This window comes from Pongo abelii, chromosome 16 (assembly GCF_028885655.2).
Source record: "Pongo abelii isolate AG06213 chromosome 16, NHGRI_mPonAbe1-v2.0_pri, whole genome shotgun sequence".
Classification (NCBI taxonomy): Eukaryota; Metazoa; Chordata; class Mammalia; order Primates; family Hominidae; genus Pongo; species Pongo abelii.
The window spans coordinates 91,604,393-91,676,481 of NC_072001.2; the positions used below are offsets into that span (position 1 = coordinate 91,604,393).

The window sequence follows — 72,089 nt, forward strand, 5'->3', positions numbered from 1 at the left end:
TTCCCACTGGGACCTGAGTGACTTCACACTGCATGCTCTTTCCACTCTGCCAGGTCCTCAGGTTCAATCAAACCACCTGATTCAAAGAAAAAGCTGCAGGTAAAGTGTTTCTATGAAGAAAGGTTAGTTCAGCCCCACGAACATGTAACACAACTTCTCCTGGGTAATGGGTAGTACACTACGAGAACACAATTATACCCAGTATCTGACTTAATAATGGCTCAACTCAGGATTTATTGACTTACAAGACTGCAAAAGCAATACACATTGAGTAAAGTCGCCATAAAAAATGATGAGTTCACGTCCTTTGTAGGGACATGGATGAAATTGGAAATCATCATTCTCAGTAAACTATCGCAAGAACAAAAAACCAAACACCGCATATTCTCACTCATAGGTGGGAATTGAACAATGAGAACACATGGACACAGGAAGGGGAACAACACTCTTTGGGGACTGTTGTGGGGTGGGGGGAGGGGGGAGGGATAGCATTGGGAGATATACCTAATGCTAGATGACGAGTTGGTGGGTGCAGCGCACCAGCATGGCACATGTATACATACGTAACTTACCTGCACGTTGCACACATGTACCATAGAGCCTAAAGTATAATAATAATAAGAAGAAGAAGAAGAAAAAAAATTAAAATAAAATAAAATAAAATAAAATTGAAAAAAAATTAAAATAATGTAGAACTAAAAAAAAAAAAAAAAAAAAAAAAAGATGGGGTTATACCCAGGTAAACCCTTCATCAGATATCTTCAACTTACAATGGGTTTATCTGGACGTAACTCCCTCGTAAGTTGAGGAGCAACTGTATTGTTTGTTTGGTTGTTTTTTTTTTTGAGATGGAGTCTGTCTCTGTCTCCCAGGCTGGCTGGAGTGCAATGGCGCAATCTTGGCTCACTCACTCAAGCCCCACCTCCCGGGTTCACACCATTCTCCTGCCTCAGCCTCCAAAGTAGCTGGGACTACAGGTGCCCGCCACCACGCCCCGCTAATTTTTTGTATTTATAGTAGAGACGGGGTTTCACTGTGTTAGCCAGGATGGTCTTGATCTCCTGACCTTGTGATCCGCCCGCCTCAGCCTCCCAAAGTGCTGGGATTACAGGCGTGAGCCACCATGTCTGGCTGAGCATTTGTATTGTTAATACATAATTAGAATGATCATGCTTTGCAACTCTATATTTTTCATGATCTACTAAGTATTTCATCCATCCAGGGGCCCAGTGGCAGCATTCACACCCTCCTGTTCTCCTTTGGATGACCACCACGGACTCACCTGGCCTCTCTCTCTAGTCTCTATTCCCTCCAAGCCTTCTTCTAGACTGCTGAAAGTTACCTTGTGAAATTCGTATTATGCCTTCTACTACATAAAACCCCAGCAACCTGCACAAGACCTCTCTTCCCAATATCCCCTCAGCCTACCTGTTCAGTCACATTTTCCGTCTCCCTCGCCCCTGTGTATGCTGCAGCTGTATTCACTTATTTACCATTTTCATACTTCCATGCCTTTGTATATGCTGGGCCTGTCCTTGAAACGTCTTCAACCCTTGGTCATACAACACATTCCCATTGATCCAACTCCAGTGCTCTTCCCCAGTATATTTTTCTTTTTCTGCCCTTCCTTCATCTCTCTCCACTGTCCCTAGAGAGACACAATTAGAGCTATTATTGTACTGTATTATAATAATCTGTCTATTTCTCTCCTCATCCTTGGCATCCTGACATAGTTTCCACTTGACTCATAGTAGGTGCTCAAATCCTGCACTGAATGCTGAAGGAGACTGAATTTAGCTACTCCATTTTGATCACACTGAAATTAGATGAACTGTTTTTGGTGGGACTCAGGATTTCATATCACATTTCTTATTTTCCCAAAGAAAGTCAGTCTGGATGGTAGAGGAAACACAGGGTCCAGCTGTTTGGATCCATGGCCCCTTTCACAGTCTGCTCTGGAACCCAACATTTCAAAGCTACCTTCAAAGTTAGATGTTACTAAACAAGCCTACTACACTACTGGCAGATACATTATGCAGATGAAACATAAACAGGCGGCAAGAGTTGAGAATGTGACAGAGGATATGGCTGGAACCACCAGGTGTTTGTGGGATGGCTGCGATGGCTCGGCCATCCAGGAACAGCCAGTCTGGTCTCTGTAGGGACACCTGCGGCTTGCCAGCTCCCACTACCCAAATTTCAGTACGTGCTACACAGTATTTGTTTCTGCTGTGGCCAAGGAGAGCTGCTCACTCTTCCACCTGCATGACACAGATGGTACAGATGGGAGCATGCTTCCACATGAGGATGTGCAATTACACCCAGTTCCTCCAGCTGTGACAATTACCAAGCGAAACCCAAGGGAAGGAAACAATCCTGGCAGATAACTGTCTTCCCTGCTGGCACTTACCACTTAGTTCTCCCAGGAACAGCTGCTGCATCCATGGCCTCTCATCTCTTTCACAGTCCTTCCTGGAACCCAATACTTGAAAAGCATTGGGTATGATAGGAACATAAAGCAGTCATCGAACCACATATATTTAAGTATGAAAATACCATGGCTTTATTTTCTCTTAAAAAGATAGCCGTGCTCATGAGCTAAATGGAAAGGATGTATGTTGTTCTCATCAGTAAACAAGATGTAACTGCTTTCAGACACAAACCATAATGCCAAAGAAGTGACATGAAGGGGATATAAGTCTAATGCTTTCATCTTCACAGCAATCAAATGCAAAGTAAAGCAAAAATGAAATGGACTTAATTAATGCTGGGCATTCCCACAAGGAAAAGGCAAGAGGATATTGTAACAATCAGTAGCAGTATTGTATACAATTTAAAAATTTCATTAGGTTGAGCCACCCTCACTCCTCTCTCTGGCTCTCTCGCATCTGAGGTATAGCAGGCTGCAACTAACAGAGCCAGTAGTCAGGAGCTTTTGCTTTGGAGTCCACTGAGATAAGTGAGTGGCAGTCTTGGAAGACCAGATAACCTGGCTCTGGTGAGGCACCTATGTGCAGCAGTGTCGCATATGGAAGTTGACAACATACTCAGCATTAGTCCTCTGCACAGAAATAGCGAAAGGCTCAAAAGGGTGAAAGGTGAAGGCAACAAGGCGTCGCACTGTGTGGTTGATGGGGCGGCCCAATAACCCCGCCTGGATCTCAAACTTGAGCAGGCCCGAGTCCCGGGCATAGAACCTAAAAAGAACAAGGACAGAGACAGAGAAAGAGGGGACAGTATTGATATTCACCATCAAACTGAAATCTAGACAGCAGGGGAATGTGGCAACTCATTATTTTACCTTATTAATGAAATCTCCTCTTATATCAGCCCCAGGTTATCAGAACTATAAAATCACTCTGGTATGACCAGCTCATTTAGTGAAGAGTGATTATAAATCTTACTATGTTGCACTGAGTCACTGGTCATTTCTCTTTCCTGAGATGACTCAGTTTTACAGCCTTAATTATAGCCTCTCCGCTTCCAGACGCTCCTGCCTCAGGATTGTCTAGGCCAGGGCTAAAAATGAAATGCAAGCCACGTATGTAATTTTAAATTTTCAGGTAGCCATATTAAAAAAAATAAAAATAAAAGAGAAATTTTAATAATACATTTTATTTACTCCAATATATCCAAAATATTATTTCGACCTATAATCAATATCAAACTATTAGTGAGATATTTCTTTTTTTTTTTTTTTTTTTTGGAAATCTGGTGTGTATTTGACACTTGAGCACATCTCAACTTGAACTAGCCACATTTTAAGTACTCAATAGCCACATGTGGCTAGTGGCTACCATATTGGACAGTATGGATCTAGGCTCACCTTTGAGTTTTTCATATTTAAGAATAAAATTCTTTTAAAAGGTTCTTTTTCATGCACAGAAACAAAATACTAAGTAGTGTTTAATTTTTCATCTAATATGTGAGACTAAAGATGCTTCCATCCATCCTAGTATTTAAATGCCTTTGCCATATGCAAAATAAATGCCCTGTGGTTTGGGGAACTACAGATGATTAGTGAGTGGAGACTGAATGGCTGAGGCAGGTGGGGGTGGGGTGGCAGGGAGGATTCCAGAAAATAAAAAGCCCTGAATTAAAGAGTCCTATAATCTCCTTTTGGAAATCCAATATATAAGCAGACCTAAAGATACTTATACCTTTTGACTCAATCTCATATCCAAGAATTTATATCCTCAGAATTTGATTTAAGTGAAATAAGTAGTACACGAATAAAGATGACTACTATGGCATTTGTTTTAATGTAAAAATGTAGAAAGAGAATAAATGCTCAGTGATGGGGGAATAGTTAAATAAATCATGGTACATCTGTTTGATAGAATAATACACCTTCATTAGGACTGTAATTGTGAGGACTATGTATAATAACAACATGAAATAACATTTATAAAAACAGACTACAAAAAATGATGCTAACCATGATTACAACTGTGCAAATGTAAATATGCATATTGACAAAGACTAGACTGGATTATACAATAAAGATACTGGAGGAATGGCATTCTCTCTTCAAAGGCCCTTAATATCCTTATATTTCTCATTTCCAATTAAAAATATAAAGAAGAATTATAAGAGAAACCCCTTTATTCAGGAGCAATAGCATTTCCAAATTTTAGATTCATCTTCTCCAATTAGAAAGGTAGGAAAGTCAGAAAGGAGAGAGAAATGTATCTCATGGTACTTGACTCATATCAGATGAAGGCCCATTTTTTTATGTGTAAAAAACACATAGCTTTACTCCCACAATCCCCAAACACAAAGGAATTGTAATTTAAAGTGGGTTGTTTGAGCTTCTAAATCTCATTCCCGCTTTACAGGACATATGGGTAAATAAGAAATACAGTAAATACTATCCCAGGGATGCAACAAGCAAAATCTAGAATTTGGAGAACGCTAGAGGAAAAACAACCTGGTTTCCTCAATAATTTCATTGCAAAGAAAATAAAAGGGGGAAGAAGAACCTACAGAATAAAAATGACTGGGCCAGGCACAGTGGCTCATGCTTGTAATCCCAGCACTTTGGGAGGCTGAGGTGGGTGGATCACCTGAGGTCAAGATTTCGAGGCCAGCCTGGCCAACATGGTGAAACCCCGTCTCTACAAAAATACAAAAATTAGCCAGGTGTGGTGGCGGGCACCTGTAATCCCAGCAACTTGGGAAGCTGAGGCAGGAGAATTGCTTGATCCCGGGAGGCAGAGGTTGCAGTGAGTTGAGATCGTGCCATTGCACTCAAGCCTGGGCAACAGACGGAGACTCCGTCTTAAAAAAAAAAAAAAAAAATGACTGAAGGGACCAAATGCAATGCATGAACCTTGTTTGAATCTGATGCAAACAAATTAACTATAAAAATAATATTTATAAGACAACAGGGATATGTAAAAACTGACTAGATATTTGAAGATATTAAAGATTTTTTGTTAATTTTTTAAAGATGGGGTAATGATGTTACTTGTTTTGCTAGGATAACTTGGATTTCCTTTAAAATAACCCAGGACAGTGATGGGAAGGGGAGGGAGTAGGGGTGGTGATGGAAATAGCTGAGACAGGAGTGGCCACGAGCTGGTAACTGTTGAAGTGGGTGATGGGTACATGAAGGTTTATTATGCTCTTCTACTTTTTGTATATGTTTAAAACTTTCCGTAATAAAAAAAAAATTAACTAGTTTTTGGAACTTGACTCTAATTTCCCAAAGGAAATATTATAAATGGTGATTAATTATACAGAATATGTCACACAGGCCCATTTAATACACAATGAGACTGGATGATGAAATATATCTATCATAAAGATCTAACTACCACTGTTTCTATGTGAAAAAGACCTTCCAAGCTCCAGCCTATAGCCCCAGGAACACACCCACCTTGAGGTAACTCCACTAGTGACAGTAATTCCAGCTCCTCCCCCTAATACTATTACAGCACACAGAACAGGCTCCATATATGGAGTGACAGATGGGTCTGTGAACTAGACTTCTGTGAGGAAAGAATTTCTTGTAAGACGTCAGTTTCAAACCTCTAACAATAACACAGTAGTCTACATTCCAAAATTCCTCCAAGTGAGGAAGCATGAGTTTCTTCTAAATCTGTCAGCAGTTCCCCAAATTGTCTCTGCTATTTTTTCTATGAGGTAACAGGGCAGGATAAAATAATCTGTGTTAGACACATAATTATAAAGTCTCAATGTCAAAAACTATTATGGAATGGTATTAGATTATTAAATGGGAAAGTACAGCTTCCTCCCCTGGATACCTTTAAAAGAGGACAACGCTTATCTGAATTAGACGTTCTGATGAGAAGCAAAGAGTAGGAATAACTTATGAGACTAGTACCTAAATGATCATAGCACTCACTGCATTACAGAAATAGCCTGCCTTTTCAACCTTACCCATGAGTACGAGTGGAGACAGTCACAATCAAATGATGTCCAGAAAAAGAGAAAAAGAAAGCAGGCCACCTTCAGCCCTTGAGCAGTTTGTAGCTACAGCAGTGACACTGTACCTGATTGGGTGATCTCCACAAGTCTTGGGCCGCTCCATGACAGATACCCACTTGTCATCATAACTGAAGAGAGACAAATCCAGATAGGGGCTACCGCTGTAAGACTGAGCACTGATGGGGAGCTGACCCAGCAGCCGGCGTACTGCCTCTGTGTGCCCTCCATACTTGGCATTTATAATAGTGTCTTTGAATCTAAACGAAAGGACCAGTGAGGAAGGCTTTGTTAGTGAGTACACAAAGCTGTCTTGAATTTTAAATTGACAAATATATGTCTAAGAACAACTCATTCTTTAAATACAATTAAAACCTAGGTAATGAATTAAGATAGAACTGTCTCTCACACATTACAGGTCTGGCCAGCTACAAATACTTTTAAAAAGCAAAACATATAACTAAAAATGGAAAACAACAAATTACTTTAGAAATGTGTTTGGGTTTTGGGTTTTTTGTTTGTTTTTTTTTTTGAGACAGGGTCTCACTTTGTTGCCCAGGCTGGAGTACAGTGGTGTGATCTCAGCTCACTGCAGCCTTGACCTCCCAGGCTCAAGCATTCCTCCCACCTCAGCCCCCAGAGTAGGTGGGACTACAGGCACGTGCCACCACACCCAGCTAATTTTTGTATTTTTTATAGAGATGGGATTTTGCCATGTTGCTCAGGCTGGCCTTGAACTCCTGGGTTCAACTGATCTGCCCGCCTTGGCCTCCCAAAATGCTAGGATTACAGACATGAGCCACCACACCCAGACCTACTTTAGAAAAGTTAACAAAGACTCTACAAACAAGTTTAAAATGAGTATAACTAGTTTATGACAACTATTTCTACTCTTTTCTAATAACAGCTCAACTGGGGAAAAAGGTCAAGAACTTACTTTCCCCAAATAATTGCCTTAGACTGAACTAGGAAGGAGTTACAGAGAACAGAAAACCCTGAACAGAAGCAGCCTCTGACTCTTCTCAGGATCACCAACTTCCAGCAAGCCTTTTTCACAAATAAATCACCCATTCTTTGTTTGTTTAAATAAAATTTGGAAACTAGCTACCTATACTCCTGCAGAAACACCAGTATCTAGAAGAACAGTAACAGACATACAGTCATATATCTGACTTATCTTTGAAAATAATGACAGAACAGTTATTTCTCTTCACTGTAACAAATGCTAAATTTTATTTTATTTTTTTATTTTTTGAGACAGGGTCTCACTGTGTTGCCCAGGCTAGAGGGCAGTGGCACAACCTCAGCTTACTGCAACCTCCGCCTCTCCTGGGCTCAAGCAATCCTCCTACCTCAGCTTCCCAAGTAGCCAGGACGACAGGTGCGTGCCACCACACCCAGCTAATTTTTTTTTTTTTTTTTTTTTTTTTTGTAGAGACAGGGTCTCGCCATGTTGCCCAGACTGGTCTTCAACTCCTGGCCTCAAGCAATCCATCCACCTCAGCCTTCCAAAGTGCTGGAATTACAGGCGTGAGCCACCATGCCTGACCACAAAACTAAATTTAATACTCTTTGACAAGTACTTCTATTCTTCTGGAAATTTACCCTAAGGAATCACTCGTACATGCAGAAAAATCTCTGTGTACATTCATACAGCATTGTTTATAGAGGAAGAAAAAATTAAAAAGCTAATGGAAAACTACCCTTTTCAAAGATTATATGGTAACAGGGGAAATGTTTATCACATTTGTAAATAAAAGAAGTAGGATACAATACTGTCTATATAATATGGCTAAAACACAAAGAAAACAAAAACTCACACTTAAAGCAAAGACTGGCAGAAACACATTAAAATGTTAATAGTTGTATAATGACATTTTGAATTTTTTCCTTATTTTTCACTTTCCTACAGCTACTTAGAAAGAATGTCAACTGTCTATCAGTATACATTTTTTTAAACCTCTATATTCAAGCATATCATATGGTTCAACAATCAAGGGGATATAAATTTTTTTTTAGTCTGGGAGAAAAGTATAATATCTCATCCCTGAAACAAATGGAATAAAAAACTTCAGTGTTCCTAACTTTCATGAGACCAGAAAGATTAATTAGTTGAGGGTAATTTTTATTTTCACTATTAACCTATGGTATTAGATGGACATGAATACTTTTCTGCTCCCCCTAAAGAAAGCCTAGCAAGCAACACTGCTTTTCCATTACTCCTCCTGACAGTAATTTTCACAGCCTCGGTATAAATCATAAAAATAAATCTTCAGCCAAATAGAGCTTATTTTTTCCCTTTCATTTGAGCTGAAATAAAAGATCCTGGGCACTTCAGTTTTCAGCAAAGATCTGGCACCATCTCATCTACACCTTAGCCCTGCCTGACTCACTGACTCACTGGCTTTCAAAGGTAAAATGATGGGGGCTGGCTCACAGGTTTGTGATGACCACAAATCAAAGCATCTGTGATAATCTACAGGTTGAAACAGTTCCTCTTCCTCCACAGCACCTACCACCTCCACTCTCCATGCTCCCCACTGATTAAAAGCAGTCACTCCCTTTGATGTCTTCACACTTTAGTTCCTGCCTCAGTGTCACTCTGTCCAGCTATACCTCTCTTAGTTCTCGGTAATTTCAAAATCCTCAGAAATGTTCTTTACAGTACCATAGCCTCCTACTAGTTCCTTGACCTCCTCTCAACCTCAACTGCTTATTCCACATTCACACCCTCAACCTCACCATTACCAACGACTGCAAACCCTCTCTAGTCACAGGGTAGACCGTCACACTCTCCAACCATCTTCTCTCCCATCTTTCCGGCTCACTCCCTCTATTCATCCCAATTTCAGCGATCCTTCAACCCCCACAAGACCTATAATCCACCGATTCTACCAACTTCTTGCCATCCTACACTCATCATATCCTCTCTTCCTTCCTTCCACATAAGATGAAATCACTAAATCACTCCGTTGCACACATCCTCAACAATCTTAAATTCTCTTGCTTTGTGGTACTTGCTTAGAAAAACTACAGCCTCCAGTTAAGCTCAACTCTGCCTATTCCCTGCCTGTACTACTTGGTTTTCTCCATGGCTGTAGAAAAACATACAATGGTCACTTTAAACTTATGGCCATGAACTTTATGTGGGCCCTTAATGCTGCAGGGCACTCGTGCTACATTTCCATAGTCCTTCCAGACTCCCATGCTCGTCCATGACTATTTCATCTCCCCTCCTCCATGCTCACTCTTAGCTAATGGCATCGCTTACTTTGTTACTGACAAATGGAAGTTAGCAGAAGATAACTTTTTTAAAGCTCTCATCAGCACATCTACCCAACATTTGTACATATATAACTTTCTGTGCTCCCATGCAAGGCAAATCCCTCTGCCAGTGCACTAGCACCCAACCCCTCTCATACACTTAAGCAGTTCCTCCACTTTCCTACTGTTTCCCCTTCTCTACAGGATCAGTCCCATCTGTATGCAAACATGCCATTTTTTCCCTCTCATCTAAAAAATAACAAAAACAAAATCTAACACTACCTACCCCTCCAGCTAATGCACCACTTTTCAGCTCCCATTGTAATAAAACTCCTCAAAACACTTTTCCATATTGTCCAACTTCTGTCCTCCCAGTCTTTCTTTAACCCACCCTAAAGAGGCCTTCACCCCTACCATCTTACTCAAACTACTCCTGTCAAGGTTACCAATGACCTCCACATTGCTAACTCCAATAAGTTAATTTTCAGTCCCTATTGTACTTGACTCGTCAGGTGGCTGTGACACAGCTAACACTCCTTTGAGAAACTATGAGATATCTCTACTTACAGAACTTTTGATCTTCTCCCCTAAACCTGCTCTACCCACAGGTTTACAGTTTAATGGCAACTCTCTCTTGCAAGCTGTTCAGTCCAAAAACATTAGAATTATCTTTGACTTTGTTCTTTCGTGGCCCATAGACCATCCACCATTAATCAATTGGGCTCTAACCTGCAAAATACATTGAAAATATAATTATTTACTATTCCCAATGCTACCACTCTGATCGAAGCTACCACTGTTAAACAACAAATAATCACAGAGGACTTGGTATGTGCCAGACTGTCTTCTAGGTGCTTAGGATACATCAGTGGACAGTAAAGAACTTAAATCCTAGTGGCAGGAAACAGAATGCCATAGCTATTACTTACTGGATCACTGCAACAGTCTCTTAACTGGCATCCCTGCTGCCACCCTACCTGCCTACATTCTACTCTTAACAGAACAGCCAGAGTGACTCTGTTAAAACATAAGTGAGACTACGTCATTCCTCTGCTCAAACATGACACAATCTACCTCATTTATAGTTAAATCCAAAGCTATAGAATGGCCTTATGTATCTGCCTACCTCCCCACCCCAAATCAGGTCTCTGACCCTATTTCCAAGTACTCTGCCCCTTGCTCACTCCAGTCCAGCCACCCTGGCCTTCTTGTTGTCCCTCAAGTGCATCAGATCTACCTCAGGGCCTTTAGATATGCTATTCCTTTTGCTGGGTATATTCTTCTTCCTGCTATCCACATGGCTTGCTCCCTGACTTCCTTCAAAAGCTTTCGCAACCACCACCTCCTCAGTGAAGCCTATGCTGACAACTCTACTAGGAAAACTCACAATCTCTTCTTAATATACTCAAACCTACCAGTATTCTAACAATTTTATTTTTTCCTTGGACACATTCTTCTTGGACTCCTCCACTCTCGTGCTTCCAAATGGTCTGACACGTGAACAGTGATTCTGCAAATTCCCTTTATCATTATCCTCAGGACTGTCTTTGCCTCTCTCCAGTGTCAGACTATTTCCTACATACCATTCTTTTGTGGTGTATTGAAGTACATCTCCATAGGCTTCCTTAGAAAAGCTACATGAGAGGTAGGTAATCTTTTCAGACTTCACAGGTTTGAAAATGTCTCCATTCCACCCTATTATTTGGATATAGAATTCCAAATTGCAAATCACCCTTTTCATAGAATTCTGAGGGCATGATTTTAATGACGTCAAGCTTTCACAGTATTATTGATAAGTCTGATGTCATTATGATGACTTATTATTTTTACATGTGAAATGTATGTTCTTTCTCAAAGTTTTCACAATGTTCTCTTTATCACCAATGTTCCAAAATTTCATGATGATATGCCTCTGGGTGTGGGTCTTTTTCATTGACTGTACTGGATACTAGATGAATCCAGTGCTGCACTGATAAAGGTTTAATTTTTCTCGGGGGAAAAAAGCCACGATTTGTAGTGCTTCCTGATTTCTGTGGTGTAAATCTTCCTGCCAAGGTACCAATGTGACATTACTCAATGTGCAGTTGCCAAGAGAAGAGCTGTAGCACCTTATTATATAGTATTTACACCATATAGATAAAATAGATGCAAAAACCACAAGAGCTTAAGTAACAGTAAAATCGGAAATAATTTGGAAATAAGTTTTAATAACAACTTCGTTTAACAATCAGCTTGCAAAAATTCCTGAAAGTTTAACAGTCAGATCTCATGAGCCAGGACAAGCCAGCTCCAGCACTGGATGGTCCTGCCAATCTAAAAATTTATGTTCTTCAGTCCTGGGAAACTATCCCATTATTTCTCCACTTCATGTTCTTCACTGCTCCTTCAGGAATTAGACAGATATTTGACCTTCTAGGCAGATACTCTGTTTTTTTTTTTTTTTAATGTTCCTTTTCTAGGTCCCTTCTCTTATCTATTTACTCTACTTTTTTGGAGAGTTCCTTCACTACATCTAACAAATTTTAAATTCCCAAAAGTTTCTCATTGTTCTAGGAATGTTCCTGGTTTTTTTTGTTTGTTTGTTTTTTGTTTTTGAGATGGGGTCTTGCTCTGTCACCCAAGCTGGAGTGCAGTGGCGCAAATTCGGCTCACTGCAAGCTCCGCCTCCTGGGTTCCCACCATTCTCCTGTCTCAGCCTCCCGAGTAGCTGGGACTACAGGCGCCCGCCATCACGCCCGGCTAATTTTTTTTTGTTTGTTTGTTTGTTTGTTTGTTTTGTAGAGATGGGGTTTCACTGTGTTAGCCAGGATGGTCTGGATCTCCTGACCTCATGATCCGCCTGCCTCGGCCTCTCAAAGTGCTGGGATTACAGGCATGAGCCACCGCGCACTCGGCTGGAATGTTCCTGTTTTTATACTTTCAATTGTTTCAGCGAATGTAACATTGGTTTTTTGTTTGTTTGTTTGTTTTATTTTTGAGATAGGGTCTTACTTTGTCACCTACTCTGGAATGTAGTAGCTTGATCTCGGTTCACTGCAACCTCCGCCTTCCAGGTTCAAGCAATCTTCCTACCTCAGCCCCTCCAAGTAGCTGGGAGGACAGGCGCATGCCACCACACCCAGCTAATTTTTTTGTTTTTAGGGAGACCAGCCATGTTACCCAGGCTGGTCTTGAACTGCTGAGCTCAAGCGATCAGTCCACGCCAACCTCCCAAAGTGCTAGGATTAAAGGCATAAGCCACCATGCCAGGCCTGTTTCCTTACTCTTTATTCTTTATTCTGTTTGTTTTGTGTTGGGCTCTTTTAGGATAAAGGCTTTCCTTAAATGACTCATGATCCTTGGTGTCCATTTTTATTCTTGAACATTTATTTTGACCTATAAGGGTCCCAATTTCATTGATTTTTACCAAAAGATTACTGGGAAAAGATTACTATAAAATTTAGCATTTAGAACCATGTGTTCACAAGAATTAAAAAAAAAAAAATTCAATTTATATATACATTATATTTTCAATGCAGCAAAGTATGATTAGTGGTCAACAAAATATGTTAGCTTACAATTCTGTTGGGCAGATAGAATAGACATATAAATTTGAGAATCCGAAGAAACAATGCAAAATTCCCAATTATGGGTATAATTTGCTGTGAATTTTTCATATAAAATACTTGGATACCAAATTACTATGGTAATTAGCAACCTTTTGTATATTTTAAAGTGTTGGAATAACTTTATTTTAAATATCAATGTTTAATATATACCGAAAATAGCATCCTCTGCAACTACTTCAATTTAGTAGTAACAGGAAAAAAGAATTTAAAAATCAACTTAAAAATATGTGAGGGTACCCCCAATTTTTCAAAATCTTTTGGTGGTAAAGTAAAATTCTGAACATCACTGAGCTGGAATATACAACCTTTCTCCTCAGTTTTTTCTGGAGCTTTCTGTAATTTTGTTTAATTCCAGATGTATTCTGAAATAATTTTTGGAAAACAGAGTTTCTTCTAATTCCTGGATAACTTCATTCATTCAGCAAATACCTACTGAGCTCCTCCCACAGGGCAGACACTGGCCTTGGTGTTGTGGATATGGCAGTAGACATAATAGACAAAATCCCTGCCCTCATGGAGCTTATCATCTAGTGACTTCTTTGATGTGTTGACTGAGTGTACCCATCTTTTGTTCTTTTTGTTTTTTGTTTTTGAGACAGGGTCTTGCTCTGTCACCCAGGCTGGAGTGCAGTGGCATGCTCATGGCTCATTACAACCTTTGCCTCCCAGGCTCAAGTGATCCTCCCACCTCAGCCTCCCTAGTAGCTGAGACTACAGGCATGTGCCACCACAATCGGCTATTTTTTTTTTTTTTTTTTTTTTTTGCGTTTTTTGTAAAGATACAGTTTTGTCATGTTGCCTAGGCTGGTCTTGAAACTTGGGCTCAAGCGATCCACCTGCCTTGGCCTTCCAAAGTGTTGGGATTACAGGCATGAGCCACCACACTCAGACTGTTACTTGTTAATTATCTGCTTACTTTTGAAGCAAATTTTAAAAGAAAATTCATCCCAAAATGAAAAAAAGCAAAATCTGACCCATGTTCTGCATCTAAAAATTCTTCTATACTGAAGAGATACTAAGGCAGAAGATTTGTGTGAACCAAAGAAAAAGGAAAACGCAAGACAGTTGTCTGAATTCAATAGCCATCTATCTGTAATTCAGTACTATCTTTTTATATAAACATGATGCCACTGCATTAAGATATTTGTTTTTCCCAGTGGCAGTAATGCTTATTCTGATTCATCCACTCACTGTGGTCTGCTCTATCTTTGGACCTAAAACAGGTATTTTCCATTACTGTTTAAAGTAAGGGAAACAATTTAAGGATGTGAAATATGATGAGGCATTGTCTAACTAAAGTAGGATTTAGTTTAGGCCCTTGGCCCAAAGGAACCATTTGTTTCATGATAATGCACTATGGCAATTATTAGAAGCTCTGGTTCATAGAAGGGCCTTGCTGACTGGGGGGTATATATTTAGGGTGACCTAAGTGATTTGTAAAGGGACAGCAGGTGTCAATATCTGTAAATCTCCTCTTTGTGTTGGTCAGTTTTCCTAGGGAAGAATCTCTAACCTCCTGCCTGGAGAGTACAAGCCTGGATGCCGTATCTGGGAAGGGGAATAGGACTCTTACCCTTCAGTATGTGAACTGCGACCTAATTCCTGTTTTTAGCATAACATGTCTCATCCCTACTTTTAGATATGCCTCATGAACTTGAGACCAGAGCCCATCTGGTTCAATCTATTCAGAGAATAAACTTCCAGCCTTTTGCAGAGGTAGAAGAAGAGATAGTCACTTGGCTATGTAGACCTAGAAAAGGGATCTAGAGGGTCTGACTGCTCCTTTTAAGAACTTTACCAATCCTCCTCATTTCAGCTTACCTCACAGATACCTTCAGAAGTACTTTCAGAGGCACCTGGGACCTCCAACTTCCTGACCCTTTCCCGAGCTCTCTGGTGTAAGGCAGCTTGTTTCTTGATGACTAAGCTCTGCAGCCTTGAGTTTCTGCTCTCTGAGGTATGCTAAGTCAGTTCTCGTTCATTCACTGGCTTTTCAGCTTTTAAAACTTTGTTAATATGTCCTATCTCCCATCGTCTCCTCTCCTATTCTCTTTGTTCTTACAGGCTTATACCTCTTATTCCTTTATTGTCATTTCAGTGGGACTTAGGGATGGAGCAAAGATAAATACATGTGTTCAACATATCATGTTTAACCAAAAGTTTCTAAAATGATTTTCTTATTCATTCAGTAAACATAAGTGCTTGACAGTGTACCACTGAGGGTATAGCAATAAATGAAGACACAGCCTCTATCTTTCTGCAGCTCACATGCAGTCTAGAAAACATCACAGACAACGCACAAATAATTCCACAGGTGCTGAGACAGAAAGAAGTTCAGGAAGAAACAAGGGGTTATAATAGGCAGACTAACCAAAGCTATGTGGACAGATAGAATAAGAGAAGGTTTCCTAGAGACAACAGCTATTGGCCTAACACCAATTTTTCTAAAGAAAAATTAAGACTGTTGAGTCTGGTGGAACAGCTTACCGGCGCTGGATCTGCCTTGCAAAATTGTTGCTAGAAGCTGAGCAGGGAAACTGGACTTCACTGTGCAGGGTAGCATTACGAAAAAGGTCACAGAAGTTCTCAAAGAGCTCCAAAAGCTCATCTGACGTATTCTCAAACACAGCAATCACCTCTGTCGTCACCATATTGTACACCACAAAGAAAGATGCCTGCAGAAGAAAAGAGAGAGAGGTTTGGGACAGCTGAGTATAATGCCATGCGTAGGAAACTTATCCCTTCTCACTTGGCTGAAAATCCAAGGCATGAATTTTCCAAAAAAAACAAACAACAACAACAATAACAACAAGCAAACACCTCAGGTAGAAACATGGCTCCAAGTGGTTCTGGGAAAATAAGAAGCAACAGTGGGATTTATCAATTGAGAGCCTCAGTGTTGCCAGATTTCCCACTGTATCTGTGCTGCTAGAATTACTGAGATGGCCAGCATATAAGTATAAAAAGCTTTTAAATTTTCATTTCAAACTGTGCAAATACAATATTTTTCCTTCCAAGTGTTTATTCCCTACTTGCTCCCCAACCCACCCTGAAATAAAAAGCACTTCTTAAAATGCCAGATTTAATTTTCTTTCCTGCTGAAAAACTGATTTGCAGCCTGGGGCTGCCTGTTGGCAAATTATTTTCTCTTGTATGTGTACAGTTGAAAGTTCAATTTAGGGGTATTTATTTTTCCCTCTTAATATTTCTAACATGCAGAGAGACACCTTAAGTACATCGTGTTCTAAACTGCCCTGGCAAGTTGTATACAAGAAGGGTACTGCTGAACAAATGAAAAATCAGATAGGCGTTTTCCACTTTTTTCTTCATAAATGTTCTTTCAGCCAAGAGCATTTGTAAAATACATTTGAGATTTGTAGCAATTAAGATCAGAGGGGCAACCTGAAAAGCATTCGAATGCCATAGGTGGCAGAGTTACTGCTTTTTCTAAATGGGCCCCTTGGTGGCTAGCCCTCTTCCTTTAAACCTCCAGTGATCTGCTCTGCCTAACAAGGAAGCTCCAAGAACCCCTAATTTTTGTTACAGTGAATGTAGCAGTGTGAATCAACTACTTCTGACAGGACTCTAGAAGTTCTCAGACCACTAGGATTAGTACTCCAGCCTCCTATGATTGAGTTTAAATCTCCATTACCAATTTCTGGAGCCATTCGACCCACCTGTTTTACTAGTAATTAGTCCTTCTCAGGGCTTATATTACATGGCTTTTGCAGTCACCTGCAAATTAAATTTGGCTGTAAATTAAAGAGGCTAGAGGGTAACCTGAGAATAATACTCATAATATTACTGAGGCCTTGTGTTTGGATGTACTTTTTACTTACTAATTTTATTGGAACCTATCAAATTAAACTGGGGGAGGAGTGCAAAGGACAACTAGGGCAGAAAGATTGGGTTTAGAGTTACAAACTGTATAAGCAAAGCATACAGCCCTAGTTATGTTGTTAGCTACAACTTATTGTAGCTACCAGAAAAAACTAGGCCACCTTTTAGCAAAGAAGAGGATAATCTCAAAGGCAGCAGTCACAGACAACTTATTCCCTCCAAAATAAAAAGGTAATTATAGCTCAAACCTAAACAAAAGATTGATTCATGTCCTTTCTATGGCCCTGAACAACACTTTGATCCTATCAGGGCTTCACCAGAATCTCTCATAATTACATGGATATAGAATTACTCAAACATTTACTAGCCTTCCCTCCAAGGCAGACTGGGAAATAAAGAACAGGAGAGTGGAGAAGTCAAGGACTTGACTGCAATATCCCATGATACATAAGACGAACCAGATGCTCACCCGTGATTGCTCAATGGGTGACTTCATCATTGATAGGGAAGAAAAAAAATCCACAACAAATGATCTCTAACCATATTACTCCCCTACTTCTTTTTAGAACACATAAACTACAATTCAGAAGGAAAATATTAGAAGATATTTTACCACAGGTAGCTGGTGAGGTTTTAGGACATGATACCCTGCACAGAATCTGTTAATGGTAGAATCAGCTACAGGTCAATAAGAGATACCAAACTCAGTTGACTTCGTGGTTTACTGATTTGCTGGTTGTTCTGAATTTCCAAACTAGTGTCTAAGGAGACAATCTGCAAACAGGAGAATGGGGGGACAAAGGTGTAGAAAGGTAGTTCTCTAACTTGGTCAACACTGAAGTGGAGAGGTTTTCAAAGACAAATGCCCAAATTACCCTTAATTTCAACATAGTGTTTCAACCCCCAAATCTTAGCAGTTCTGTGCTCTTTATATCACCTTATTCCCTTTTGGGAAATGCTTCTTCCCCCTACTGAAAGAAAGGCATTCTTCCCCCAAACTGAAAAACCTTTAAGACTTGCTGTCCTGATGACTCTCCTCATGGATCATACATTTCAGCTTCCTTTTGACGTCTTCACTGCTCTACAACCTATGTCCCAGCATGTCGGCAAGGTCAGGGTAAAGTCACAAAACTTAATTCTGCCAAATGAATGCACCTATTAGTTACCTTATAAATAGGACTTTACAGAGAAGTAAATTGACATTAACCATTTAAGGATGAAAGTGGGGTTACTTAGAGAATTTTCTTTTTTGTATGGTGTACTCATTCTCATTGCCAGAACTAAAACAGCCAGACCAATAAGTACAATCTTACAAAATCAAGGGAGGTTATCCATAAATAGTCCAAACCTTGACCTTGTAGCATTTGGACTTCCATCTCAGGAGTACTGAAAATACTCTGCAGAAGAGTTAGGGTAGTAATCAGAGTTGACTATCTTCCTGTCAATGACTTGAACTTTAGTTTCCATTTGTCCAGATAAATACATATGAACAGAGAAAAATGGAGCTGATTTTAAGTTTGGGCCCTAGGATATCAATTCCGACTACGTGAAGTGTCTATTTCTGAGGGGTGGGCTATAAACAAACAGAGAAACCTTCCCATTTTGCCAAGAAGATTGGACAAGTAAAAGGCAGGAGTGTACCTCATACCTGTGATGGATCTGTGACTCGCAGTGTTACTACATCCTCACTAGTGTACTTGATAAACAGATGGTTTTCATCCAGAAGCTGCATTTTCCACATTCGCAGCTGCCGCAGTTGGTCAAAATACTGGAAGAAGCGCCTCTTGGCCATTGCGCTACCATCCTGTTCTGCCCGGCGCCACAAATATACCAGCAACCGGTGTTTGAGGGAATTGATGAAAGGATCCCTAAAGGGATTGGCCATGCCTGTCTGACTGTCCCGCTGTACCTCAGGGAAAACAGCTGACACAGTGAGCAGGTCATCCTCATAGCAAAAGCGGCCAATGGTCCGCACATCAATGAAAGTGCCTTCAGGAGTCACCTGGAAGACATGGATGGTCTGTTGTTGCACGGACAAGATGGCCAGGATGTTTTTGTACAAGTACAGCCCTTGGTTGTGTGACAAGACCACCTTGTCACACTTGAATGTGCGTGTATCACATAAGCGGCCAGTGTGAAGGTCAATGATGTGGAGGGAATAGTCTTCTAGAGGGGACCGTGGGTTGGGGGTCACTGATTCACTGTTCCGATATACCTCAAAAAATGGAGGGTGAGGCTCATCCGGTAGGTAGGCAGCTGAGCCCACGATGACACAGCGGCAGTCATCAGTGAAGAGACTACACTCCCGGTTCAGGTGCTCACCATTGGCCGCAACATTGGTAATGTGCAGCAGGACAAAAAAGCGTTCAAAGAGCCGGCCCCGGATATTCACTGACCGCTGGTCATTGCCATTGGACAGGATTTCTCCTTCATATCCCTGCAGTAGGTCCTCTGCTGCCTGGCAGCCCTGGTACTCGTAGATTTCAAGAGATGTCTGGTCTGAAGAAAAAGCAATAAAGTAGCGTCCATCAGGTGAGAATTTACGCAAGAAACAAGGAGGCTTTTCAACGTTGACAACTGTGAAGTTGGGGAAGACATTCTGATGGAACACTCGGACTTGGTGCCAGTGGGTACCTGCCTTGCCTGAACTGATCCGCCGGCGTTCCAAGCGGTGAATGACATTTTGGTTTTGGATTCTTCGAGGCTTGATGGTAGAAACATGATGATCCATTATCACATCTCTAAACAGAAAAGTAAAGCAGAAGTCAAGAAAATGAAACAGAATTTACCAAAATATAAATATATACAAGTGAAACATTTCTCTTCTTATATCCTGAACCTAGGAGCTCCCAAGATGACAGTGACTGGCATTACTGCTTCCCAGATTATACTGAGTAAGTGGTCCTAACATTTCTAAGTCTAGAAACAGGTCTAAGGGAAGGATCTAGTTCACTAGGAATACCTTCCAAATATGCTCAGCTGTTGGGAAAGTTCAACAGAAAAAAACCTACAACTGCAAATTTGAACAGTATAAAACACATTCGGCCCGGCACGGTGGCTCACACCTGTAATCCCAACATTTTGGGAGGCCGAAGCAAGTGGATCACCTGAGCTCACTAGTTCAAGCCCAGCATGGAAAACATGGCAAAACCCCGTCTCTACAAAAAAATATAAAAATTAGCCAGGCATGGTGGCACATGCCTGTAGTTCCAGCTACTTGGGAGGCTGAAGTGGAAGGATTGCTTAAGCTTGGATCATCGAAGCTGTAATAAGCCATCGTCACAACACTGCACTCCAGCCTGGGCAACAGAGTGAGACTCTATCTCAAACAAACAAACAAAAAAATCATATTAAATGTGCATTCATTCCAGCAAAAAATATTTATTGGGCTGTTAAGATGTCCATATTACCCAAAGTAATCTACAGATTCAATACAAACCCTATCAAAATCCTAATAGCACTTTTCACAAAGATAAAAAATTCATCCTAAAATTCATATGGCATCTCAAGGGCCTCCAAATACACAAAATAATTTTGAAAAAGAACAAAGAGGATTCAAGCCTCTTGATTTCAAAATATATTACAAAACCACAGTAATCAAAAAATTGTGGTACTGGATAAAGACAGACACAGACCAATGAAATGGCCCACAAATAAACTGGCATATATGGTTAAACAATCTTTGATAAGGTACTACTACTACTCAATAGAAAAAAGACAGTCACTTCAACAAATGGTGTTGGGAAAACTGAATAGCCACATGCAAAAGAATGAAGTCGGACCCTATCTTACACCTTATACAAAAATTAACCCAAAATAGGTCAAGGATCTAAATATAAGACCCATAACTATAAAACTACTAGAAGAAAATACAGGAGGAAAGCTTCATGACATCAGATCTGGCAGTGATTTCTTGGATAAGACACAAAAGGCATAGGCAACCAAGACAAAAATAGACAAATGGGAATACATCAAACTTAAAACTTCTGTGATCAAAGGACACAATCAACAGAGTGAAAGGGCTTTCTACAGAATGGAAGAAAATATTTGCAAATCATATATTGGATAAAGGGTTAATATCTAGAACCTATAAAGAACTTCTATAACTCAATAACAAAAAATCATATACCCAATTTTAAAATGGTCAAAGTACTTGAACAGACATTTCTCCTATACAAATGGCCACAAAACATATGAAAAGATAGATGCTCAACATCACTAATCATCAGAGAAATGTAAATCAAAACTACAATGGGATATCACCTCACACCCATTAGAACGACTGCTTTTTTTAAAAAAAAGAAAATAACAAGTGTCATTGAGGACATAGAGGAAGTTGAACCCTTGTGCATTGTTGGTGGAACTGAAAAATAGTACAGCTACTAAGGAAAACAGTATGAAGGTTCCTTGAAAAAAATTAGAACTACCATAAGATCCAGCAATTCCACTTCTGGGTATAAATCCAAAATAACTGAAAGCAGGATTTCTAAGAGATATTTACACACCCATGTTCATATCAGCGCTATTCACAGTAGTCAAGAGATGGAAGCAACCCAAAAGTTCACTGATGGATGAGTGGATAAACAAAATGTGGTATATACATATAATGGAATATTATTCAGCCTTCAAAAGGAAGAAAATTCTGACATATGCTACATCATTGAATCTTGAGGACATTATGTGAAGTCAAATAAGCCAATCACAAAAAGACAAATACTGTATGATTCCACTTAAATGAAGTATCAAAAGTAATCAAATTCAACAGCCAGGTGCAGTAGCACACACCTGTAACCCCAGCTACTTGGGAGGCTGAGGTGGACCACTTGAGCCCAGGAGTTTGAGTCTAGCTTGGGCAACAGAGCAAGACCCAATCTCTAAAAAAAAAAAAAAAATTTTTAATGTAAAATGCTTATCATTAAAAAAAGGAAAAGGAATCAAATTCACAGAAACAAAGAAGAATGGTGGTTACCAGGGACTAGCAGGAGGGGAAAAGAGAAGGTACTGTTTAATGGGTTAGACTTTTCAGATTTTCAAGATGAAAAACTTCTTGAGATCTATTTCACAACAATGTGAATATACTTAATACTACTGAACTGTACACTTACAATCAGTTAAGATGGTAAATGTTAGGCTATTTTAAAATCACAATAAAAATATGTTTTAATATTTATGGGGCATCTATTATATGGCAAAGTCTTCTAAATGTTTTATTATACCTTGATTCAAATCAAAGTTAAATCACAGGCCATAAAAGTCAACGGCATTAAGTGAAAAACTTAAGTTATAAAGCTGTTGCAAGATAAGATGGAATAAGGAAACACCACCTTCTCTCTCCCACTAAAAATGCAGCTATAAAACCTAGACAGAATGCATAAGACAGACATATGAGAAAAACCAATTGGCTAACAATAAAATACCACTGAATGGGCAGTGAGGTTAACATTGTCTCCCCTGGTCCTCCTGCTGCTTGGAGAGCAAGTGTGTTGCAAGGAAGGATAATTAAAGCCCCAATTTTGTCATCAGAGGATCAAAAGGGAGACCCCAATGGAACCAGAAGGTACTGGGGAGATATCAGAGTGGGAGGAGCTCAGAAAAGTAACATCATGAAGTTGTTCATGAACTCCCAAGCTGCACACGTGTGGATCTGGTCCAAATCATACTAAAGGCTTTGAGAACCAAAATAATCAACACCCAGATCTCAGACTGGCCACCGAATGTCACATACATGGGACAGATCCAAATAGCACTGCAAAGACTTTCTGAAAATTCATCTGCCATTAGAACCATAGCCTAAAGAGAGTTACAAATTGCAAATTCCCTGAAGGTAATTAGGTAGATTGCCTACCAAGCCAAAAATCACCAACATTCCTCTTAGGATTTAAACAAGCCCTATCATCTTATAATATTCAAAATGTCTAGGATACAATCCAAAATCATTCAGCATATGAAGTACTAGGAAAAAACTCAATCTAGAAAAGACAAATGACAGACACCAATGTTGAGATGCTACAAAAGTTGGAATTCTCCGAGAAAGATTTTGAAGTACCTACTATAAAAATGTTCCAATAAGTAATCACAAACACTCTTGAAGTGATGGGAAAACAAAGTCTCAGCTAAGAAACAGAAGATAGTTCTTAAAGATCCAGATAAGAAGTTTAGAGCTGAAAAGCAATAACCAGCATACAAAACTCTTCTAGCTTCCATAGAATCTAGTAAAATTTCTTTTAAGAACTTAAAAACAATTCTGAAAAAGAATAAAAAACTCACTGATAGGTTCAAGGGCAGAATGAAGTCATCAGAGAAATGAGTCAGTCACCCTGAAGATAGATTAGTATACATTACCCAATGTGAACAACAGAGAAAAAAAAAAAAAAAGACTGAAAAAAAGTCAGTAAAGCCTCAGGACCCTAGGGAAAATATCAAAAGGTCTAACACCCTGATCTTGAGGGAGTACAATGCTAAAAAAAAAAAAAAAAATTAAGAAATAATGGCTGTAGTAGTTGGCAGTGGTGGCACACATCCGTAATCCTAGAACTTTGGGAGGCTGAGGTGGGCAAATTGCTTGAGCCCAGGAGTTCAAGACCAGCCCGGGCAACATGGCAAAACCCCATCTCTACTAAAAATACAAAAAGTAGCCGGGCACAGTGGTGTGCACATGTAGTCACAGCTACTCAGGAGGCTCAGGTGGGAGGATCACTTGAGCCTGGGAGGCAGAGGCTGAAGTGAGCTGAGATCACGCCACTGCACTCCAGCCTGGGCAATGGAGTGAGACTCTGTCAAAAGAAAAGAAAGGAAGGAAGGGGAAAAATAGAAAGATGAAAGGAAGGAAGGAAGGAAAGAAGAAAGGAAGGGAGAGAGGAACAAATGAAGGGAGAAAGGAAAGAAGCAAGGGAAGGAGGAAGGAAACTTCCCAAATTTGGCTAAAGATATAAACCCCAAATTCAAAAGGTTCAGAGACCCCCCCCCCAAATTCAGGAAGTTCAGAGACCCTCAAATATGATAAATCCAAAGAAATCCATGCCCAGACACATCGTAGCTAAAATGGAAAAAACTAAAAGATATACAGTAAAAATCTCTAAAGTAATCAGACAGAAACCATGTGTCACCTATAAAGGCACAACAATTCAAATGTCTGTAGATTTCTCATCAGAAACCATGGAAGTCAGAAAGAAGTGGAACAACATTTTTTAAGTGCTGAAAGATCTGCCTCTGTTTCATCATTCAAGTCTCAGCTAAAATAGTACCTCCCCAGAAATCTTCCCCAGCCACCTTACTTCTGCCCACATGAATCTACTGATATACACTATTTTATTAATGGTCTTTATCTCTTCCTGAAATTAAATTATTTGTTTACCTTTTTATTATCTGTCCCCCCATATCAGAGAGCAGGGAACTGGTCTAATTCCTTGCTGTATTCCCAGCACCTAGGAGAAGGGACAGTTAAGCACTCATAAATATGTTAAAATGAATTAATGGAGCAACAATTGACATGAGCCTTGAAGAATAAGAATACACTAAACAAAGTAAAAGAGGAACAAACCGGCCGGGTGCAGTGGCTCACGCCTGTAATCCCAGCACTTTGGGAGGCCGAGGTGGGGAGATCACAATGTCAGGAGTTCAAGACCAGCCTGGCCAACATAGTGAAATTCCATCTCTACTAAAAATACAAAAATTAGCTGGGCATGGTGGCGGGGACTCCAGCTACTCAGGAGGCTGAGGCAGGAGAATTGCTTGAACCTGGGAGGCAGAGGTTGCAGTGAGTCAAGATTGTACCACTGCACTCCAGCCTGGGCAACAGAGCAAGATTCCATCTCAAAAAAAAAAAAAAAAAAAAGGAACAAACCAGATAAAAAGGTACCTAAAAGACTAAAAGACACATTTTAAAAAAGCATGACATGGCACATTTGGGAAACAGAGCAATTTCAAGTGGTTAGAGCACAGGAAGCACAGAGTGAGTGAGAAGAGAGGCCTAGAAAAAGACTGGAAAGCAGGGGAGCGATTGGATCCAATCTGTATTTTAAAACATACACACAGTGAGGTATTTATTCGTATTCTGTCTCCTTCTGAAAAGGTTCCAAGTGCCTTATATAAGTATATATAATACCCAGTCAAGTTAAAAATGTACATACCTCCATGACTGAGCAAGTTTCTCAAACTGCTAGTCACACCTCATTAACAGAGCCTTGGATCAATTTAGTGAAGTCTTACTGACATTTTAAAAAATGAAATACAAGAATATAGAAAGTATCAAGCTATCATATATTGCAATGGTAAGCACTGTTTTGTACAACGTTTATTTCAATTATATTGGAGTTACATGCACTGAGTAAAGACATAAAATGTATACTGATCTAGACTAGAGCAAGGGTCTACAAACTACTGCCTTTGGCCCAAATCTAGCCCACCTCTCACCTCCTGGTTTTTTTGGGGTCTCACTCTGTCACCCAGGTTGGAGTACAGTGGCACCACCATGGACCTCCCTGGCTTAAGTGACCCTTCTGCCTTAATCTCCCAAAGTGCTAGGATTACAGGCATGAGCCACCACGCCTGACCCACACCTCCCAGTTTTTGTAAATAAAATTTCACTGGAACCCTGCCATATGCAATCATTTACATATTGCTTTTGCCCTACATAGGCAGAGTTGAGCAGCTGAGATGAAGATCTTACTTATGTTTATGGCCCTCATTAGATGGTGACATCCCACCGACCACTACGCAAACACTATATTCTGTATGCTCATCACAGTGTTTGACACATGGTAAGCCTCCCTTCTTGAACACTGGACCTGTCTAACGGGAAGTTCTGTGCCAACTCAGGCATCTACAGGGACTATTCCCTCTGCCTGTAATGCATTTCCCCTGGCCCTTGCTGTAACTTCTCAAGTTGCAGCTTCAGTGCAGTCTCCTTTAGGAAGTGTTCCCTGACCATCCTATCTAAAACAGGACTCCCATTATTATTATATTTTGTCTTTTCCATAGTAATCGTTGCAAGTTGTATTTATACTTTCATTTGCGTGGTTGTGTTTAATGTTTGATTCCCTTGCTAACCTGTACTCTCCAGACAGGAAGTAACCAGGTCTACCTTGGTCATGTGGTATTCTCAGAGCCTAGCACTGGGACTGGCACACGGTAGGCATTTGGTACCTTATGGAATGAAAGAAGAAAGCCTGACTGAATTGGGACACTTGTAATGCCCAACCTGGTTTTTTACTAACTCTGTTTTTAGACTCTCCCTTAGCTCAGAGAGCCAGACAGACTCCATCTTGGCTCTTTCACTGGCAGCCCCTTCCTCAAGGACTTAACTTGTGCAAGCTGACTCCCAGCACATCCAAGAATGCAATTAACTGATAAGATACTATGGCAAGCTATATCCGCAGTCCCCAAGAATTCATCTGATTGATAATGCCCAAAGCCCCACGTCTATCATCTGCTAATAGTCTTAAAGCCCCTGCACCTGGAACTGTTTACTTTCCTGTAGCCATTTATCTTTTTAAATTTTTGACTACCTAACTTCTGTAAAATTGTTTTAACTAGACCCCCCCGCCTTCCTAAACCAAGGTATAAAAGTTAATCAAGCCCCTTCCTCGGGGCCGAGAGAATTTTGAGCATTAGCCATCTCTCGGTTGCCGGCTAATAAAGGACTCTTAATTCATCTCAAAGTACGGTGTTTTCTCTAACACCCCGGGTACAACATAATGGAGGCCCCAGTGAGAAATTAATGCCACCGGGCAAGAGCTGGTCTCGCTCTGGGCTCCCCCGGAAGGACGGCCGGCTCGGAGGGGGTCGCCACCTGAGGAAACAATTTTCAGGTCCCCAAAGAGTGACCACCTTCCAGAGGAGAGCGGATCGACTACCATGTCAGTGCCCTAAAATTCAACATCTGAGTCCTCAGCTTCTCACCCCAGGGTCAGGTAGGTCAGATTTGACTTTGTTCTAGTTCTGGTAAGAGGGAAGTGGCCCTGATGAGGGCATCCCTCTTTTGACTCAGCCCGTTACTCTAGGACGCTAGTGGGTTGAGCCTTGGTTTTCTGGTAGGCACCTTTGTGTCCTGGTTTAGGTGGGAAGTGGTCCTGATGAGGCCCCTCCCTTGGACTTAGCTGAAGACCCAGGATGCTGGGGAGCTGAGCCTTGGTTTCTGACAGACCGCTCTCTCGCTCGCGCTCTCTCTGTCTCTGTTTCTCTCTCATCTTTCTCTTATTCAAGTTTCTTGGAGAATCTCCAGGAAAGAAAAAAAAAAACTGTTATAAACTCTGTGTGAGTGGTGAGTGTCTGTGGGAGGACAAAGGCTTGCATTTGTCTTCCAGTTTGTAGCTCCATGGCGAAAGCTACAGAGTTGGAGTGGGCCCTCACCTGTGGTTCTGGGGTGACCTCATAAGATTTAAGGCAGCATCAGGCATAGCTCGATCCAAGCCAGGGGTTTATACCGGCCTGCCAATGCTAAGAAGAGCCCAAGTCCCCTCAGGGGGAGCGGCCAGGTGGGCATCTGACTGATCCCATCACGGGAAGCCCTCCCTTTGTCTGCCTACAAAAAAAAAAAAAACAGAAAAAACTGTCAAAACTGTTTACCTGCCCTAGGGTCAAATTGTTTGTTTTATGTTTATTGTTCTGTTTAGTGTTTATTGTCTGTTTAGTGGTTGTTAAGGTTTTGCATGTCAGGACATTGGTATTGCCCAAGACGTCTGGGTAAAAACTTCTTCAAGGTCCTTAGTGCTGATTTTTTGTCATAAGAGGTTAAATTTCTCGTCAGTCATTCAGGCTGGCCACCACAGTCCTGTCTTTTCTGCCAGAGGCAAGTCAGGTGTTGTTACAGGAATGAGTGTGAAGAACATTCATCTGATTGAAATTTCTGGCACCATGGAAGTTGTGGGCATTTAGATTGCCATACCCCACATCCAAGTCATTGGACCTCCTCTAGATTAAACTGATGGTGGGTTCAAAACAGCCACCCTGCAGATTTCCTTGCTCACCTTTTTTGTCATTCTGTAACTTTTCCTGTGCCCTTAAATAGAACACTGTGTAGGGAAACCTATGCCCATCATGCTTTACTTCATTTAGACTCCTACTCTGTTCCCCTGTGGCTACTCTCATCTTAAAAATGACCTGAGTGGTCACTTTCCCCCTCATGCCTGCCCCCTACCCCGCACATTTCATTTTCTGGTGTGACAGCAAGTTCAGGGTCTCCAGGACTTGGCTCTGCTCTCACTCCTTGAACCCTTGAAAGAAAGAGCTAAATTTAAACTATTCGCCTTTGAGTGGAGACACCAAAGGTATTTAGGGTACAGATCTAGAAGAAGAGGGAGAACGCCTAGATCCAACTGACCCAGGAGACCTCAGGCTGGCCTCTAGTCCCCCTCCCTCAATCTTAAAGCCACAGCAATGTGGCAAGTGGCATTAGCTGTTGTGATTTTTCTGTTCTTTCTGATTAATTCTGTTTTTCTGATATTCCAGCTCCCCAGGGAGTGAGTTTCTCTGTCCATGTTGGATCTGATATCTCTGCTCAAATTCTGTTAAATTGCCTTCTAAAAAAATAAATAAATAAAAATGGGAAACACTTCCTCCCAGCCTTTTAAGGGTTGGAGCCCCCTCCAATGTATGCTGGAAAATTTTTCTCTTGGTTTTTCAGAGAATTACAGAGTCTGCCTTTAAAAAGGCAAGCTCCGGACACTATGTGAAGTAGAATGGCCAAGGTTTGGAGTTGGGTGGCCCTCTAAAGGATCATTGAATCCTACAATTGTTCAAGCCATGTGGCAGGTTGTTACCGGAAGTCCCGGCCACCCTGATCAGTTTCCCTGTATCAATCAATGGTTAAGTTTGATTAGAAATCCTCCTCCATGGCTCCATGCATGTGTCATTCACAATTCCACCTCCAAAGTCCTCCTGAACCAGGCCGTGTTTTCACCTCGACCCTCAGCCCGTTCGGCTCCCCCAGTTTTGCCTCCCTCTGAAGAAGAGGAGAGTCTCCCTCACTCAGTCCCACCACGTTACAACCAGCCTGCTCCCTTGGTGTCATCCGATGTCTCTTCGACGACGTCCCCTGTGGGCTTGCCACCCAATTGCCTCCCAGCTGCAACCACGCTGGGAGAAAGCAGCCCCTCTACTACCACTGAGAGAGGCACAAGTCCCTCCGGGTGACGAGCGCTCAGCCCCCTTCCTGGTTTATGTCCCTTTTTCTACTTTTGACTTGTATAACTGGAAAACCCCTAATCCTCCCTTCTCTGAAAAGCCTCAGGCTTTGACCTCACTGATGGAGTCCGTGCTCCAGACCCATCGACCCACCTAGGATGACTGCCAACAGCTCCTTTTAACTCTCTTTACCTCTGAGAAGAGGGAGCGTATCTGAAGAGAGGCCAGAAAACACTTCCTTGCATCAGCCGGTAGGCCTGAGGAGGAAGCTAGAGACTTCCTGGAGGAGGTCTTTCCCTCCACCCGGCCTAACTGGGACCCAAATTCTTCAGGTGGAAGGAGAGCTTTGGACGATTTTCACCGATATCTCCTCAAGGGTATTAAAGGAGCCGCTCAGAAGTCCGTAAACTTGTCTAAGATAAATGAAGTTGTCCAGGGGCCTGATGAGTCACCAGGAGCATTTTTAGAACGTCTCCAGGAGGTTTATCAGATTTATACCCCTTTTGACCTGGCAGCTCCCGAAAATAGCCGTGCTCTTAATTTGGCATTTGTGGCTCAGGCAGCCACGGACATTAAAAGAAACCTCCAGAAACTGGAAGGATTTACTGGGATAAATATCAGTCAGCTTTTAGAAATAGCCCAGAAGGTTTTTGACAATCGAGAGTATGAAAAACAGAAAGAAGCAACACAGGCAGCTGAAAAGGCCGCTGATAAAGCCTATAAAAGATAAGCAAAAATCTTAGTAATGGCTATCCAAGAGGGCAGAAAGGAAAGGCCCCCATTCCAGAAAAAACGGCCAAGGAACCTCGGGTTCCCGCCAGAAAAGTAAAAGAGGTGAACAGGCCTCTCTAGGAAAAAACCAATGTGCCTATTGCAAACAGACTGGGCACTGGAAAAAGGAATGCCCACTACTGCCACAAGAAAAGTCAGAAAACAAAAAGGTTCTCACCCTGCCCACAACAGAAGAGCCTGATTGATGGGGCCGTGAGATACTGTCGCCTCTGGATATTGGGGTTTGCGGAGATTGCAAAGCCCTTGTATACTGCTATAAGAGGTAATGGCCCATTGATTTGGACAGACACCGAAGAACAGGCTTTTCAAAATCTGAAAAAGGCTTTAACTGAAGCCCCTGCTTTAGCCCTCCCAGATACCTCAAAGCCTTTTCATCTGTTTGTCCATGAGAGCCAGGGAGTTGCTAAGGGGGTGCTTACTCAGACTTTAAGACCTTGGAGATGACCAATGGTTTATTTATCTAAGAGGCTGGATCCTGTGGCCTCTGGATGGCCAAGTTGCCTGTGAGCCAGCCATAGCAGGTACAGCAAGCCTAGTCCAAGAAACTGATAAGTTAACTCTGGGCCAAGATTTAACCCTTATAGCTCCTCATGCTGTAGAGGCTTTACTACAAAGTGCTTCAGGTAAATGGATGTCAGTCAAATGCTCGCATTTTACAATATCAGAGTTGTTGAATCAGCCTCGTTTGACTTGCTCTCCCACATGGTGTTTAAATCCAGCTACTATCCATGACTGTTAGGAACTGTTAGAAACTACTGAAACTGGCCAACCCGATCTTCAAGATGTGCCCCTAGATAAGGCGGACGCTGCTGTGTTCACAGACGGTAGCAGCTTTCTCAAGCAGGGAGTATGAAAGGCCGGTGCACCTGTTACCACGGAGACAGATGTGTTGTGGGCTCAGGCTTCACCAGCAAACACCTCAGCACAAAAAGCTAAACTGATCACTCTCACTCAGGCTCTCTGATGGGGTAAGGATAAATGTATTAACATTTACGCTGACAGCAGGTACACCTTTGCTACTGTGCATGTACATGGAGCCATCTATCAGGAGCACGGGCTACTCACCTCAGCAGGAAAGCCTATCAAAAACAGATCAAGCAGCTCTCCGATGCACAATCTGTGCCCAGGTAAATGCCAAGCAAGGTCCTAAACCCAGCCCTGGCCACCGTCTCTGAGAAAACTCGCCAGAAGAAAAGTGGGAAATTGACTTTACAGAAGTAAAACCACACCAGGCTAGGTACAAATACCTTCTAGTACTAGTAGACAACTTCTCCGGATGGACTGAAGCATTTGCTACCAAAAATGAAGCTGCCAATATGGTAAAGTTCCTACTCAATAAAATCATCCCTCAATACGGGCTGCCTGCTGCCGTAGGGTCTGATAATAGACCTGCCTTCACCTCGCCCATAGCTCAGTGGGTCAGTAAGGTGTTAAACATTCAGTGGAAGCTCCAGTGTGCCTATCGACCCCAGAGCTCTGGGCAGGTAGAATGCATGAACCGCACCCTAAAAAAACACTCTTACAAAATTAATTTTAAAAATCGGTAAAAATTGGGTAAGTCTCCTTCCTTTAGCCCTACTTAGAGTAAGGTGCACCCCTTATCGGGCTAGGTTCTCGCCTTTTAAAATCATGTATGGGAGGGCGCCGCCTATCTTGCTTAAGCTAAGAGATGCCCAACTGGCAGAAATATCACAAGCTAATTTATTACAGTACCTACAGTCTCCCCAACAGGTACAAGATATCATCCTGCCACTTGTTCAAGGAAACCATCCCAATCCAATTCCTAACCAGATGGGGCCCTGCCATTTGTTCCAGCCAGGAGAACTAGTGTTTGTTAAAAAGTTCCAGAAAGAAGGACTCACTCCTGCTTAGAAAAGACCTCAAACCATCATCCTCACAATGCCAATGGCTCTGAAGGTGGATGGCATTCCTGCTTAGATTCATCACTCCCGCATCAAAAAAGCCAACAGAGCCCAACTAAAAACATGGGTCCCCAGGCCTGGGTCAGGCCCCTTTTAAAACTGCACCTAAGTCAGGACATGTATTTGCAAACACCACTTGGAGGGCCGGTACCTCCAAGGAAGTCTCCTTTGCAGTTGATTTTATGTATACTGTTCCCAAAGCCAGCCCATACCCACGAAGAGCAACACAATCTGCTGGTCCCAAAAGCAGGAACTGTCAACCTTGTAGCAGAATTTGGACACTCCAGGAGCCAAACTGGATGTGGAAGCATCAAAGGTGCAGAAAAAGAACTCCAAAATGTTGACTTTTACCTCTGTCCTGGGAATCACCCTGACGCTAGCTGTCGAGATATTTATCAGTTTTTCTGCCCTGATTGGACATGTGTAACTTTAGCCACCCATTCTAGGGGATCAACCAGATCTTCATTCCATAACTTGTGCTTCTCATCCTAAATTATGTACTAAAAAAAATTGTAATCCTCTTACAATAATATTATGGCATGTCATGGAAATTAACATTTTATATCCCAGGATTTGATGTTGGGACTATGTTCACCATCCAAAAAAAAAATCCTGGTCTCATGGAGCCCACCCAAGCCAATCTGGCCTTTAACTGCTCTAGGTGACCCTGTGTTCCAGAAACCCCCTGACAAAGTTGATTTAACTGTTCCTCCACCATTCTTAGTCATAAAAGATATACTCCAAAAAGTTCGAGAAAATCTAGATAGGCACCAACAGGAACGAGAAAATAACATCCCCTGGTATCAAAACATGTTCAACTGGAACCCCTGGCTAACTGCTTTAATCACTGGGTTAGCTGGACCTCTCCTCATCATACTATTAAGTTTAATTTTTAGGCCTTGTATATTAAATTGGTTTTTTAATTTTGTAAAACAATGCATAGCTTCTGTCAAACTTATGTATCTTAAGACTCAATATAACCCCCTTGTTATAACTGAGGAATCAATGATTTGAGTCCCCAAAAACACAAGTGGGGAATGTAATGCCCAACCTGGTTTTTACTAACTGTTTTTAGACTCTCCCTTAGCTAAGAGAGCCAGACAGACTCCATCTTGGCTCTTTCACTGGCAGCCCCTTCCTCAAGGACTTAACTTGTGCAAGCTGACTCCCAGCACATCCAAGAATGCAATTAACTGATAAGATACTACGGCAAGCTATATCCGCAGTCCCCAAGAATTCATCTGATTGATAATGCCCAAAGCCCCGTGTCTATCACCTTGTAACAGTCTTAAAGCCCCTGCACCTGGAACTGTTTAATTTCCTGTAACCATTTATCTTTTTAGCTTTTTGACTACCTAACTTCTGTAAAATTGTTTTAACTAGACCCCCCCTCCCCTTCCTAAATCAAGGTATAAAAGTTAATCAAGGCCCTTCCTCGGGCAGAGAGAATTTTGAGCGTTAGCCATCTCTCAGTCGCCGGCTAATAAAGGACTCTTAATTCGTCTCAAAGTGTGGCATTTTCTCTAACACCCCTGGGTACAACACACTAACTCACTGTGTGGTACTAAGTCCTTTACCCTTGCTGGGTCTCAGTTTCCCTATGAGAGAAGGTGCACGTGTCCCTCAATTCCTTGCGATGGCCTCTAAACCAGAAGGGGATGCCAAGGGGCGGGCACACATACCCAAAGGGGCGCCCCCGGAAAGAAAAGCCTGGGGCGGGGCCTCAATGGGAAGAGAATTCTGGAGGAGGGCGGGGGCCGTGGGGCCTCTGGGCATCAGCGTCATGCGGGGAGGAGCCTGCCGGGGAGGGTCTGATGGGCTTGGAGGCTGGGCCAAAAATGGTAAGTCCTCACCTGTCTGGTCCGGGCTCAAAGAGCCAGGGCGCAGGATGCCCCAGCCTGCTCCGTGCGCGCCTCCCCCTGCCCCGCCCCCGCCATGCCCCAGGACTCCGGCGCCCGTGGCTGCAGGTTCCCGTTTCCGCCAGCCACCGGAACTGTGGCCCAGCAAAAAGGGAAGTAGGGGAGAGCGCGGCACTGTTCGGCCAACACTAAGAGACGGGTACAGCGCACCCTGGTGCCCGGAGGAAGGATCGAAGCCGTAGAGGCTCCGTGGCTCCGAAGGAAGAATTAAAATGGCGCCTAACCTGGCAGTCTCTGTGAGTTCCAATGGCAGTGTCTCTGCACCTGCTGGGCACATTTGAAAAAATATGAATAGAATTAATTTTTCACCTATTGATTAGATGCTGAGAAACTTCCTACTCTGTTATCTTCTAGATGGCGAGCACCTTGAAGACTGAGATTGTATTGATCATCTCCGACTAACAAGGAATTTGCCTTGCTAGTTTTAAGATGGAGTTGATTTTAAAATCGTGTCACTCTGACTCTCGTAGGCTCCTGCTTCCCTAACAAAAAGATCTTCAACATCATTAATTGTCAGAGAAATGCAAATCAAAACAATGAGATACTACTTCATACCCCTTAGGATGGCTATAATATCTTTAAAAGGAAGATATCACATACTGGTGAGGAGGTGGAGAAATCAAAAGCCTCATACGCTGCTGCTGGGATGGGTGCAGTCATTTTCATGTGCGTCCGTGTGAAGAGACCACCAAACAGGCTTTGTGTGAGCAATAAAGCTGTTTATTTCACCTGGGTGCAGGTGGGCTGAGTCCAAAAAGAGAGTCAGCGAAGGGAGATAAGGGTGGGGCCGTTTTATAGGATTTGGGTAGGTAAAGAAAATTACAGTCAAAGGGGGGTTTGTTCTCTGGCGGGCAGGAGTGGGGGTCGCAAGGTGCTCAGTGGGGGTGCTTTTTGAGCCAGGATGAGCTAGAAAAAGGACTTCCACAAGGTAATGTCATCACTTAAGGCAAGGACCGGCCATTTACACTTCTTTTGTGGTGGAATGTCATCAGTTAAGGTGGGGCAGGGCATATTCACTTCTTTTGTGATTCTTCAGTTACTTCAGGCCATCTGGGCTTATACGTGCAAGTCACAGGTGATGCGATGGCTTGGCTTGGGCTCAGAGGCCTGACATTCCTGCCTTCTTATATTAATAAGAAAAATAAAACAAAATAGTGTTGAAGTGTTGGGGCAGTGAAAATTTTTGGGGGGTGCTATGGAGAGAGAATGGGTGATGTTTCTCAGGGCTGCTTCAAGTGGGATTAGGGGTGGTGTGGGAACCTAGAGTGGGAGAGATTAAGCTGAAGGGAGGTTTTTTGGTAAGGGGTGATATTGTGGGGATGTTAGAAGAAACATTTGTCGTATAGAATGATTGGTGATGGCCTGGATGTGGTTTTGGATGAATTGAGAAACTAAATGGAATAACAGAAGGAGAAAAACAGGTATAAAAGGTCTAAGAATTGGGATGACTCAGGATATCTGATTAGAGAGTGCCTAAGGAGATTCAGCATAGTCCTGCCAGCAAAGATTATTTATTTACTTCAAGAGTTAAGAGTGGCAGTTTGGGGATAGCACCAGGAGATATCAGCTGTGATGGCTTGGAAAAACAGTGTAAACCAGCAGTGTAGACAAGAGCAGGGCATGTATGAGTAGTTGAGAATGGTGAATAGGAGTATGACTAGACAGAAGATAGTAGGGATGACAAGTTTTTTTGGGGCACAGTCTAAGTTGGTCTGGTGTCTGGAATGAGACTGGGGCCTAATAAAAAGGAACGTCTATACAGGAGCTTAAATGGTCTGTACCCTGTAGCATTCCGAGGACAGGCCTGAATTCTGAGAAGGGAAAGTGGTAAAAGTATTATCCAGTCCTTTTTAAGTTGGTGGCTGAGCTTGGTGAGGTGTGTTTTTAAAAGACCTTTAGTCCATTCTACTTTTCTTAAAGACAGAGGACCATAAGGGATATAAAGGTTTCACTGAATACTTGGCTGAAAAACTACTTGGCTGATTTCACTAATAAAGGCTCGTCTGTTATCAGACTGTATTGAGGTGGGAAGGCTAAACCAAGGAATTATGTCTGACAGAAGGGAAGAAATTACTGCGGTGGCCTTCTCAGACCCTGTAGGAAAGGCCTCTACCTATCCAGTGAAAGTATCTGCCTAGACTAAGAGGTATTTTAGTTATCTGACTCAGGGCATGTTGAGTAAAGCTAATTTGCCAGTCCTGGGTGGGGCAAATCCTCGAGCTTGATGTGTAGGGAAGGGATGGGGCCTGAATAATCCCTGAGGAGTAGTAGAATAGCAGATGGAACACTGAGAAGTTATTTCCTTGAGGATAGATTTCCATGATGGAAAGGAAATGAGAGGTTCTAAGAGGTGGGCTAGTGGCTTGTACTATAGCATAACCTGCCTTTGCTGGTGTGTAGCGATTAGGCCTGGTGGAACAGCCATCAATAAATCAAGCGTGATCAGGGTGAGGAACAGGAAAGAAGGAAATTTGGGGAAATGGGGTGAATGTCAGGTGGATCAGAGAGATACAGTCATGGGGGTCAGGTGTGGTATCAGGAATAATGTGGGAGGCCTGATTGAAGTCTGGGCCAGGAACAATGGTAATTGTGGGGGACTCAACAAAGAGTGAGTATAGCTGAAGGAGCCAGGAAGCAGAAAGTATAGCATCAGGTATGAGGAAGAAAATAGATTTTGGAAGTTATGAGAACTGTAGAGAGTGAGTTGAGCATAGTTTGTGATTTTGAGGACCTCTAAGAGTATTAGGGCAGCAGCAGTGGCTGCACGGAGACATGATGGCCAGCCTAAAACAGTAAGGTCAAGTTGTTTGGACAAAAAGGCTACAGGACACGATCTTGGTCCTTATGTAAGAATTCCAACTGCACAGCCCTGCACTTTGGCTGTGTGTAATGAAAAGGGTTGGGATGAGTCAGGGAGAGCTAGAGTGGGGGCATTTTCTAAAGCTGTCTTCAAGGAACAGAAGGAGGAGTGGGGAAAGTATTTAGGATCTATGGGGTCAGCTAGGTTTCCTTTTGTGAGTTTATATAATGGTTTTGTTAGGATGGCAAAACCAGGTATCCAAAGGCGAAAGCATCCAACCATGCCCAGGAAGGAAAGGAGTTGTTGTTTTGTAGAAGGGGTTGGGGTTTGAGAGATCAGTCAGACATGATTGGCAGGGAGAGCACGTGTGTTTGTATGAGAATTATGCTGAGATAGGTAACAGATGAAGAAATTTGGGCTTGATTGAAGTAATGGGGGCTGTCTGTGAAGCTTTGTGGCAGTACAGCCTAGGTAATTTGCTGAGCTTGATGGGTGTCAGGGTCAGTCCAAGTGAAAGGAAGAGAGGCTGGGATGAAGGGTGCAAAGGAGTAGTAAAGAAAGCTTGTTTGAGATCCAGAACAGAATAACGGGTTGTGGAGGGAGGTATCGAGGATAGGAGAGTATATGGGCTTGGCACCACCAGGTGGATAGGCAAAACAATTTGGTTGAAAGGTGCAGATCCTGAACTAACTTGTAAAGCTTGTCTGGTTTTAGGACAGGTAAAATGGGGGAATTGTAAGGAGAGTTCATAGGCTTTAAAAGGCCATGCTGTAGCAGGCGAGTGATAACAGGCTTTAATCTTTTCAAAGCATACTGTGGGATGGGATATTGGCATTGAGCGGGGTAAGGGTGATTAGGTTATAATGAGATGGTAAGGGGTGCATGATCGGTCGCCAAGGAGGGAGTAGAGGTATCTTATACTTGTGGGTTAAGGTCGGGGGATACAAGAGGAGGACACAAAGGAGGCTTTGGATTGGGAAGAAGGGTGGCAATGAGATATAGCTGTAGTCCAGGAATAGTCAGGGAAGCAGATAATTTAGTTAAAGTGTCTCAGCCTAATAAGGGAACTGGGCAGGTGGGGATAACTAAAAAGGAGTGCTTAAAAGAGTATTGTCTAAGTTGGCACCAGAGTTGGGGAGTTTTAAGAGGTTTAGAAGCCTGGCCATCAAAATCCACAACAATTATGGAGGCAAGGGAAACAGGCCCTTGAAAAGAAGGTAATGTGGAGTGGGTAGCCTCCATATTGATTAAGAAGGGGACGGGCTTACCTTCCACTGTGAGAGTTACCCGAAGCTCAGCGTCCATGATGATCTAGGGGGCTTCCAAGGCGATCAGGCAGTGTCAGTCTTCAGCCGCTAAGCCAAGAAGATCTGGGAAGAAGTCAGTCAGAGAGCCTTGGGCCAGAGTTCCAGGGGCTCTGGGAGTGGCTGCCAGGTGAGTTGAACAGTCCGATTTTCAGCGGGGTCCCACACAGATGGGACATGGCTTAGGAGGAATCCCGGGCTGCGGGCATTCCTTGGCCCAGTGGCCAGATTTCTGGCACGTGTAGCAAGCTCCTGTGGGAGGAGGTTCTGGAGGAATGCCTGGCCGCTGTGGTTCAGGCCTTTGGAAGTTCTTGTGTGCTGGAGATGTGGCTGAGGTTTGTCTCACAGTGGAGGCAAGGAATTGCAACTTTTTTCTATTATTGTACACCTTGAAGGTGAGGTTAATTAAATCCTGTTGTGGAGTTTGAGGGCCGGAATTTAATTTTTGGAGTTTTATTTAATGTCGGGAGCAGATTGGGTAATAAAATGTATTTTGAGAATAAGACGGCCTTTTGACATTTTAGGGTCTAGGGCTGTAAAGTGTCTCAGGGTTGCTGCCAAACAAGTCATGAACTGGGCTGGATTTTTATATTGGATGAAAAAGAGCCTAAACACTATCTGATTTGGGATAAAGAAAAAGGAGCATTAACCTTGACTATGCCTTTAGCTCCAGCCACCTTTTTAAGAGTAAATTGCTGGGCAGGAGGGGGAGGGCTAGTCACAGAACAAAACTGTAAGCCGGACCAGGTGTGAGGAGGGGAGGTGATAAAAAGATTATAGGGTGGAGGAGCAGAGGCTGAGGAAGAATTGGGACCTAGCTCGGCCTGGTGAGGAGCAGCCTGGGGAGGAAGGGAGAGGTCAGATGGGTCTGTAGAAAAGGAAGATTATAGACTCAGCGATGCTTGGGGTTGGTACTGAGGGGACAGGCAGGAGGGAAAGAAGGAAGATTTGGGACGAGTTGCACTGGGCACAGAGACTAGGAAGGGACTGATGTGTAAAAGAATGCCTGGATGTCAGCACCTCAGACCGTTTGCCTATTTTATGACAAGAATTATTTAGATCTTGCAGGATGGAAAAATTCAAAGTGCCATTTTCTGGCTATTTGGAACTACTGTCGAGTTTGTATTGGAGTCAAGCGGCATTGCAGAAGAAAATAAGGCATTTAGGTTTGAGGTCAGGTGTGAGTTGAAGAGGTTTGAAGTTTTTGAGAACACAGGCCAAGGGAATAGAAGGAGGAATGGAGGGTGGAAGGTTGTCCATAGTGAAGGAAGCAAGCCTAGAGAAAAGAGAGAGTAGAGAAGTGGAGGGAAGGGGTTCGGGGGTTCTTACCTTCCAGAAAAGTGGGAAAAGGGGTTGGGGTGCAGAGATAAGAGGTTGGGGCATGGAAATAAAGGATGGGGTGCAGAAATAAGAGGTTGGGGTGTGGAAATAAGGGATTGGGGTTCAGAGATATAAGAGGTTGGGGTGCAGAAATAAGGGATTGGGGTGCAGAGATATAAGAGGTTGGGGCACAGAAATAAGGGATTGGGGCACAGAGATACGAGGTTGGGGCATGGAAATAAGGGATTGGGGCACAGAGATAAGAGGTTGGGGCGTGGAAATAAGGGATTGGGGGTTTTGCCCCGTAGAAAAGCAGGACTTGCCGCTAAGGGTGAAGGAGAAGGGGTTGAGGGGTACTTGCCCCTCCCCCAGAAAAGCAGAGAAGGGGTAGAGACAAGGAGAGAAGGGCTTGGGGTACTAGCTTCTTCCCCAGAAAAGCGGGACTTGCCGCTAAGGGTGCAGGACCAAGGCAGGCGTCCCTGCATGGTCTGACACCTTTGAAACGTGGTGAATAATCAGAGAGGCATCCCTGCAATGATTAAACACCAAGGGAAGGCTGCCTTCCCAGTCCATGACCGGCGCCAGAGTTTTGGGTCCACGAATCAAACATGTCTCCTTTGTCTCTACCAGAAAATGAAAGGAATTGAAATTAAGAGAAGGGAGAGATTGAAGTGTGGCGCCAAGATTGAAAGGAGAAAGAGGTTGAGGGATATTGAGGGAGGTTGGAGAAGAGAGTAAAAAGAGGCCTCTTACCGGATTTGAAATTGGTGAGATGTTTCTTGGGCTGGTCGGTCTGAGGACCTGAGGTCGTAGGTGGATCTTTCTCATGGAGCAAAGAACAGGAGGACAGGGGATTGATCTCCCAAGGGAGGTCCCCACCCCCCACATCTGGGTCACGGCACCAAATTTCATGCGCGTCCATGTGAAGAGACCACCAAACAGGCTTTGTGTGAGCAATAAAGCTGTTTATTTCACCTGGGTGCAGGTGGGCTGAGTCCAAAAAGAGAGTCAGCGAAGGGAGATAAGGGTGGGGCCGTTTTATAGGATTTGGGTAGGTAAAGGAAAATTACAGTCAAAGGGGGGTTTGTTCTCTGGTGGGCAGGAGTGGGGGGTCACAAGGTGCTCAGTGGGGTGCTTTTTGAGCCAGGATGAGCTAGGAAAAGGATTTTCACAAGGTAATGTCATCACTTTAGGCAAGGACCGGCCATTTACACTTCTTTTGTGGTGGAATGTCATCAGTTAAGGTGGGGCAGGGCATATTCACTTCTTTTGTGATTCTTCAGTTACTTCAGGCCATCTGGGCTTATACGTGCAAGTCACAGGGGATGCGATGGCTTGGCTTGGCTTGGGCTCAGAGGCCTGACAGTCACTGTGGAAAACAGTTTAGCTGTTCCTCAAAAAGTTAAACATGAAGTTACCATTTGACCCAGAAGCACCTCTAGGTATATAACCAAGAGAAATTAAAACGTGTCCACACAAAAACTTGGACACAAATGTTCATAGCGGTATTATTTATAATAGATAACATATGGAAAAAACCTAAGCATCTATCAGTAGATGAATGGATAAACAAAAGGCGGTATATCCATACAATAGAATATTATTCAGCATTAAAAGAGGATGAAGTACTGATACTTGCCACAACAAGATGGACCTTGAAAACCTTCTGCTGAGTGAAAGAAGCCAGTCACAAGAGGTCACATATTGTATTACTCCATTTATATGAAACATCCAGAACAGACAAATCTGTAGAGACAGAAAGTAGATGAGTGGTTGCTGGGGGTAAGGGAAAAGGGGAATAAGAAGTTATTGCTAGTGGGTATGGGGTTTCTTTTTGGGATGATGAAAAATGTACTGAATTAGATAATGGCAATGGTTACACACTTCTGTTAATATACTAAAACCTTCTGAATTGTATATTTTTAAATGGTGAATTGTGTAGAGTATGTCTCAATTTAAAAAAAAAAAAAAGGAACAGTTCTAATTTTTGGATTGTCCCCAGCTTTGTGGCTGCAATGGTCTGTGGAGCCAGCCCTGAGTGGGCTGCAGTCCTCCCACTTCTCCATTCAGCCTGTCAGATGCTGCTCTTCTTCAAGGTTCAGCCCAACACCCTCTCACCCCTCCACAGCCCACCCTTCCCCACCTCTGCCCACCTTGGGGAAGCCTTCTGATTTCTTGCAGGGGAGCCTTCCCTTGAGGAGTGTAGTGGTTTAAGCCAAAAGCATTCTGGGACACAGTTCATTGTACTTTTCTCTCTACTTTTGTATACATTTGAAACTTTCCATAATAACAGCAAAAAGGACTCTCCCCTCCAGCCTGCCCGGCCCTCAAGCAGCTTGTGTATATCTTCGTAGATAAGTTTACATTCATGATTGGCCTACATGAAGATAAAACAAGAAGAAGAATTCCCTCTGCTGGAGTATAGACCCACACTGCCCTTTTCCCAGCATTGTGGTAACAGGAGAATAGAATAGGGCCTATGCCTTCTCTTATCTAATGATCCTTGGCTTGTAAGTTTTTTCCCAAAGAGACTACACCTTTTATATTTGTATTTTTTTAAAGGCAGGTGAGTTGCCTTTGCAAATCCTTTGCCCATTTTTCCACTGGGATTATTTTTCTTATTGATTTACAGGAGCTATTTATATATTCTGGATATTGATCTTTTGTTGGGACTGCAAACATTTTTTTCCCTGTGTGAGGCTTATCTTTAATTTTTAACCATATTTCTAGTGATGTCTTTAAAATGCTCTGACCTTCCGTTACTGTTCTTGTTATTTGTCAGTTTAAGGCAGGGTCCCATGTAAGAGTCCATCACTGTACTTCCTGGAAAATCTGCTAGTGATAAAGGAGGCCAAAGCTTGTCTTCCCTCCTTGCCTTTTTCAGGAAGTGGATTTCATTTCATTCTTCCAGCTCTTATTGCTACCATAGTACAACGGGGTTAAAGGGGCAATCAGAGGCAAGATGACGACTGCATTGTGAGTCACTGCAAGGACTTTGCCTTCAATTCAGAGTAAGATAAGGAGCCAGGGAGGGCATTGAGCAGAGGAGTAGCTATAGCAATAGCCTAGGCAAGAGATGGCAGTGGCTTGGATTGGGGTGATAGAGGTGGAGGTGGTGAGAAATGGTCAGATTTGGGGTGCATATTGAGGACACAGCCAATAGGCCTTGCCAGTGGATTAGATCAGCAGTGTGAGAGAAAAGAGACAAGGATATCCCAAGGTTTTTGGCCTAAGTAACTGTGTCTACTTTTGCTCAAAAAGTAATCAAGTATTTGGGCTAAAAGTTAAGTCAGCTCCACAAATACAGAGACCATCTCTGTTTTGTGACTACTGATCCCCAAGCTACCACAGTGACAGGTACATAAGCACTCAGTAAATATTCATGGAATGCTAAATAACAATCTTTTGTACAAATGGGCGGCATCGGTGGTATAGGCTTCAAGCACACCAGAGGACCCATTTTATTTCCACAGCCCTTTGGCATCCATCTCAACTGTCCCAGCTTCTCATTCCTGGCCCTCCCTTCCATTGTCATCTCACCCTAGGAAGAGCGCTAAGTCCCCCACTGTATCCCCCATGTTCCTGCCTCCTCCATCCTTCTCATGCAGGGTGCCCCGGGGAGTGGGAAGATGGAGTGACAGGCAGTGGGGCCCGAAGGACCAGAGAGCTTTCTCTTCACTCATTTCAGTCCTCCTGTGGTTCTTCTGCCAAGGCTTTTAGCAACTCTGCTCACTATCTGCATTAGCCACAAGAGGAGCGGATGGGAACAAAAGCAGGATGAGAGGCTCTTGTTCTTTCTCCCTTTCTAGAAGAGGCTAGCAGAGCTCTTCTCACCTTGACATTTAGTGGCAGACATTCATTACCCTAAATATTACACCACCAGCAACAACACCCCCACCATCATCATCATCACCAATCTGTTAATCAAAATAATTGCAATCACCATTTAGTAAATGTTTACCATATGCCAGATGCTACTCATTTCACCTATATTATTGAATTTCATCTGTGAGGACTCCGTGAGGTAGGTAGTATCATCCCCATTTTACAGATACACAAACTGAGACAGTTTCACTTGACCCTTTTTTGGATCCCCTACCCTATTCTTGCTTTGCAAGTCTCACTTCCTCATGCTAAATCCTTTATTGCTGTTTGCAAAACATGCTCAGTTTCTGCTTGCATTTCCGCAGCCTTCAGATTTCAAATCCAAATTTTTTAGAGTCAGGCATGGTCTCACTATATTGCCTGGGCTGGAGTGCCATAGCTATTCACAGGCATGATCATAGCACACCGCAGGCTTGAACTCTAGCATTTGAAGACATACCTTCCCCTCATGCCCTCGACTAAATGCTCACTGCCCAGGAGGGGCTTTTATCTTTGGTGACCCTGCAGCCTTCAGTCTTTCTCAGATACTCTCTTCCCACTGCCTCTGGCACCTATTTGTGCTCAGGCAAAGGGATGAGTATCGTTCTGCTTGATTTGGGGGGAAAGAATAGCTTGTGGATTGAACCCAGAGGAACATGGCACCAGCTGTTTGGGGCTTTTGCTGTTTTACCAAAAATAGCAAAATCTCTTGCCAAAAATCAATCTCTCTCTCTGTCTCTCTCTTTCTCTCACATACACACACACACACACACACACACACAGCTTTCTCTTGGCTTGAAAATATTTTGAGGGCACATTGCTCTTGTTCACATGGCAAAGAAAAGTGTGGGTTTCAGTATCAGGCTGACTTGGGTTCAAACAGGCTATACCTGAGCTGGGTCATCATGCCCAAGAAGCATGAGTCAGGGCTGAAATCTACTCGCTGGCTCAGCCAAGCCCCGAGACCTGGCCCAGGGCTGCATCAGCCAAGGAAGGAGTGCCTTTTCCCAGCTGGTCTGCCCAGAAGACTTGCCTTTTTGCAGTGCACACACCCAGAGGGGTAGTCTTTTCCTAATGCACACAAAGTTGCCTTATGTGAGGGGCAATCATGGTTCAAAGCCCATTTTGCCTCATGCTAGCTGTGCTGCTTAAGACAGGTGACTGTACATGTTTATTGTCTTCAGCCAATAATTTGAGAACCCTGACTCTGCAGCAGGCACTGGGCCAAGTGTGGCAGGACCAGTGTGACAAAGTCACGATTACTGCCTCAGAGAAGCCTGCAGTCTAGTTGAGAGATACTCACCAACAGTTGGATGGGCACTTAACCTAGCACTCCCAGAATAGATGCTATAGAAGATGCTGAAGGAACAGTGTTCCAGGCAGTAGGAACTGCACAGGAAAAGGCAGTAAGATGTAAAACAGCATAGTATCTGCAGAGAACAAAGCACAGTTTGGCATTCCTGAAGCACAGAGGGTCAGGTGGGACACAGCAGGAGACAGGGAGAGAGGCTCTGAGGCTCATTTCTCTTATCTCTAAAGCAAGGATGACTGTTACCTCCATCAGTGCTGGACCTGATTAGGTATTCAGTGCATGATCGCTTCTATGCCCAGGTAGTTTTGAAACTCTGTTGCCCAGATTGGAGTGCAATGGCATGATCTCAGGTCACTGCAATCTCTGCCTCCTAGGCTCAAGTGATTCCCCTGCCTCAGCCTCCCGAGTAGCTGGGACCACAGGCACGCACCACCACACGTGGCTAGTTTTTTGATTTTTTCAGTAGAGATAGGGTTTTGCCTTGTTGCCCAGGCTGGTCTCAAACTCCTGAGCTCAGGCGATCTGCCTGCCTCAGCCTCCCAAAGTGCCAGGATTACAGGAGGGAGCCACTGTGCCCAGCCCTAGTTTTGAAACTTCTCAAAGGCAGGTACCGTGTCTGCAGCTATACCCTATCATAGCACACTGCAGCTTTGAGCACCACTGTTTGAAGACATACCTTCCCCTCATGCCCTCGACTAAATGCTCACTAACCAGGAGGGTCTTTTCTTTATCTTTGGTGACCCTGCAGCCTTCAGTCTTTCTCAGATACTCTCTTCGCACTGCCTCTGGTACCTATTCATTCTCAGGGAAGGGGATGAGTATCAGACACTGTGCTGAGAATAAAATCTGTGTTAAATAAATAATTTTTTATTGTCTAGTGCTAGCACATATTAAAGATCTAACAAGTATTTGTTGGATGAATGAAATAAGCCAGTCCTGAAGCCTGGTCCTTACCTCCTAGATCTGCCTGAGATATGGGGTTGGAGGAGGGTCTTTGGAGAGGAACGAGAAGGAGGAAGCACATCAAAACCTTCTTTCCAGAGGGAGTAGCTTCTTGGACCATAGAGCAAAGCCCTGTGAAGCATTTGCCTTAAACTGGGGGCCCCTGGGTTGCCATAGGGCCTCCACTCTCTGCTTTCTGCTCTCAGGGGCAGGACAGGGGAGCACGGCTGAGGTGTGAGTGGCCAGGGCGGGGGTGCAGGCAGAGCTCCAGTCCCAGAAAATAACTGCTCATGTCGCTTGCTGGGAGTGCAAAGAAGAGGCTGGGGGCTGAAGAGGCAAAGCCCAGGGAATATAAGAAAATCTTAGCTGCAGGGAAAAGTGCTCTTCTTCGCAATGAAGGCAATGAAATTAGAGGTAATTGCGAGACACAGAGATTCGATAAAACCTAGGGAGGCGATCAGGTAAGGGAGGCTGGAACTAGCTTGGGAGATGGAACAGCTGTTCCTCCCCTCCAGCGCCGCTGGTAATAGCCCCTGTGTTGTAAGAATTGAACAAACAGTCCTTCCTGGCCCCAACCAGCGCTGCCCTGTAATGGGGGCAGCTGGAGCAGCCAGAGGAGTGGGGGTAGCTTGCCCACCTACGAGACACAAGCTTTCCCCCAAGACACCACCCTGCTGCTGGGGTCTGGAAGCCCAAGAATGGTGGAGCTTGGACCTGCTGTAAGGGCAGGAGGCTGATGGGGATGACTACCACAAGACTGACCTCCCTTTCACCTGCAGGCCACAGGCCACCAGAGGCCCTGGGAGGAGCTAGGGCATTCCCTCCTTCCATGTCCCGCTGTGTCCTCCCTTTCACCTGCTGAGGTTACAGTGGTGAGTAACTCACACCATGAAACAGAAAGAAATGTGGAAAGTGCTGTTTAGGAAGCCCAGGGCCACGTGGATGCATACAGCAGGTGACAGCCCAGCCCAGGTGCTCCTCAGCTTGGGAAAGTCTTTAAGAAGAAGGGGTCTTTAGTGGGTCCTGATGCATGGCTATGGGGAGAGGAGTCAGTAGGAGGGGATGGTAGCTGAGAAAGCACAAGCACCTTCTGGAAGATGCATTGCACTTCAGAGGCAAGTTTTTCTTTCTTTTCTATTTTTTAAAAATTTCTTACTCTAATCTCATGACAGATTAGGGAGGCAGGTTTTGAAGGTTGCTGATGAGATAGAAAAGCAACTTGGGGAGATGTGGTGCAAAGAGTGACCATGATGAAATTAGCACAATGGCTTTGGGAACTGGTGATCCTGGGCTCTACCTGGTTGGCCCTGACCATGGGAGCCCTGGGCCTGGAGCTGCCCTTGTCCTGCTGGGAGGTCCTGTGGCGACTGCCCGCCTACTTGCTGGTATCCACCAGCTGCTATGCCCTGGGCACTGTGGGTTATGGAGCGGCCACTTTGCCTGATAGCGAGGACACCATACATGAGCTGCAGAATCAGAACCAGGAGCCCGAAGCTGACTCAGCCCACAGACACCCTACCCTCATTCCTGCGCAGACAGCCCTCTCTCCCATTCCCCATTAAAGAGCAAGTTTATTTTCTAATAAAAGAGACAAAAGAAAAGAAGAAAAGAAAAGCAACTTGGGGGGAAGGACTATTACGCTGAAAGGAATTACAGTGACAATGCTTAGGGGAATAGAAACATCCATACCAAAATGCCATCGCAACCAACATGTCCCACAGCCAGGAATAGCTCAGAAACTCCACGAAGGCCCTCAGGGGACATTAAGCTGCTGCCAAAGCCAATGTTGACAAAAACTAAGGCATAACATTTTATAAGTTTATGATGAAATCAGTGCCAGAGTAGAACCCAAACTGGACAGATACCAAAAGAACGAGATTGTGTCCTTGCAGGAACGTGGATGGAGCTGGAGGCCACGATCCTCAGCAAACTAACGCAGGAACAGAAAACCAACCACATGTTCTCACTTATAAGTGGGAGCTAAATAATGAGAACCGATGGGCACAAAGAGGGGAACAGCAGACACTTGGGCCTACTTGAAGGTGCAGGGTGAGAGGAGCGAGAGGATCAGGAAAAATAACAATCAGGTACTATGCTTAGTGCCTGGGAGACGGAATAATCTGTACAATACAGCCCTGTGACGCAAGTTTACCTATATAACGAACCTACACATGTATCCCTGAACCTAAAATAAAAATTGAAAACAATAAATAAATAAATACGTCAACAAGAACATATGGGAAGAACCATGCCCAAAATGAAATAATACAAAATGGTCATGCTTGGGTAAGGGATTGTGGCTGATGTTTCTTTTGTTGCTTGTTTAAACAAATTGTTTTTCTTTGTTTGTTTGTTTGTTTTTCTTTGAGACAGTCTCACTCCGTTGCCTAGGCTGGAGTGCAGTGGCACAATCTTGGCTCACTGCAACCTCTGCCTCCTGGGTTCAAGCAATTCTCCTGCCCCAGCCTCCTAAGTAGCTAGGACTGTGGGTACCCACCACCATGCCTGGCTAATTTTTGTATTTTTTAGTAGAGACGAGTTATGATCTCACCACTGTACTCCAGCCTGGGTAACAGAGCAAGACCCTGTCTTTAAAAAATAAATTTAAAAATTAAAAAAAATGTAAAATTTAAAACATGAATAACAGCAAAAAAATGGTAGGTTTAGAAAAACGTTGTTTTCAAGCTGCTTGTTATTTCCCTTCTCCCTCAAAACAAGGTCATTCATGGCCATTGTCTCAGTGAGGACAAATTATGTTTCCTTCATTCTGCAGCCCAGAGACATTGTGTTCTGCTAAACTCAACCCAGCTCAGTAAGCCCTTTATGTGAACATCTTCCCTGCGAAGGTCACCTGGCTAAATGCTGGAGCTGTGGGGTGAGGGAAGGAGACACAAGCAAAAACAAGGGGAGCCCTTGTCTTCAGATTGACTGGAATATAAGGATGAGGAAGGGAATTAGGTTAGAAAGAAAAATGTAGGAATCTTTAGAAGAGTCTCTATGCTAGGACTTGCTCTGCAGGTAGTGAAAAGTGAGGGTGTGATAGGATTAGAGTTGGTTCTTAGGAAGATCATTCCAGGAGCAGTGGGAGGACAGGCAAGAAGAGTGGAGTCAGGAAGGTGAGAGAGCCCAGAGACTGGCCCATGCTTCCAGGGGAGGAGAGCGAGGCTGGGGAGGGACAGCAGTAAGTGCAGCCAAGGAGCCCCCTCTTATTGGCCAGCAGGCTTCTCTTAAGTGTGGCAGGCAGGGAACAGACTAACCCACCCTCTCTTCATGCCTGAAAGAAGAATGCACCCTAGGGCAGTGGTTCCCAACCTTGGCTGCCCAGTGGACTCAACTGAGGAGCTTTAAAAATACTAGGTCCTGGGTCCCATCCCCAGATAGTCTAATTTAATAGATTTGGGGTATTTCGGAGCTTTCAGAGGATTCTAATGTGTGATCAAGTTTGAGAGCCGCTGCTTTAGAGCACCATCAAACACACCAGGAGTCCACGCTCCTGGTCCCCAGGCAAGATCTTATGCTTCTGCCTAGAAGAGTTGCTGAGCAGCTGGTCACTCTTTTTATTGGGCTCTGAATTTGAAGCTTTTCTGGGGATGTGACAACTATGTCCTCTGCAGCATTGAGAGCACTCAGCTACTTTGGCTCAGTACCACTGATGGCTTTCTGCCTTCTGATCTCTCCTCCTGTGTTCCTCATCACTATGTGTCCACTTCCTCCTGTTATGTCCATGCCTTTACCATGCAATTTTGGGAGAGGCAGGAAGAAACCACGTGTGTTCAGGGTAACATCTTGACCTGGAAACTCTTTTCTGTCTTTTATGGGAACAGGGGTGCCGGGGAGATTCTGGGTCTTGGGGACATCCAGTCTTCCTAGTCCTCAATGGCTGAATACAGGAAAAAAACATCATTTTAGGTTTATTTGTTAAGCAGCTGAGCTCTGTCTCAAGATGGCTAGGATGAGCATTTGGAATAAAAAGTTGATATTTGCGATATGTAACCAATACCCACAGTAATTAGGCATGAAGTTTGGCCACCTCTTCTATGGGTGAGGCCACCCAGAGTTATTCTTGTCTTTCCTCCACCCCATTGAGCATCTCTGATGTGACAAAACTAAAATGCTAGAGGCCTGGGTCCAGCACATGAGGCCAGAAAAGAGTATAGGTACCTGGGAATGTCAGTGCCATTCAGTGTGACCACAGTAAGGTCAATCACCCCAGCAACTATCCCAGGAATCTGTCCGTGTGGCCAGCCAGTGGGGTGACTTGCCAGAGTCCATTCCCCTGCCAGTCTATAAGTGGCAAGCTTGGGAGACAGCCAAGGTCCTTTTATGGATGTCGCCAGGAACCTCTGCCAGAAACCTAGCATGATAGGGTCAGAGGGATAGTCAGCTGCTGTGAACCACTGGATGCCCTCTCACCAACATGGGGCAAGTTGAAGAGGTAGGAGGAGGGAAGGGAGCAGTGGGGACGCCTTCCCCTGCCACCTTCACAAATCATTACTATCTGCTGGGGGCTGGGCCCCACAGTGCATCTGATAAGGTTGTTAAGTCAGCCAGAACACCTGCCCAGCCATCTGGCACTTTTATCCTCTAGACCGGGCCACACAGGCCTCTTTGCCCACCTCCTCAAAGGCAGTGGGCTGCAGGGGTCCCAGAACACCTGCTGGGGAGAATGAGTGTCCCCCCGCCACCCCACCGCCAAGCCCCAGGTGCTGCAAGGCAGCATTCTGGGTCCCCAGGTAACACTTCAGAAATCCTTCTTTACTTTGTTGAGAGATGGCTCCCTAGCAGCAATGTAGCAGGGGTGGGGTCCCCACTAAGTCTCCCTGGAGTTTAAACACAGGTTGATTCTGACCTTGCTGAGATAACAGAGCAATGTAGTAGTGGGGCTGGAACAGGGAGAATTTAACCACGGCTTTTTCTTCTCTTCATATCAGACTAAATTGGAGCAGCAGCCCAGGGATCATTAATCATCTCAAATGCTGGGCTTCAGAATCTTATCTCCAGTACAATCACCTCATCCCCTCTTGTGGGCTCTGGAAACCATAGCATTTGAGGAGAAAGCACAGTACCTATGTTAGCAGATCTTGTTAGGCACTATCTAGCAGCACGTGACCTGTTAATGTATATGTTTAGCTGTTCCAATTGAGTTCTGATTTGTGTTAAGAAAAACACAATTGGGGCTGCTGGAAATGTTCTGTATCCTGGCCCAGATGATGGTTATACATTTATAAAACACCATCAAGCTCTATACTTAAGTGTCCTTTATCCATGTTCTCTCTCTCTCTCTCGCTATCTCTTCCTTATCCTTCTATTAATAAGTTTAAAAGAAAAATAGGCCGTGTGCAGTGGCTCACACCTGTAATCACAGCACTTTGGGAGGCCGAGGCAGGTGGATCTCCTGATGTCAGGCGTTTGAGACTAGGCTGGCCAACATGGTAAAACCCCATCTCTACTAAAAATACAAAAAATTGGCCATGTGTGGTGGTGCATGCCTGTAATCTCAGCTACTTGGGAGGCTGAGGCAGGAGAATTGCTTGAACCCGGCAGGTAGAGGTTGCAGTTAGCCAAGATCATGCCATTGCACTCCAGCCTGGGCAACAGAGCGAGACTCTGTCTCAAAAATAAATAAATAAATCTATTTTTTAAAAATAAAAGGCACAATTGAATGATACTAAACTCGAAAGTAGCAACACCACCCTTGCAACCAAGGGGCCCAGGCTGTGTGTGCGCCACTGTAACCTTAGTGGCTGGATCTCTGGCTGCTCAGGGCAAGGCAGCAGAAGGGGGAAAAGAGGTGGAATTTGGAGGAAAGCACATCTGTATTTGCATCTTGACCCTGCCACTTTCTATGTCACTGTGGACAAGTCATTTGGCCTCTCTGCTCCCCAGTTTCCTCACCTGCAAAGTGGGGATGATATTGCCTGTCTTACTGGTTGTTGCGATTAAGATGATTAAATGGCAACATCTGGCACATCGAAGGCACACACCAAATGGCAGTGCACATTACCATGTAATAGCTGGCTTCTCCTGCTTCCCCTGTCCTCACCTTACCATGTCACACCTAGCACCTGAAATAAACTTTGATGTTGCCTGGCACCCTGTCCTCTCCCTTCACCTCCCCTCACCCACCCCAGGATTTCTGCTCCTCATTTCTTTTTAGTTTTTTTGAGACAGAGTCTTGCTCTGTCACCCAGGCTGGGGTGCAGTGGTGCAATCTCAGCTCACTGCAACCTCGCCCTCCTGGGTTCAAGCGATTCTCCTGCCTCAGCCTCCCGAGTAGCTGGGATTACAGGCACCTGCCACCATGCCTGGCTAATTTTTTGTATTTTTAGTAGAGATGGGATTTCACCATGTTGGCCAGGCTGGCCTCAAACTCCTGACCTCAGGTGATCCGCCCGCCTTGGTCTCCCAAAGTGCTGGGATTACAGGCGTGAGCTACCACACCTGGCCAGCCTTGGCTCCTCATTTCAACTGCAGAAGTCCTGCTTATATGCCTTGGCCTGACCCATGCAGGTGCTGCCACCCACTGCAGCAAGAGTAGGTCACTCCTTTCTAACATCCATCCTTTGAGATCATCCCAACCCTGACTCTGTGGTCAGTGCCCTCAGCAGCAGCATGGCCCCAACCGTAACTGTGGGCTCAGGAGACACTGGGTTGGAATTCCCATGGTGCATGCAGAGGACATCAACAGCTACTCAACACTTGCCAATGGGGACCAGGGAGTGGTGGTTCGTTAGAGCAGAGGGTATGGGTGGGTGCTATGATGTAAATGTTTGTGTCCCCTCCAAAATGTATGTGTTGAAATCTAATCCCCAATGTGATGGTAGGAGGTGAAGCCTTTGGGAGGTGATTAGGTCATGGAGGTGGAGCCCTCATGAATGAGATTAGTGCCCTTATAACGGAGGCCTCAGAGAGCTGCTATGCCTCTCCCACCATGTGAGGACACAGCTAGAAGGCTCCATTTATGAACCAGAAATTGAGCCCTCACCAGACAGTGTATCTGCCAATAGCTTGACTTTGGACTTCTAGCCTCCAGAACTGTGAGAAATCAGTTTCTGTTATGTATAAGCTACCCAGCTTATGGTATTTTGTTATAGCAGCCTGAACTATGACAGTGGGGCAGACCCAGTGCTATTTGTGTCCACTCAGGAATGCAGACCAGTCCAAGGCGAGGTGTTCCAGAGCCTGTCTGTGCTAGGTGGACACATCAAAGGCATTAGACTCACCCATGCACACCCTTTTCCAGCATGCATGCCTGTACTGCAGTGAATTTACTTTCCTTTATGAACCACCTACATTTACAAAATCACTCCTTCCTAATGAGCCCACGTTTGCTTCCCTCTCGTGCCAACCATAAGCAGTCTAATCCCTTTTCTACACTCTCAGCATTAAAATATTTGAAGATATTCATGTCCCTTATCCTCAAAGGGAGCCTCGTGCAGGTTAAAGATCCCCTTTTCCTTCAATGGTAGCTCAGATATCAGCCTGAAAAGCAGCCCCTTGCTGTGGACCCTGCACCATTTTCATCATGGAGGTGGCAAGAGATGAAATGACGATTTTGTCAGTGGGCGATTTTCAGACACAGACCCTTAGGAAATCGTGGCTATTATCACACCAGCTCCCAAGTGCACATAGCAGGCCCTCCTCTGTGCGCTTCACACCCTTTTACCATCCTGCACCAGCCCCCACTCCCCTCTCCGATTGATTCCCGGTTCACACTAATTAGGCCTTGCTTGGACTGTAACAGGAACGAGAGCTTTGCCATTTTCTTTAAGGAAACCATGTGAAAAGCTGACCTGCTGGTGGTTGCCAGGCAACCTTGATGATCCTACAGGAGAGACAAACTCGAGAGCGACAGGGCAAGAGAGCCTAGTTAGCAGCTATTGAATATGATCTCTGCTGCACCGAGAGGTGCGAGAAAGTTCTAGTCAGATGTCTTTTTAAAGGGAGTGCGCATGTATGTGCATTTGTGTGTGTGTGTGTGTGTGTTGGAGAGGCATACTCAAAGGGAGCTGGGAAAGAATAAAGTAGTGTTATTATTTCAGGTAGAATAATAACAACACATACTGTGGCAGGAAAATATATTGAAATATTAGACTTTATCTGTTTGCCTTTAGTTTTCCCTCCTGCCCCCTCAATTCTAGTTGCTGGGCAGAACTTGCCCTTCCTCACTTTGGAGCAAGACAGAAAGCAGAAGCAGACAGTAGGCAAGGCCCTTCCCCTCTTTTGTAAAATGTTAAGCCACAGAACAAGGAATTGTGTGAGGAGTCTTGGAAGGTGGAGCAAGAGAAGTGTGAAGTTGGAGAAGCAGGATTTTCTGGGGTCAGTAAGGAGACAGAGGTCTCTGAGTCTCCACTGCTCAAAGACCTGGACACGGCCAGGCACAGTGGCTCACACCTGTAATCCCAGCACTTTGGGAGGCCGAGGCAGGTGGATCATCTGAGGTCGGGAGTTCAAGACCAGCCTGACCAACATGGAGAAACCCCATCTCTACTAAAAATACAAAATTAGCCGGGTGTGGTGGCGCATGCATGTAATCCCAGCTACTCGGGAGGCGGAGCCAGGAGAATTGCTTGAACCCGGGAGGCAGGGGTTGCGATGAGTCGAGATCATGCCATTGCACTCCAGCCTGGGCAACAAGAGCGAAATTCTGTCTCAAAAGAAAAAAAGACCTGAACTGCCCAGCAGTGCTCCTAAGGGGATGGTGAGATGTCAGATGGGTCTAAGCACCTAGGCTCCCAACCTCACCAAGTGTTCCTTAACCCACACACGACACAGAGTCCCCTGGTGAGAAGGAACTATGCAGAGGGCACAGTGCATAGTCCAGGGAAGCCTGTGGAGCTGGGGAGCTACAGAGGGGCCAGCCTGGTAGGTTGGCATCTGAAACAACCCAGAACCTTTGCACAGCCCTGATGGCTGGGAGAGGAAACAATGACTTAGACTGCACTTTCTTCACATGGAGGCAAAACAGGGACACAGAATGGATTTGATGTAGAGCAACTCAAGCTTTTTAGGTGAACACTTTGCTAGTCTCTACCAAACTTTCAATGTCACCTCCCAATAATTTCATTTGTGTTAAGAGGTAACATTTCTTGCACTTTCACCATATGCCAAGAGTGTTCTAAGAACTCCACTGTAACAACACAGGAGAGTATCTACTCCTGCACACTTACCATCACAGACTATTTTCAGTCTTTAAAAATGTTGCCAATCCAACTGTTGTGAAAAATGGCATCTTATTGTTCTTTTAATGTACATAGCACTGAGTAATAATTTCTCACTTGCATTTCTATATCATTTGCATTTTAAGAATGAGAATGAGTTCATGTATTAACTTGTATATAAAATTAAAGTATATCAAAATAATGGATCCATATGCACTTAAGAATATGGCCTTGAAATATGTGAAGCAAAAATCCATAGAAAAACAAAGTGAAATTAGTAAATCCACAGTGGAATATTTTTACCATATACATAAGATATCAATCAAGTAAGCAAAAATAAGTAAAGATCTGATAACACAATTAAACTTAATCATACACAAATATATATTGCAATTGCATTATATATGTACATATACATATACATATGTGTATGTATACACACACAACATATACATATAGACACATACATATATATTGCTATAGTCTGAATGTTTGCATCATCCCCAAATTTACATTTTGAAACTCCAACCCCCAATGTGACGAAATTAGGAGGTGAAGTCTTTTGGAAGGCAAAACACTCATTACTGGGACTGGTGTTCTCAAAAAGAGGCCCCAAAAAGCCCCCTTGCCCCTTCCACCATATGAGGACACAGTGAGAAGGCACCATCTATTCACTAGGAAGAGGGCCTTCACCAGACTCTGAATTTGTCAGCACCTTGATCTTGGCCTTCCAGGCTCCAGAACTATGAGAAACAGATTTCTGTTGTTTTTAAGCTACCTAGTTTATGGTATTTTTAATAATAGCAGCCTGAACAGCCTGAATGGGCCATGACATAGACACACAAAACCACGCATAAATCCAATAAAACTACGTGCATACACACACACAGTATACAGAGAACACTCTCAAAACGTTGATTCTACCATCTGCTACAAAGAAAAACTGGATAAATTACAAAAATCAAAAGTCATAACGAGCTGCAATCTCCGAACACAGTGAAATAATTTTTTTTTTTTTTTTTTTTTTTGAGACAGAGTCTCTTCTGTCGCCCAGGCTGGAGTGCAGTGGCACCATCTGGGCTCACCGCAACCTCCGCCTCCTGGGTCCAAGCGATTCTCCTGCCTCAGCCTCTCAAGTAGCTGGGACTACAGGCACCCACCACCATGCCTGGCTAATTTTTTATAGTTTTAGTAGAGACGGGATTTCACCATGTTAGCCAGGATGGTCTCGATCTCCTGACCTCATGATCTACCCACCGTGGCCTCCCAAAGTGCTGGGATTACAGGTGTGAGCCACCGCACCTGCCCGAAATAATATTTAAGATTAGTAATTTTTTAAAAGGATAACCAAATTATCATCTGCTTAGAAAAATAAAATATTCTCCTAAATAACTATTAGGTTAAGGGAAAATTTAAAAATAAAATTACACTTTACTTAGAAATGAAAGACAGTCATCTTTTCTGGTTTTCTTAGAGGATAAAAGAAAGAAATGAAAGACAACCAATTGGTTTGAAGATGTAAGTGTAAACCAAAAACTAGGTAAATTATAGGTAGTTAAAAAAATAATCTTGACACAGGAAAAGGCTTATTAAATATGACACGAACCTCAAAAATCCCAAACAACTAATACATTCAACCACCTAGGAATTTTTTCTTAATGTGGCAAAAACCACCATGGGTAAAGGCAAATGATAAACTAGGAAAAAATATTTACAACTTATATGACAGACAAAAGACTAATTTCCTAATATACAAAGATCTCCTATAAATCAATAAGAATATAGACTACCAGCCCAAGAGAAAACATAGCCAAAGGATATGAATAGAGAGTTCACAGAAAAGAGAATTTAGGGAAATGGCTCTTGGCTGAGTGTGGTGGCTCACGCCTATAATCCCAGCACAGTGGGAGGCCAAGACGAGAGGATCCCTTGAGCCCAGGAGTTTGAGAACAACCTGGGCAATAGGGTGAGACCCCATCTCTGTAAAACAACAACAACAACAACAAAAACCATACTGACACATGCCTGGAGTCCCAGCTACCCGGGAGGCTGAGGCAGGAGAATGTCTCGAACTCAGGAGTTTGAGGCTGCAGTGAGCTGTGATCTCACCACTGTACTCCAGCTTAGGGGACAAAGCGAGACTGTCTCTCAAAAAAGAAATGGCTCTTAAAACATATGACATGATATTCTATTGAACTCATAATAAAATTAATTGTAAAATAAAACTCACGAGATATTGAGTGAAAGAAGAGGATACATGGATGATTATATTCATATAAAGTTTGGAATTTTAGCCAAACTAATTGAAGGTGTTAAAGGTTAGATGAGTGGTTATCTTGAGGGCCAGGGTGTGGGAGGATAAGGGAAAACTTCTGGGTGCTGGTAAATTCTATTTCTTTTTTTTTTTTTTTTTTTTTTTGAGACAGAGCTTCACTCTTGTTGCCCAGGCTGGAGTGCAACGGCACGATCTCCGCTCACTGCAACCTCCGCCTCCCAGGTTCAAGTGATTCTCCTGCCTCAGCCTCCTGAGTAGCTGGGATTACAGGTGCCTGCCACCACGCCCAGCTAGGTAAATTCTATTTCTTGATCTGGGTGCTGTTATAGGTTAATTTACTTTGTGAAAATGAATGGAGCTGTACACTTATTGGTCCATATTTCTTTTTTTTTTTTTGAAATGGTGTCTTGCTCTGTCACCCAGGCTGGAGTGCAGTGGCATGATTTTGGCTCACGGCTGCAAGCTCCACCTCCCCAGGTTCATGCCATTCTCCTGCCTCAGACTCCTGAGTAGCTGGGACTACAGGCACCCACCACCACACACAGCTAATTTTTTGTGTTTTTAGTAGAGATGGGGTTTCACTGTGTTAGCCAGGATGGTCTTGATCTACTGACCTCGTGGTCCGCCCACCTCAGCCTCCCAAAGTACTGGGATTATAGGCATGAGCCCCGTGCCTGGCTGGTCCATATTTCTTTATGCTGTATGTCAATAAAAATTACTTTAATATACTACATTGAGATATTATTTTTCACTGATTATGTTGGCAAGGAGCAAATCATCTGATGGTGCATTTTGTTAATAATGGGAAAAGGCTTTCCTCATGTATTACTGATGAGAGTGCAGATTAATAAAGCTTCAGTAAGGACATGACATTAACATCTGTAGAAATTACTAATGCACATACCCTCTGGCTGCATTTTCACCTCCAGGAACTTAGCCTACAATAATACTTGCACCTTTATGACAACATAATGGATGCCCAAGTCATTGAGAGACAAAACAATGGAAAGCTAATTAAACATCCATCAACAGGGAACTAATTAAATAGTGAGTGCAGTGGCTCATGCCTGTAATTAATCCCAGCACTTTAGGAGGCCAAGATGGGAGGATCGCTTGAGCCCAGGAGTTCAAGACCAGACTCAGCAATATAGTGAGACCCCGTCTCTATTTCTGAAAAAAAAAAATTGACCTATGGTTTTGTAAAGAGTTGGCATTAGGGGAAACTGAAAAACACACACATCAATTATCTCTACTATTCTTGCAACTTTCCATAACTCTAAAATTATTTAAGAATAAAAAGTGAAAGAGATTGAAAGTGGCGGCTCATGCCTGTAATCTTAGCACTTTGGCATGCCAAGGCGGGCAGATCACCTAAGGTCAGGAGTTCGAGACCAGCCTGGCCAACATGGTTAAACCCCGTTTATACTACAAATACGAAACATAGCCAAGCGCGGTGCCGCATGCTTGTAATCCCAGCAACTCGGGAGACTGAGACAGGAGAATCACTTGAACCCAGGAAACGGAGGTTGCAGTGAGCCAAGATCATGCCACTGCACTCCAGCCTGGGCAACAGAGTGAGACTTCATCTAAAAAAAAATTTTAAGAAGCAAAAGAAGAGTTAACAGAAGGAAGGTTATGACACATTAAAAAAAGAGAGAGGAAAAGAGTCAGAAAAGCAAAATTAAACAATGCCTTAGGTACCTGTGTCTGGTGAACAATGTCCTACCTCCAGGAAATGACAGCCTACTGGGAGTTTTATCCAATTGTGGAGATAAGTGTTCAGGGTTCTTAATGTTGACTTCTTTATGGAAAGCTCCATGTCTTACACAAAATTTGCCAACCAACTATATAAACCATATACAGAGAGAAAATGTATTGAACTAAAAGATCTCTGTTCCTGGTCTCCTTGGAAGTTATATTTCTCATAAATTCATACATTTTCATCAGCTTCTAGGAGTTCAGCTAACGTGTGACCAAATCTGAGGTATGATCTGCTTGCCACCTGCCAAGAAATCAGGGTTCTGAACCTACAATCACTACAGTAATGACTATGGGGCTGGGGAAGCCTTCGGAGAGTCCCTTGCCCCATTCATTCGGTATCCAACAAACATTTATCAGTGCATCCTGTGTGCCAGGCACGACTATGTGCTGAGAATATGACACTGAAAAAACATAAAATCCCTGATGTCATGCTGGCTTCAGGCCAGCTAGGAACACAGACAAGTAAACAGGGAAATTAAGAACCATATGACCCATTTTGAGGAAAATCCCACAGTGCTGTAGAAATATATGACAGGAAGACTGAACTCAGACCTAGAGGTGAAGGAGGGCAAAACCACCCCACCAAAGGCCTTTCCATTTGAGCTGCAGCAGTTCTCCATTCCAAGGGTGGGAAAAAGGAATGGAGCTTGGGACAGGAATAAAGAATCCCAGCCTTTGTGAGATGTAAGGCCCAAAGCACTTTCCTCTAGAGAGCTGGATCCAAGAACATTTTTGGGGGAGACATGATGTCAGGGCAGATTGGTTGTCTGCAGGCAGGTCCAATAGAGACTGTAATGGTGGGAGGCTTTAGGAGTAGAGAATATACAATTCACCTCTACCAAGAAGAAATTGAAGGGGACGGTGGATAACAGAGCATGTCCTGTGGCTTCTAGATCAATTACTATTTTCCTCCACTACACCTCTAAGCACCGTCCTCCACCACTTAACTGACCTGCCTTGGTCTTTCCATCCCTCGACAGCACCTACCTCCATATTAGTCCCAAAGCTTTTGGATGTAGCACTGCTCTCCATGAATCTTCCACAGGCAGAAGTTCCCCTGAGCTTTTGCAGGCACAATCTTCAGCATGTTGCCTTGGCCTGGGTATGGGCTTAAAACTCAGAAAATTCTTTTTTTCTTTTTTTTTTTTTTTTTTTTTTTGAGACAGAGTCTCGCTCTGTTGCCCAGGCTGGAGTGCAGTGGCACTATCTAGGCTCACGGCAAGCTCTGCCTCCCAGGTTCATGCCATTCTCCTGCCTCAACCTCCCGAGTAGCTGGGACTACAGGCTCCCGCCACCATGCCCGACTAATTTTTTGTGTTTTTAGTAGAGGCGGGGTTTCACCGTGTTTGCCAGGATGGTCTCGATCTCCTGACTTCAGGATCCTCCTGCCTCAGCCTCCCAAAGTGCTGGGATTACAGGCATGAGCCACCACACCTGGCCAAAACTCAGAAAATTCTGATTTGAATTGTCACTCTGCTGGTACCTAGCCTTGTGCTTTAGGCACACTTCCTTACCTCTCCAAGCCTCAGATGCTAGATCAGTAAAATTGGGGAAATAGTATGCACCTCATAGAGTGGTTGTGAGAATTCACTAGGATTTATTTAATAAACTCTCATTAAACACCTATTATGACAATGTGCCAGGCACAGCAAATGCTCAATAAATGCTAGTTCCTTCCTAAGTTCAAACAGACTTCCCATCCCTGTTAGGCTTCACTTTCTGGGCCCTACAGTCAGGGTTGGCTTCAAGGCATTTGACTTTTATAGACATACAGGGCCCATGCTTAGAAGGGCCCTACATTTGATTTAATTCTCTATTATTGCCATCTTGAAATTCTTAATATTTTTTAAACAAAGGGCCCCATTTTCATTTTGCACCAGGCCCCACAAATCATGTAGCCTGTTTTTCCCATAACCACTCTGATAGTGGGTTATAAAGTACTATTACTTTATACAGTTATAAGGGACTATTACTGTTAAACAAAGCTGGTAGCAATGATATTAGTCAAAATGAATTAAAAATAAATTAATACAAAATTAATAGCCAAGATGGGTTCACTGAAGTGTCTACCAGACACTTAAGGAAGAAATTATATAAATTCCCCAAAATCTCTCTCAGAAAATACAATCAGCAGGAGTACTTCCTAACTCATTCTTTGAGGCCAACATTACTCTGATATCAAAACCAGACATTATAAGAAAGAAAACTACATACAAATATCTCTTATGAACATAGATGCAAAAATCTTCAACAAATTGTTAACAAACTGAATCCAGCAATATATAATAGGAATTATACACCAAGATCAAATGGGATTTATCTCAGGTATGTAAGGCTAGTTTGACATTCAAAAATCAATTAATATAATCCACTTAATCAACAGGCTAAAGAAGAAAAACCACACAACCTTATCAACAGATGTAGAAAACACATTTGGCAAAATCCAACACCTATTTACATTAGCACCCCCAAAATGAAATATTTTGGTAAAATACTTTGATAAAATCTTTGGTAAAAACTCTCAGAAAAGTAGGAATAGAGGAGAAACTACCTCTACTGGCAAAGAACATCTACCAAAAAAACCTACAGCTGACATTCTACTTAATGAGAAGCCAGAAACTTTCCCACTAACATTAGGAGCAAGACAAGGATGTCAAGGATATGTAATCTATGTGAAGAAAACTGCAAAATGCTGAAAACATTAATTTTTAAAAAACTAAATTAATGGAGGCCAGGCACAGTGGTTCATGACTCTAATCCCATCACTTTGGTAGACCGAGATGGGCAGGCTTGAGCTCAGGAGTTCAAGAGCATCCTGGGCAACATGGCAAAACCCCATCTCTACAAAAAATACAAAAATTAGCTGGGCATGGTGGCATATGTCTATAGCCTCAGCTACTTGGGAGGCTGAGGTGGGAGGTTGGCTTGAGCCTGGAAGGCAGAGGTTACAGCAAGCCAAGATTGCACCAGCGCACTGCAGCCTGGGTGACAGAGCCAGACCCTGGCTCAAAACAAACAAACAAAGCAAAACAAAACAACTAAATTGATGGAAAGGTATTCCATGTTCATGGATAGGAAGACTCAATATTGCCAGGATTTTAATTCTTTCCAAGTAGATCTATAAATTCAATGCAATACCAATCAAAATCCCAGCAAGTTATTTTGTGCATATCAACAAACTAATTCCAAAATTTATATGAGGCCAGGTGCAGTGGCTCACACCTGTAATCCCAGCACTTTGGGAGGCTGAGGCAGGTGGATCACCTGAGGTCAGGAGTTCGAGACCAGCCTGGCCAACATGGCAAAACCTTGTCTCTACTGAAAATACAGAAATTAGCTGGGCTTGGTGGCAGGCACCTGTAATCCCAGCTACTCAAGAGGCTGAGGCAGGAGAATTGCTTCAACCCAGTAGGCGGAGGTTGCAGTGAGCTGAGATTATGCCATTGCAATCCAGCCTGGGCGACAAGAGCAAAACTCCATCACAAAAAAAAAAAAAAAATATATATATATATATATATATATATGTGTGTATATATATATATATATACACGTATATATATAAATATATATATGTATATATATATATGTATATATACACGTGTATATATATATATATGAAGTATTATAAGAAAAACCCCAAATCACATTTTTAAAAACCTTCCCCTAAACTGGTAGAGAGCCAAGAGACCAAAGAATGGGTTGGAAAAGTCCAGCTTGGTGAGTAGATGAGTTTATTAGGACTTACATGTGAGGCACTCCTGGATGGCAGCAGGGCAGCTTCAGAGATTCGTGCTGAACTCCCATCCCTAAGCTGCTTTTAAGCTAGTTTAAAGCTCTTTTCCTACTGTGTGTGTGGGATGGGACTATTTTCCTTGGTAGGCTCTCAAACACTCTCCAAGATGTTTGGGTTCTCAGGCATACCTGCTCCTCAGCTGGGCACCATGGCCTTGGCTTATCACCTGGTCTTCAGGATTCAGGCAGCAGACATACACCCTTAAGTAACCTGGCCATAGTGGGGAAACTGTCACACTACATGGAGAAGCCGAAAACCTAGAATGACCAACAGAATCTTAAAGAAGAACAAAGTTGGAGGACTGACACTGCCCAACTTCAAGACTTACTCTAACGCTGCAATAGTCGAGACAGTGTGGTATGAGAGAAAGAATAAACAAATGGAACAATGGAACAGCATAGAGAGCCCCAAAATAGACCCACATATATTTAGTCAGCTGACCTTTGACAAAGGGGCAAAGGCAATACAGTGGAACAAAGATAGGCTTTTTGACAAATGGTGATGGAAAAAATGGACATCCACATGCAAAAAAAAAAGTGAATTTAGTCACAGATCTTATACCCTTCACAAAAATTAATTCAAAATATATCACAGACCTAAATATAAAATGCAAAACTATAAAACTCCTAGAAGATAACATAGTAGAAAACCTTTATGACCTGTGACCTTGGACATGGTGAGGACATGGTGATGACTTTTTAGATACAACACCAAAGGCACAATTCATAAAATAATTCACTGTGGCCGGGCACAGTGGCTCACACCTGTAATCCCAGAACTTTGGGAGGCCAAGGCAGGTGGATCACGAGGTCAGGGGTTCGAGGCCAGCCCAGCCAACATGGTGAAACTCTGTCTCTACTAAAGATACGAAAACTTAGCTGGGCATGGTGGCATGTGCCTATAATCCTAGCTACTCAGGAGGCTGAGGCAGAAGAATTGCTTGAACCTGGAAGGCAGAGGTTGCAGTGAGCCGAGATCGCACCATTGCACTCCAGCCTGGGCAACAGGGCGAGACTCCGTCTCAAAAAAAAAAAAAAAAAAGGAAAAAGAAAAGAAATCATTGATAAGCCAGGCTTCATTAAAATTAGAAATTTCTGCTCTGTCTAAAACACTATTAGAAAATGGGAAGACAAGCCACAGGCTGGGAGAAAATATTTTTAAAAGACACATCTGATAATGGACTGTTATCCAAAATAGGCAAAAAACTCTTAAAACTCAACAACAAGAAAACAAACTGATTAAAAAATGGGCCGAAGATCTGAACAGACAATTCACCAAAGTAGATATACAGATGCCCAATACGCACATGAAAAGATTCTCCATAGCCTATGTCATTGGGAAAGTACCAATTAACACAGCGAGATACCACTACATGTCTACGAGAATGACCAAAATCCATAACATGGAAGAAACAAATGCTGGTGAGGACTTGGAGCAACAGGAACTCTCATTCATTGCTGGTGGTAAGACAAAATGGTACAGGCACTTTGGAAGATGGTTTGGCAGTTTCTTACAAAACTAAACATATTCTTACCATATATCCAGCAATCATTTTCCTTACTATTTACCCAAAGGAGTTGAAAACTAATGTCCAGACAAAAACCTGCACACAGATGTTTATAGCAGCTTTATTCATAATTGACAAAACTTGGAAGCAACCAAGATGTCCTTCAGTAGGTGAAAGGATAAATAAACTGTGGTAGATCCAGACAAGGGAATATTATTTTGCACCAAATAATCAGGTGCTAAGAAGTGAGATATCAAGCTATGAAAAGACACAGAGAAACTTTAAATGTGTTTTACTAAGTGAAAGAAGCCAATCTGGAAAGGCCTTTGTATGTAGCCTATTGTAAGATTCCAACTGTATGACATTCTAGAAAAAGCAAAAATAGGAAGACAGCAAAAAGATCAGTGGTTGCCAGGAGTTAGGAAGGGAGGGGGATGAATAGGTGGAGTACAGATTTTTAAGTCCAAGAAACTACTCTGTAGGGTACTCTGATGGTGGATACATGTCATTATACCTTTGTCCAAATCCATAAAATGTATAACCTCGAGAGTGAACCCTAATGCAAACTGTGGACTTTGGGTGATAATGATGTGTCCAGGTAGGTTCATCAGTGTAACAAATGTATCACTCTGGTGTAGGATGTTGACAATGGGGGAAGGCTGTGCATATGTTGGAGTAGGGAGTGTAATGGAAACTCTACTTTCTGCTCAAGTTTGCTGTGAACCTAGAACTGTTCTAAGAAAAAAATAAAGTCTATTTAAAAGGAAAAAAACAAATTTACTGTACATCTACTGCTAATTCTGAATTGTTGAATGGGGGTACTGTCAGGATAGTCACAGCAGGAGTCATCATCTCATCTTCTAAGACAGTAATATAGGAAAAAAAGAGGAAGCAGAAGGGACAGATCAAACTGTGTGTCCCTGTGTGCATATTTGACATAAATTGCAAACCTCCAGTTCACCCCTTGGCCTCCTGCAGTCAAAAACTCATGAGGGTCACTGAGCCCCAGAGCCTGCAGCAACAAGACATTTTTTACAGAGAGGAAATGTTATTTTAGAATGAAATCCTAGCCAAGGCTGCTGGGGGCTGTAAAAACAAACCCATAAAACCAAGGGTCCTTGGAGCACTTAACAAGATTTCCACCTGATGATAGGAAAACAATTTTATTGAGATTTTCCCCAGGAAATTGGTTTCTCCCAGTCAAGTTGAAAGGCTGAGATCATCTTAGTAATGATAGTGAGGACCAGAAGCAGTCCGTCTTCTTTTGACAGTGCTGCATCTCCTGTGCATATTAATTAACTCATCAATTACCTTCCCCAGGGTAGGAGAAGCTGAGCCGCTCACAGGCGAGTCTCACAGGGCAGGTATTCTTGTCCCAGGAATGTCAAGAGCTCGTCTTTATCTTCTCTCAAATGATTTGCTTCAGTGACTAACTGATGACTCCTACAAGCTGTTTTCAGTTGCTGCCTCTGGCATTTTCCTCTGAAAGGCTAGTCTGATGGATAGTATGGTAGACTGCCAAAACCGTGATTTATGTTCATGGTGAAACCAGGACCTTCTTGCTCTCCCTTCCTGGGCAAGTGGCCTTTATCTGCATGGTTTAGAACACCCTGGGGAAATATGAAGGGGAAATTGAGTACCTTTTCTTTATCTATAACCTAATTCAAAATTAGTGTGAGCTGTAGTTGTAAATCTCAGATTGATCTGTTCTTAGCTCATTATTTTTTTTTTGCCATTTCATTTTACATGATAACAAAAGTATCATGCATTAAGAAGAATTTATAGTTTGCAAAGTGCTCTCTTGTGTAGGAGTGTATTTGATTCTCACCAAAATCCTATCAGATAGAAAAAGAAAGGTCACCACTCCTCTTTGAGTAAGGAGAACCTACGCGACAGAGGTTAAAGGACTCCCCAGTATCAAACATCAATTTCTACTGTCAAACAAAACAAAGATTGTATTTACTTTTTAGAATAAATTATTAAATATTTCAAAGATATATAAAATACAGAAAATATGAAAAGAGAGCCACATGTCTACTTCTCAGTTTTAACAACTATTAATGTATTTGCTTCAGATGCTTTTTAGCAAAAGATAAAACAATACAAATACAGTTGTCAGCCCAGGCGCAGTAGTTCACATCTGTAATCCCAGCCCTTTGGAGGCTGAGGTGGGCAGATCACTAGAGGTCAGGAATTTGAGACCAGCCTGGCCAACATGAGGAAACCCTGTCTCTACTAAAAATACAAAAATTAGCCGGGTGTTGTGATGCATGCCTGTAATCCCAGCTACTCAGGAGGCTGAAGAAGGAGAATCACTTGAATCCGGGAGGCAGAGATTGCAGTGAGCTAAGATCCTGCCACTGCACTCCAGCCTGGGTGACAGAGTGAGACTTCATCTCAAAATAAATAAATAAATATAAAAATATAAAAAATAAAACAATACTAATACAGTTGTCGCCATCCCATTTCTTCTCTTCCCTGCCAGAGGTGATTACTTTCCTGAAGTTGATACATATCCTTCAATCCATGTTATTAAACATTTATTTCAGGCTGGGTGAAGTGGCTTACATCTATAATCCTATGACTTTGGGAGGCTGAAGGAGGAGGATTGCTTGAGCCCCGTAGTTCCAGACCAGCCTGAGCAACATAGCAAGACCTTGTCTCTACAAAAAAATTTAAAAATTGAGATGGAGGATCGCTTGATCCTGGAAGGTCGAGGCTGCAATGAGCCATCATCGAGTCACTGCACTCCCTCCTGGATGACAGAGAGAGACTCTGCCTCAAAACAGCAACTACAACAACAACAAAAAGCCAAACAAAAATAACAACAAATTTACTTCATCTGTATCTACCTATAACAATCTGTATTAGTATCATGCTTTACTTTTTTTTACTTTTGTGTATTCACATGATAGTTTGTGAATCTTTTTATAACTTTTTTTCTCACCGAACATAAGTTTCTAGATGTCCAACTGGATATCTGTAGAGCTGCAAGTTAATTGATCAATATATTTTTTCACTGAATTATAGTATTTTATTACATAAATAGACCACAATTTATTTATCCATTTTCTTATCAATGGATATTTAAGCTGTTTCTATGTCTTACTATTTCCAAGTAGTGCTGCAGCGAACATTCTTGTTCATGGCAAATTATTCGTGGTGAGCATGTCTAAAAACTTCTTTAGGTTATGTACCTAGAAAAAGAGTTGTTGGGTCGGTTGAAGGGTATGTACACCTTGAAATTTATTAGATGTTGCCAAATTATTCTCCAAAGTGATGGCAGCAATTTATACTTCCAATAGGGATGTCTAAGAATTCCTGTTTCCTCACGTTTTTACTAACAATTGGTGAAAATTCAACACTTGGTGAATTATTAGTCTTGTTAATTTTCCCAGCTTGATGGGTGTGATTGGTTGTTATAATTGTTATAATTTGCATTGCTCAGAATGGCCATAATTAAAAAAATAAAAAAACAGAAGACGTTGATTTGGATGTGGTGATCAGGGAATACTTCTACACTGCTGGTGGGAATGTAAATTAGTACAGTCACTATGGAAACCGTGTGGAGATTCCTTAAAGAACTAAAAGTAGAACTACCATTTGATCCAGCAATCCCACTACTGGGTATCTATCCAGAGGAAAAGAAGTCATTATGTAAAAAAGATACTTGTACACGCATGTTTATAGCAGCACAATTCACAATTGCATAATCATGGAACCAACCCAAATGCCCATCAATCAACAAGTGGACAAAGAAGCTGTGAGATTTTTATATATATATATATAAAATGGAATACTACTCATCCATAAAAAGGAATGCATTAACAGCATTTGCAGTGACCTGGATGAGATTGGAAACTATTATTCTAAGTGAAGTCACTCAGGAATGGAAAACCAAACATTGTATATTCTCACTGATATGTGAGAGCTTAGCTATGAGGATGCAAAGGCATTAAGAATGATACAATGGACTATGGGGACTTGCGGGGGAAAGGTGGGAGGGGGCAAGAAATAAAAGACTACAAATAGGGGGCCAGGTGTGGTGGCTCACACCTGTAATCCCAACATTTTGGGAGGCCAAGGCAGTCGGATCACCTGAGGTTGGGAGTTCAAGACCAGCCTGACCAACATGGAGAAACCCCGTCCCTACTAAAAATACAAAATTAGCCAGAAGTGTTAGAACATGCCTGTAATCCCAGCTACTCGGGAGGCTGAGGCAGGAGAATCGCTTGAACCCGGGAGGCAGATGTTGCGGTGAGCCAAGAAGGAGCCATTGCACTCCAGCCTGGGCAACGAGCAAAACTCTCTCTCAAAAAAAAAACAAAAATAGGATGCAGTGTATACTGATTGGGTGATGGGTGCACCAAAATCTCACAAATCACCACTAAAGAACTTACTTATGTAACCAAACACCACCTATACTCCAATAACCTATGAAAAAAAGGTTAAAAATAATAGTAATTTGCATTGTCCTCATGATTAGTGAAATTGCGCTTCAATCACTAGTTTATTGGCCACTTGAGTGTCCTTTTCTGTGGATTTCTTGGTCACAACCTTTCAATTTTCAATATTTTTTGTCTTTTTCTTATTGATTTATATAAGTGCTTTAGGTATTCTAGATATTAATTCTTTGTTGATTGTATGCTTGTAAATATCTTTTCCATCCTAAACTTGATTTTACTTAATTTATGTCTTTTGCCTCTGCTTAAATTTTTAAGTTTAATGTTAATTAAATTTATCTTTTTATTTGTGCTTTTTGTGTCTTGTTTAAGAAATAATTCATTGTCCTGAGGTCATAAAAATATTCTCCTATATATTTTCCAGTTCTAAAAGTTTTTTACATTTTGTCTTTACTCCAAAATGTGAATTTATTTTTGGATATGGTATGAGGTTAGAAACTTACTTTATTTTCCGTGTAAATCTTTCAATTGCCAAACGTCCATAGACCAGTTTTCCACCAGACATGGGTCTGTTTCTGGGCTTTTCATCGTACTGTGTTAGTCTATTTTGCTATCTCTGTGACTATTCTACACAGTATTAATTACTATAGTTTGATGATAAACCTTGTTATTTTGTAGGCAGATCTCTCTACTTCCTTCTCATAATTCTCTTGGCTATTCTTAGCTCTTTGTCCTCATATAATGTTTAAAATCAATTTGTCAAGTTCACATACACAATAAAAGCCCTGGCTTTCTATTAGAATTGCAATAAATTTATAAATTCATTTAGGACAATTAACATTGTAATGTCATTGCCATCATCCATAAATATGCAATTCCTCTCCATTTATGTAGATCTTCTTTTACGGCCTTCAATAAAATTTTAGAATCTCCTCAATCAGTAGCAAATCATTGTTAGAGTTATTCCTAGTTACCTAAGAGTTCTTTTCTTTTCTTTTTTTTTTTTTTTTTTTTTTTTTGACAGAGCCTCACTCTGTCGCCCAGGCTGGAGTGCAGCTGTGTCACCTCAACTTCCCAAGTAGTTGGAACCAAAGGCATTCACCACCATGCCTGGCTAATTTTTTTGTTTGTTTGTTCGTTTTTTTTGTTGTTGTTGTTGTTTTTTCCATAGAAACGGGGTCCCACCATGTTGCCCAGGCTAATCATAAACTCCTGGGCTCAAGCAATCTTCCTGCCTCGGCCTCCCAAAGAGCTGGGATTATAGGCATGAGCCACTACCCTCGGCCTTTTTCTTGATATTGTAAGTTCATTTATTAAGTTATCTTTTTAATTAGGTTTTGCTCAGGAATGCTATTGATTTTTTCAAATTGAGAAATAATTCACATAGTATAAAATTCACCCTTTTAAAGTACACAATTTAGTGGTTTTTAATATATTTACAAGGTTGGCCAACCACCACTGCTAATTCCAGTACATTTTTATCAACCCGAAAAGAAATCCTGTAACCCGGAGCTGTCACTCCCCATGTCCTCTTCATCCTAGTCCCTGAAAACCACTTATCTTCTTCCTATAGATTTGACTATTCCGAGAAATAATTTCACATAAATGAAACCATACACTATGTGGCCTTTTGCATCTGGCTTCTTTCTCTTAGTATAATACTTTCAGGGTTCATCCATGTTGCAGCATGTATCAGAACTTCATTCCTTTTCATGGCTGAGTAATATTTCATTATCAGGATAAATATTTTCTTGTCCATGTATTAGCTGAGGGACATTTGAATTGTTTCCACTTTGGGCTGTTATAAATAATGTTGCTATGAACATTTGTGTACAAATTTTTGTATAATATATATTTTCAGTTATCTTGGGTGTGTACCTAAGGGTGGAATAGTTGGGTCATATGGCAACTCTAGTTAACATTTCCAAAGTGGCTACACCATTTTACATTCTTACCAGCAATAACAGAGGGTTCCAGTTTCTCTACAACTTCACCCACACTTGTTATTGTCGTTTTTAAAAAACTATAGCCATTCTAGTGGGTTTATCTCATTGTGGATTTGATTTGTATTCCCTAATTAACAGTGATGTTGACCATCTTTTCATATGCTTGTTGGCCATTTGTGTATCTTATTTGGAGAACTGTATATTCAAATCCTTTGCCCATTTTAATTGGATTGTCTTTGTGTTATTGAGTTGTAAGAGTTCTTTTTTAGTCCTGGATCCTAGACCCTCATCAGATATATGGTTTTCAAATATTTTTTCCCATTCTGTAAGTTATCTATTCATTTTTCTTGGTAGTGTCCTCAAAACACGGAAGTTTTTAATTTTTATTAATTCCAATATTTTCTTTGGTTGCTTGAGCTTTAAAAGTTATGTTTAAGAAACCATTGCATAACCCAAGTTTACAAGGACTTACACCTATGTTTTATTCTAAGAGTTCTGTGATTTTAGCTCTTATATTCAGGTCTTTGATCCATTTTGAGTAAATTTGTGTATATGTGTGAACTATGGATCCAAGTTTATTCTTTTGCATATGAATATCCAGTTGTCCAGCACTATTTATTGAAGAGACTCTTCTTCTCCCACCAGATTGAATTGGTATCCTTGTTGAAAATCAATTGACTATAGATGTATGAGTTTATCTCAGGACCCTCAATTTTATTCTGTTGATCTGTATGTTTGCCCTCCTGCCAGTAGCGCACAGTCTTGATTACTCTAGTTTTGCATTAAGTTTTGAAATTATGAAGTTTGAGTCCTCAACTTTATTTTTCATTTTAGATAGTGTTTTGGCTACTCTGGGTCTCTTGCATTTCTGTATGAATTTTAGGACCAGCATGTCAATTTGTGCAACAACAAAACAAGAAGCAGCAGGAATTTTGATATTGTGTTGGGATTTAGGATTGTATCCACTCTATATGTCAATCTAGGGAGTATTGTCATCTTAACAATAAGTTTGCCAATACATGAACATGGGAGATGTTTCCATTTATTTAGATCTTTTGCTGAGACACTAACGACATCTAAAAGGAAGAAAGAATTTATTTCAGCAATGCTTTGTAGTTTTCAATGTACAACTTTTGCATGCGCTGCTTTCATTAAATTTATTCCTAAGTATTTTATTCTTTTGATGCTATTACAAATGGAATTGTTTTCTTGATTTCACTTTCAGATTATCCATTGCTAGTGTATAGAACTAGAACCGATTTGTATATTTTGTATGTCCTGCAAACTTGCTGAATTTATTAGCTCTAATAGTTTTTGTGGATTCCTCAGTATTTTCTACATACAAAACCATGTCATCTGCAAACAGAGAAATTTTACTTTTTCCTTTCAAATCCTTTTATTTCTTTTCCTTGACTAACAACCCTGGACAGAACCTCCACTACAATATTGAATAGAGTGATGAGAATGTACATTCTCTTCTTGTTCCTGATCTAAGGGGAAACTTTTCCTTTCACCATTTGAAATATGTTGTTAGTTATGGATTTTTTGTAGATGCCTTTTATCAGGTTGAGGAAGTACCTTTCTATTCCTACATCGTTGAGGGTTTTTTTTTTCTTTTTCTTTTCTTTCTTTTTTCTTGAGACAAGATCTGACTCTATCACCCAGGCTGGAGTGCAGTGGTATAAGCATGGTTCATTGCAGCCTGGACCTCCTGGGCTCAAAAAATCCTCCTGCCTCAGCTTCCAGAGTTGCTGGAACCACAGGCATGTGCCACCACACATGG

At 42.6% G+C, this 72,089-nt stretch overlaps 1 protein-coding gene and 2 long non-coding RNA genes across 12 annotated transcripts in view; 1 reads left to right on the forward strand and 2 right to left on the reverse strand.

Annotated features, from left to right (window-relative positions):
• Positions 1 to 2,539: 2,539 nt before the first annotated feature.
• DET1 (DET1 partner of COP1 E3 ubiquitin ligase) lies at positions 2,540 to 33,990 on the reverse strand. Of its 10 annotated transcripts, none has more exons than XM_024232421.3 (7): positions 33,853 to 33,938; positions 24,517 to 24,586; positions 19,797 to 19,903; positions 18,811 to 19,661; positions 15,810 to 15,997; positions 6,519 to 6,710; positions 2,540 to 3,197 (listed from the first exon to the last, which is right to left on the reverse strand). In XM_024232421.3, exons 2-7 carry the CDS (start codon positions 24,537 to 24,539, stop codon positions 3,008 to 3,010), a joined length of 1,551 nt encoding a protein of 516 aa, XP_024088189.1. In that variant the 5' UTR covers positions 24,540 to 24,586; positions 33,853 to 33,938; the 3' UTR covers positions 2,540 to 3,007. The 10 variants fall into 10 exon arrangements, with proteins under 10 accessions (XP_024088189.1, XP_054387791.1, XP_002825834.1 ...); XM_054531816.2 differs by lacking the exon at positions 24,517 to 24,586 and adding an exon at positions 27,513 to 27,684; XM_002825788.5 differs by having other exon boundaries at positions 18,811 to 19,903; positions 33,853 to 33,964.
• Positions 33,944 to 34,379, forward strand: LOC134760221 (uncharacterized). Its single transcript, XR_010137237.1, has 2 exons — positions 33,944 to 34,154; positions 34,273 to 34,379. It is a non-coding gene; the product is annotated as an uncharacterized LOC134760221 (long non-coding RNA).
• Positions 34,380 to 65,105: 30,726 nt separating this feature from the next.
• LOC100431320 (uncharacterized) overlaps positions 65,106 to 72,089 on the reverse strand; it is an 18,812-nt gene continuing 11,828 nt past the window's right edge. The window contains exon 3 of the long non-coding RNA XR_008513748.1: positions 65,106 to 65,567. This is a non-coding gene — a long non-coding RNA (uncharacterized LOC100431320). The remainder of the gene's footprint in view (positions 65,568 to 72,089) is intronic.

Coding starts and splice junctions, on each gene's coding strand:
- DET1 (XM_054531811.2), bottom strand. CDS start 27,559: ATGCCTGATGCTGCCTTAAATCTTATGAGGTCACCCCAGAACCACAG. Junction 15,998..18,810: donor GAGTCACAGATCCATCACAG/GTATGAGGTACA, acceptor TTTCTTCTGCAG/GCATCTTTCTTTGTGGTGTA. Junction 6,711..15,809: donor GCAAGGCAGATCCAGCGCCG/GTAAGCTGTTCC, acceptor CCTTTCGTTTAG/ATTCAAAGACACTATTATAA.